The 72089-nt window shown below is 37.7% G+C and overlaps 5 protein-coding genes and 1 non-coding gene across 7 annotated transcripts; 3 read left to right on the top strand and 3 right to left on the bottom strand.

Moving 5' to 3' along the window:
• Positions 1 to 552: 552 nt before the first annotated feature.
• On the bottom strand, positions 553 to 957 carry LOC104211366 (uncharacterized). The gene has a single exon (XM_009760409.1). It carries the CDS (start codon positions 955 to 957, stop codon positions 553 to 555), a length of 405 nt encoding a protein of 134 aa, XP_009758711.1.
• Positions 958 to 7968: 7011 nt separating this feature from the next.
• On the bottom strand, positions 7969 to 10803 carry LOC104211364 (uncharacterized). The gene is made up of 2 exons (XM_009760406.2): positions 9301 to 10803; positions 7969 to 8454 (listed from the first exon to the last, which is right to left on the bottom strand). Exons 1-2 carry the CDS (start codon positions 10699 to 10701, stop codon positions 8092 to 8094), a joined length of 1764 nt encoding a protein of 587 aa, XP_009758708.1. The 5' UTR covers positions 10702 to 10803; the 3' UTR covers positions 7969 to 8091.
• Positions 10804 to 21562: 10759 nt separating this feature from the next.
• LOC138883331 (uncharacterized) lies at positions 21563 to 22249 on the top strand. The gene has a single exon (XM_070164014.1). The coding sequence runs from the start codon at positions 21563 to 21565 to the stop codon at positions 22247 to 22249; it is 687 nt and encodes a 228-aa protein (XP_070020115.1).
• A 13780-nt stretch (positions 22250 to 36029) lies between these two features.
• On the top strand, positions 36030 to 36101 carry TRNAG-UCC (transfer RNA glycine (anticodon UCC)). The gene has a single exon. It is a non-coding gene; the product is annotated as a tRNA-Gly (tRNA).
• Positions 36102 to 50952: 14851 nt separating this feature from the next.
• On the top strand, positions 50953 to 57862 carry LOC104211362 (arogenate dehydratase/prephenate dehydratase 1, chloroplastic). Its single transcript, XM_009760405.2, has 11 exons — positions 50953 to 51555; positions 52316 to 52383; positions 52471 to 52563; positions 52637 to 52837; positions 53050 to 53130; positions 53196 to 53291; positions 55259 to 55336; positions 55418 to 55507; positions 55586 to 55653; positions 57004 to 57085; positions 57693 to 57862. The coding sequence occupies exons 1-11, from the start codon at positions 51270 to 51272 to the stop codon at positions 57747 to 57749; spliced, it is 1200 nt and encodes a 399-aa protein (XP_009758707.1). The 5' UTR covers positions 50953 to 51269; the 3' UTR covers positions 57750 to 57862.
• Positions 57863 to 58692: 830 nt separating this feature from the next.
• LOC104211361 (lactoylglutathione lyase GLX1) lies at positions 58693 to 62478 on the bottom strand. Of its 2 annotated transcripts, none has more exons than XM_009760403.2 (9): positions 62178 to 62478; positions 61272 to 61393; positions 61051 to 61175; positions 60519 to 60583; positions 60224 to 60436; positions 59683 to 59730; positions 59491 to 59598; positions 59016 to 59168; positions 58693 to 58907 (listed from the first exon to the last, which is right to left on the bottom strand). In XM_009760403.2, exons 2-9 carry the CDS (start codon positions 61388 to 61390, stop codon positions 58857 to 58859), a joined length of 882 nt encoding a protein of 293 aa, XP_009758705.1. In that variant the 5' UTR covers positions 61391 to 61393; positions 62178 to 62478; the 3' UTR covers positions 58693 to 58856. The 2 variants fall into 2 exon arrangements, with proteins under 2 accessions (XP_009758705.1, XP_009758706.1); XM_009760404.2 differs by having other exon boundaries at positions 61272 to 61396; positions 62178 to 62475.
• Between the last annotated feature and the right edge of the window lie 9611 nt (positions 62479 to 72089).

The raw sequence follows: 72089 nt of genomic DNA, 5'->3' as shown, positions 1-72089 counted from the left end.
TAATTAATTTGAACGAGGTCGAATGTGAGTATATTGGTTGGTTTAGAGTTAAAACTTGGTGGAGACATAGGCGAAGATCGTGTGTTTGTATCCTTTTCTTGCATATTTACATTGAATTTTAATCATTTTTCGGGCTGGTATTCCAGTCCTAATCTATCTAGTCCATTTATTGTTTGACCTGAATAAGTATTTAGGGTCCGAGCAATCAACTTTCCCAACTGGTAATCTCACCTTCTCACGCTTAACTTCGAAATATCCTTCTCGTTGCCTCATTAAAAACCTTACTAGAAAACCTAATTGGGATAAAACTCAGGTGAGGGAAAAAGAGTACGGCTTGGAGAACATTTTTCCTTAGAAGTTAAAGTACTTGAGGTGGGTGATGTTCCAATTGTTCGGCAGTAGTTTAACTTCCATCATTTCTAGTTGGAACGACCCTTTGCTTGCCTCCGCCGTAATTTTGTATGGGCTGTCTCAATTAGTCCCTAGCTTTCCTTCCCGTGTGTCCTTGCTCGCCTGTGTTTTGGCTTTGAGTACGTAGTCCCCAACTTTGAGCTATCTGATCTTGGCTTTTTTGTTGTAGTATCGCTCTGCCTGTTGTTTCTGAGCGACCATCCTTATGTAAGACATGTCTCTTTGTTCTTTGACCACATCGAGGTCTTGCCTCATTCTCTCGTCGTTAGTCAGCCCGCTCTCGTGTGAGTACTTCAAACCTGGTTCTCCGACCTCAACCAGTATTATTGCATCAGTCCCATAGACTAGCGAGTATGGTGTTTCTCGTGTGCACGCTTTTGGCATTGTGCGGTATGCCCATAGCACTTTCGGCAGCAACTCCAACCATAGTCCCTTAGCGTCTCGAGCTTCTTCTTCATGATGTTCAATATTAACTTGTTGGAGGACTCCGATTGTCCATTGCCCACGGGATGATATGGCATGGAGAGTATTCTTTTGATGTGCCATTTCTCGAAGAACTCGACGATCCGTTTTCTAGTGAATTGGGGACCGTTGTCACAACATATTTCTTTGGGGAGGCCGAAGTGGCATACGATATTCCTCCATATGAAGGTGATCATTGCTTGCTCGTGTATTTTGGCGAATGCACCTGCTTTCACCCACTTTGAAAAATAGTCAGTTAAAACTAAAAGAAATCGTACATTACCTCATCCTGCTGGGAGGGGGCCGACGATGTCCATCACCTACTTGATGAAAGGCCAAGGCGAGGTGACTGAGTGAAGGTTCTCGCCTGCTTGATGGATCATGGGGCGTATCTTTGGCATTGTTCACATTTTTACACGAAGTCGGCGTCCTCTTTCTTCACTTTGGGCCAGTAGTAGCCTGCTCGTATGAGGCATCTGACTAGGGCTCAATTGCCGGTATGGGCTCCGCAGTGACCCTCGTGGACCTCCTTCAAAACACGTAGTGTCTAGTTTGAGCCTAAGCATTTCGCGAGGGGGCCGCCATAGGTTCTTTTATATAAGTCATTGTTGATGACGTTGTACCTGGCTTCTTGCATTCAAATCTTTTTGGATTCTCTTTTATCATCTGGGAGCACGTCGTCTTGCAAATATGTGATAATACGATTGTGCCAGTCCCAAGTTAGGTTTATAGTTCATTCCTCGATTTGATCGATCGACGAGTGGAGAAAAGTGACCACGTTCCTTTATTCGGTTATGCTTTTAGTGGCTGTCTACTTCGATATTCTGTGCTCAAGGGATTTGGTTGAGCTGGCATTCATTGAACTTGGGTAACAACTTGAAGATCTCGGCCTAGTATTTTTGCAGTCTTGTTCCTTGATTTGGAAAGTCCCCGTGACTTGATTGACGACGAGCTGAGAGTCGTACCGTAGGACGACTCGCTTCACTCCATACTTGAGTGCTAATTTTAGTCCTGCAATCACGACCTCATACTCGGCCTCATTGTTAGTCATATCTGGGCATCTTATGGACTAGAGAATTACTTCTCAAGTCAGGACTTTGAGCACGAGTCCCAGTCCTGATCCCAATGCGTTAGAGGTGTTGTCAGCATACAATACCCATAGATCGTGTATTTTAGGGGACGTACAAGCAGCTTCTTTTTCAACTTCAGGCATTATTTTTGTGCTGAAGTCGGCGAGCACTTGCGACTTTATTGTTGTTTGTGGTTGAAAGGTTATATTCTGCTCACTTAATTTTATGGCTCATTTGGCCAATCTGCCTGACAGCTCGGGTTTGTGCAGAATATTCCTCAAGGGAAAGGTCGTGACCACCGAGATGGGGTGACACTGGAAATAGGGTTTAAGCTTCCGTGAAGCTACGACCAAAGCCAGGGCTAGGTTCTCGAGGTATGGGTACCTTGTTTCGGCGTCAACCTGAGTTTTGCTAATATAATAAATAGGAGATTGCGTACCTTTATTTTCTTAGAACAGGACCGCACTCTCGGCCACATCAGACACGGCTAGGTAGATGAGGAGACGCTCACCCGGTTCTGCCTTGGCGAGTAGTAGGGGTGAAGATAGGTACGCCTTTAATTCCTTCAAGGCTTTGACACACTCAGAGTTCCATTGGAGTCCATTGTCTTTTTTGAGTACGCTAAAAAATCTATGGCATCTATCGGGATCGTGAGATGAACCTCGATAGGGAGGCTATGCGGCCGGTCAGCTTCTATACTTGTTTCTTACTAGTTAGGTTCTCCGGTATTCCTTTTGTAGCTTTGATTTGGTCAGGGTTGACCTCGATGCCTCATTGTGATACTAGGAAACCAAGGAACTTTCCCGAGGTTACTCCGAAGGCACCCTTTTCGAGGTTCAATTTCATACCATATCGTCTGAGTATGTCGAAAGCCTCTTTTAAGTAGTTGATGTGATCCTCCTTCCTTTTCTACTTGACCAATATGTCGTCGTTGTAGACTTCCATGGTTTTGCCGAGCTGGTCTTCGAACATTTTTGTCACCAACCTCTGATAAGTCGCCCCTACATTTTTCAGTCTAAAAGGCATCACTCTGTAGCAGTACGTTCCCTAATGAATGATGAAGGTGGTCTTCTCCTAGTCTTCCTCTTCTATGAGGATCTGATTATAGCCCGATTACGCGTCTAGGAAGCTAAGAAGCTCGTGCCCGGTCATCGCGTTAATGAGTTGGTCGATGTAAGGAAGTGGAAACGAATCTTTCGGGAAGGCTTTGTTTAGGTTTGTGAAGTCCACGCATATCCGCCACTTCCTGTTTTTCTTTTTCACCATGACCACGTTGGCGACCCATTGAGGATATTTCGACTCCCTGATGGAGCCGTTTTCCAACAACTTCTCTACCTCTTCGCGAACTGCGTTATTTATGATGCCATTGAATTTCCACCTGATTTGTCTCACCGGGGGGTGGAACGGGTCGACGTTCAAATTATGTGTTTCTATCTCCCTTGGGATACCTGGCATGTTTGCATGGGAAAAAGCAAACAGGTCTATGTTACTTTTTAAGAATTGACGAAATTTAGTTGGTTCGTGGAGTTTGTGGCCGATGAAAGCTTTCTTGTTGTTGTTGTTATAATCGAGTTGGACGGGGTCGAGGTCTTCTATGGTTGACCCTGTGGCTTCTATGATTTCGGGGTCCCTAATAACATCTTTCCTTTTTATTACCACCTGACCCCGACCTTGTTAATTGCTACGCCTCCTCGACTTTGCCCTTAAATTGTTAGGTGTATGTGCAGTCTTGGGCGATGCGGTAACATTCTCGGGCAGTCCGTTGCTCTCCTAGGATGATGAATACCCACAAGGGGTGGGAAATTTGATAACTTGATATAAGCTGGAGGGGACGACTTTGATGGCGTGTATCCAAGGTCAACCTATGATGGCGTTGTACGCCGTATTCTAGTCCATAATGTGGAACGTGGTCTCAAGCGTGATGCCGCCAGTCAAGACGGGCAACGTGATTTCACCAGATGTTTGCTCAACTGCATTGTTAAAACCTGCCAGTGTGATGCAGCGTGGCACTATCCAATCCTCAAGCTTCATTTATGTGAGAACTCGAGTGTGGATGATGTATGCGCCGCTTCCATCATCAACCATAATACGTTTTACATCAGTATCTAAGATGCACAAAGTAATGACAAGGGCATCATAGTGAGGAAAGACCAAATCGTGGGTATCCGACTTATCGAAGATGATACTTTCTTCGAGTTCGTCGTACCGTTCATAAGTGATCAACTGTTTGAGTTTGTGGGTGGTTTGGGTTGTCCCTGGTGCTGTTCACGTCCTTGAGCGACATTGGCTCTTCCTCGGTCGCTCATCAGCTCTTTCAAGTGCCCTTGGTGAAGCATGTTCCTGACTTCTTATCTTAGGGCAATACAGTCCTCAGTCTTGTGACCCCGCTCCTGGTGGAGTTCGAAGAGGGTATTTGACTTTCTGGTGCTCAGGTCGGACCTTATCTTCTGCGGCTACTTCACTTTTGGGCCGAGCTTCTCTAGTGCGTCGACTATTTCTGAGGGGGAAACACAGAAATTGTGAGCAGATAATAAAGGGGCATACCTTTCTCACTTCGATGAGTTCCTGTTTATGGCCTGGATGGGCCTTCGTCATGGCGGGGAGGCGGCATGAGGGTGCCTCTAACGTAAAGGTGATGTCTTTTCCGATTAGGTCGGGGTCCTGCTAGATCTCTCCTATTGTCGTTTCTCTGGTCCTTCCTGGACTCAGCTTGTACTGAAGTTAGCCATTGGGTCGGCCCAATTAGATCATCTTCGTCAGCTCGAACCTCAGTGCAATAATCATTGTGTATTTCGTCCCAAGTAGTCGGGGGATATTTCATGAGGCGGCTTAGTACTTTTTTGGTTCACCCTCGAACCACTTCTGTTTAGTCCATTTTGTAAGGCTTCCACGGCCATTCCTTCCGATACATTTGGTAAGGTCATCCTTACTCGGTTAAATCGAGCAAGGAAGTCCCTTAGTCCCTCTACAGGTGATTGTTTGATGAAAAAAATGTCATTTACTCTTGCTTTCGCCTTTTTTGCTCCGGCATGGGTCGTTACGAACTTGTCGGCCATCTCCTCGATTGTTTCAATCGAGTGCGCAGGCAGCTGTGAATACCAAGTCAACGCGGCCCTGGTGAGGGTTTCGCCGAACTTATTCAATAAGATGGAGGATAAAGGCGAGGTTGTTGCCTTTTACTACAGTGACGTAATGAGTCACATGATCTTCAGGGTCCGTTATGCCATCGTATATTTTTAGGTAAGACGTCATTTTGAAGGTTTTGGGTATTGCGTCTGGTGCAGCTTCGTCGTTGTATGGATGCTTAACAAACCGACCGGTGTCCCTTTTTGGTAGGAGTTTTGGGGCGCCTGGTATTTTGTCTACCATTTCTTGATGTTCTTTCATTTGGTCGCGGAGCATTTTGTTCTCGTTCTCCATCTCCTCTTTTTTCCTCAGAATGGTTGTGAGGGTGTCGTTACCTGCATCACTAACATTGTGAGTAATACCTGTTACAAGCGGGCGTGTTACTTGTATGTTGCTGATGCAACGCAAACTTTTGTGTCTTCTCTATTCGGCCTTTGAGCGGGCTTGTCAAGAATGTTGGTTAGCATGTTTGTCAACCACGTCTCGAGCAGCTTTTTCACTGCCGGTGGTGCCTTTTCCATTATAGATGTAGAGGCCCCTTTACCGTGTGAGGCCGTGATGCTGCTGTGAGGAGGGAGCGAGCTGTTTCGCCTGGGAGAGGTGTTTGGTGTTACATTTTCTCCCTCTATTTCATCGACTTCATTGAAGGTGTGAAGGAGATTGGTAGTGAGGTCGGCTATTGCTTTCCTCTTTTCCACTTCGTTGCCTGCCATGCTAGATTTGTGCACAGAAGGAAGTATATGGTTTTTGCATCCTTTTTTTTAGATCAAGAATAAACTAAAATTTTAACTAGAAAATCCTCACAGACGGTGCCAAATTGTTTGACCAAAATATATGCACCTCTGGTTAAACTAATTAAATAAATGGATATGGGGTTAATCCTAGTTAAAGATAATGACCATAGATCTAAAATCAAATTATATGGATAACGTGGGACAGTGCCGAAGTGGATTCAATGCAATATACAATAAATATTGTGGTTATTATTGGGATGAGAGTAATGATAAGTAATAAATAGCAATAGATGACACTAAATGTAAATAAGGGGGAAGATTTTACACAATATTGAATGAGGTGAATGATTCTTTCCTCTGACAATGATGAATGACAAGAATATAAAAGAATATGAGACACGTTCTTGGATCTGGTGGAAATGACAATAGCTAAGAGATCGAATCTCTCTCAGCAAGCAGTTCTTTGTATTTATCTAGAGAGCTCACTTTTCAAAAGTGTTCTTATCATATGGAATATTACATGCCTTTTGTCTTATCTTTCCTACTATTTATATGGGATATTCCCAAAGAACCCTAAAAGATACAACAGAAGTAATATGCAATAGAATATTCCCTTTGAAAGCTCCAAAGTTATACTAGTTGTTACTTCTATCCATGCTGCTCGACGTCGGCCTTGATGAGCCGCACAATGGCCTGTTATATTGACCACTGATCGACCTCGGCCAAACTACCCATGATAGTTACAAATCTCACGATAATCACCTCCTCGTGCTGAATTTCCTCAGTCGGATTTTGACCCATATAGTGTTGTCCGGCGTATCATAAGCAAGAAGTCGCACACATCTAGAGAAGTACTTGTTTCATTCGCTGATAGTGTGAACAATTTTCACACATTTAAAGGGATCGTTTGGTAGGGTGTATAAGAATAGTGCGAAATTAGGTGCATTAGTAATGCATGGATTAGTAATGCATGTGTTAGTAATGCAAGCATTAGTTATGCAGATATTATTTTTTATATACTGTTTGGTGTGGTGTATTAAAATTATAATGCATTGCATAATTTTTAAGAAAAATAGTTGTTTACAAAAATGTGCTCCGTATTCTCTAGTTTTAAGGGACTTTAAGGACAATTTTGTCTTTAACCAAACTAATGCATGCATTAATAGCCTTGGTATTACTAATGTCATTACTTATACATAAGATAATACCAAGTATGATGTATAACTAATACAAATATTAGTTATACATAGATTAGAAAAATGTACCAAACAAGATATTAGTAATGCGTAGAGTTAATGCTTGCATTATTTTTTCTAATATCTCCTATTAGTGTGATATGATCAAATCTAATAGGGAACTAATTCTCTCTTCCAGATAACCATCCCACGTTTAGTCGACTTTTGTTGTTCTAGATAACATTTTACAAGCATGAGTAGTTATTCGAACGAACTCTTTGTGAAACTTTTCCAAGTAAAAACGAAAAAAGATAAAAACATAATATGATAGAATCATGAGAACGTTATAAATTTAGAACGACAGCAAGAAAAAATTAAGAGACAACCCTCTTGGTTTAAAAGGCAGAGGAAAAAGGGGCCTGAGAATGATGTCAAAATGATTAAATGCACAAAGTCAGAGATATGGGAGAAAAAATTCAACCTCTAGGCTCTAGTATATCCAGTTTTCACCTAATTTTGACCTCTTAGTTATAATTTGCCCCCTTCATGTGGTAGTTGCTAATTATTGAAAATTATACACTAGTCAAAATATCGTTGCTTTGTCGGAAAAACAAATAATGCCTTTGCTTTGAGCAACAACTATAATATCTACAACCCCACAATACCCCTTCTAACATCCTTGTGTCACGTTGCAAAACTCCAAACCCCACAATAATATTGCACGCCTTCTACTCCCACGCCACTCTTATTTGATCAGAAATACAGCTTTTTGATTGATTTTCCTTTTCAGCTTTTTCCTTCAAAATATCTTCGTTGTATAAAAGGTCAAACTAGCACTATTTTGACATATTTCCACCCAACAAAATTGTTATGTATAGATGGGATCAATCTATATAAGATCCTTTTTTATTCTTCTACTACTCCTATTAGTTAGCTTGGATTGAGAAAACTCATCAACTGAATAGCAAAATGAGAATTGAGAAACTAAGATTACGTGTTAAGGAGATTCAAGATTAGATCCTCCCTAGTATCAACAAACTATATTAGAGACCAGAAGTAATAGAAACAGAGCAGTTGGTCATATTCATATGGTAAAAGAATTAGTAAAGACATTCACTTGGTTCTCCTAGTAGACTTAGATTTCTTCATTTTCCTATTCTTCTCATCAAAACTACTCCAACTATATCCACCAGGTATTGCAAATGGATCTGCCTGTTGTGCTCCATTACAACTCTGTAGCGGCTGCTTGCTCGAAGAGCACGACCGGCTATTGCTCCTCGACAGCCATGATGATGATGATGAAGACGACGATGCCGGAAATGAACGGTAATTGCTGCCTGAACTTTCATCCTCACCACCATTAAGGAGGTGGCTCGGACTTGAAAATGGAGTGTAGAACTGTTCAATTGGTTGTAGCGCGACAAATTTCGTGAATGTTATTACCACCCTCACTGTAGGGACCACCGGTATAGCCAACTGTACCCACAACAAAATAATTGCCGTTAGATCAAAAAGTTTAAACACAGACAGATACACATTCAAATCAAAGCGTAAGGAACAGGTTGGTCCACAATTCACAAAGAATTAAGCAGGGTCCCTTATGAAACTGCTTTTCCCAACAACTGGTGGCAGACGCAAGTGTAGAATGGTGGATACACTCACACTCTCTGTATGTGTAATTAAGAAAGATATAAAAAAGTATAGGTGTATTAAATTTGCATTTATAGTTTTTTTTTTTAAAAAAAACCTGTCTTAGATCATACTTTATCCATGTGCAACGGCTCGACCATTGATGGATGATGCAAGTATAGGTGAGATCGAAGAGCGTACAACAGTAATGTGAAACACTAAAATATTCAAAAGAAAATATCCGATTCATGTACTAAACTTATTAAGTAATACTACTATAAGTTATTAATAGTATATGGTAAACAGGTGATAAGTTAAATTTTTAAAACAAATCAAGTCGAAGAAATAAGACTATAGTTATAATGTTTACCTTAATTCAAAAAGTTACAAATTAGAGTAGGTCCAAAAACAATTTTTTGTTGCCAAATCCTAGGATTAAATCTGGACCCACAATAACCCATTAAAATACTCCTTTGTCAATAAAATGGGTCCCAGGAAGGTTCTTTGCGTTAAACACTAGGAAAAGTGTGACAGGAGCTGAAGCTAAAACAGACCAGCTAAGGTCTTTAGCTTGTGCATGAAAAGAAGAATTAAAGAGCAAAAACTTATGCACATAATCAAAGCTTCATCAGAAGAAATGAGAATCCCGTGGGACCTGAGAAGTTAGGACGAAATACCAAGTATACCCCTTACCTTTACTGGAAATGTCCCCGGAGGGAACTTGGTCGTTAACAGCTCTCTCATTCGTCTGACGGCTTTGACCTTGTTCGCTAATATGTCGAGTAACGGAAGTAACTCCTCCGTCTTCAAGGGGAACTGCTCCGTTAACCAAACCGACGGTTTCAGACTCTTCACATACTCTTTCTCCTTTGTATTCGGTGGTGGTGCAACCGGTATAGTCGCCGTTCTCCGCCGTGGTTCCGGAACAATGTCGACACTCTTTCTTGATACGGTAACAAACTCTCTCTCCTCTCGAATGAAACTGCTGTGACGTCTTTGTCTGTTACCATCTCCGGCAGCGGATGGACGAGTGGAGACGCTAAACCGCGGATTTTCTGCTACGAGAAAACCTTCTTCAGAATCCTCTTCGAGTTCCAAGTCTAATGGCAAAATTTGTTCGCTTTCAGCTCCGGTGATTTTCCGTGATCTGAAGCTAAAAACAACATTATGCACATCGTAAACCCTACCTTTCCATTCACCGACATTCTCCGTTTTGTCTTGCCCTCTCCAATTCGTACGACCGAGTAGTGCCGATTTTGTCACGTCCATTCCAGGACGATACACACTCGTTTGATTACAGAAACTCGCGACGTCGGAATCGCCCAACGGCGCACCAGCATTCTCAAAAGCATCATAAATTTTACGCTCGTCATGGTTCAACACTAGCAAAGCACCAGCCGGAATATCGAAATTCCGATCACCGTCACCGAGAAAGAGAAAACTCTGATTAGCTCGCTGAATTTTCAAGCCGTCGTAACCTGCTAAGGAAGTATCTGCTCGGAGATTGCCGTCGCGTTTCCAGATCTTATACGTATCAGAAGGCGCAATTTTTCCGACGAACGGAACAATAGAACTCTCGAAATGGAACGAAATCTCCATGTAAAAGTCACGCATTCTGCGAAGAACAGCGACAAGACGAGGAAGGCGTCGGCGCCACTTGGACCAAGCACCTAAATGATGATGCTGGACGAGAACCGAAACGACGTCGGAGCATCTCCGCATAATGGCTTCCTGTAGAGCATTCCAACCAGCAGCATTCTGAAGCGAAATGTCGGCGCCGGCAGCAGCAAGAGTCCGAGCAGCGTACACGTCATTCAAACGGACGGCGAGGTGTAATGGAGTTTCACGGTTAGGATTGTCACGGCGGTCAAGGACGGCGGAGATTTGATCAGCAATTCGTTCCTGGGAAAGCGAGTGGGACTCGGTGTTTATCTGAGTTGGATCGGCGAGTCGAGGAACAGAAGCGACAAGTCTGCTTAGAGTAGAGTGATCGCGTAAAACGACGGCGTAATGTACAGGGCTATGAGAGTAATCTTCCGGCTTTATCGTCGTTGAAGATGCCGGTGTCGGCGATGTTGTCGCCGGTTTTGACATTTGACGTGAAATTGAGAATTGGAAAGTAGATTCTCTATGGTCCTGACTGTAGGCCTATGGGTAACTGGGTAAGTAGAGCAAAGAATGGAGTGTGATTCTGGAATGGAATGTTATTGAAGAATGTGAAAGATAAGGGCAAACTGGTCTTTTCAGTTCTCTCCTCCATTACATTAATAGTTTCTACAAAGAAAGGGAGTGTAAAGACTAAAGAGGACTCTAATAGTGTGATCTATAAATTTTTTAAAATTCGAAAAGAAACCATGTATTTAAATAAAAATATGGATGTTTTTCATTTATTAAATCTGTCTGCATTTTCTAGGCAAACTGTTAGTAGATCCAAGTTTTCCTCCCTATTTTCTATTTTTAGAAAGAGGTGGAGCGTTTCCAAATAGATGAAAAAGAAGGAAACTAAAGAAAAATGTATTTAGGTAAATTTAAACATTTAAGTATTGGTTCGACTCTCTTTTACATAATTTTTTGACTTTATTTTATGCTACATAAAAAAATTCAAAACTTAACGTAAAAAAAGGGCAGCCGGATGCATCAAACTCCTGCTATGCGTTGGGTCCAAAAAAGGTTGGACTATAAGGGTCTATTGTACCAGGGGCGGAACCACCTTATCGGAAGCGATGTCACGTTACACCGCTTAGCAGGAAGTTTTACTATATGTGTATATACTGATATAAGCAAAAAGAAATTATTCATATAAACATGCATAAGTGACACCGAGAAAATTTTATTTTGTGTCTCATACAACTAACACTAGTTGTATGAGGCTCCTTGTTATCTCACAGTTTTGTGGACCCAGATTTCTGTGGACCCAAAAGTGTAAGATTGAGGTCTACAAATTTGTAAAACAAAAAGAAGCCTCATACAGCTAATGTCAGTTGTATGAGATACAAAATAAAACTTCTCGTGACACCGCAACAGTTCTATTCAAGGTTGGGAGTTCAAATCCGAATGGCAGGTTTAAATTTTTTTATGATTTTTGAAACTTTACTTACTAAACTATAATGTTGTATTAGTGAGGCTTGAACCACCGACCTATGACAAAATTAAGAAGCAACAAAAATCCATTTGAGTTGGCATCCTCTTCTTGGTTGAATTGACAGTAAATACTATCAAACCATTCTCGAAAAGACATTTATAAGACGATTATTAAAATATTTAAAAAATAAAAATTCATCGTAGAGGGCTGTAGTTGTATGAGTCGAAATTTGGACGACTACGACCGATACCAAGTGTAGCAGAGAGCGAGGTCCCTACGACACTGCATCTTAAGAATCTTATGATGGACGACAACTAAAAGTGTCTAGAGAATGCACGACGTCTATGGTCATGTTAGCATGATAGAAAACAATGGGAATATGCCTTTAGAATATTCCTTGTGTTGTACTTTTCTTCTTTTTGGGCAAAAAGGGAGATTGTCTCTTAGAAAAGGGGACCGAACGCTCTGTAAAAGGAGGAGACTTTACTTATCACAATTCTAAGAACTATATACGGTTCTTACTTCAAGCTAAGAACATCCATTGCAAAATCTTTCTACATTCAAAGTTATCATATTTACACTCTATCGTTCGGTTATGAGATATAAAGAAACATTGTTCATCTTGTTCATTCTTTGCATATTTCAAGCTAGATCATATTATACTTAGCTAAGATTTACCCCCTTCAACTTCTTTAATTAATTTAATCAAAAAGGTTTCAATATCTTTTGGTCAAATAATTTGGCGCCGTCTGTGGGTTTTTCTTTAGCTAAGAATTTAGTCTCATCTAGACTCTTGAAAGGGATAATCACTTCATCCTAGCTCTGTACAAACTAACAATGGCAGGGAAAGGAGATGCAAGACAAAAAGCAATAATAGGCGTCACAATCAACCTCCTAAACACCATCAACGAAGATAGCAGGGAAGATAACGAAAATGAAATGCCGGACATCACACCCAGGGGAGACGTTTCACCTCCCCCGCACGAAAGCGTAACTGCTCCACGCGAGAAGGAAGCTTCCACATCTGCAACAGGAGAGGCACCACCAATAGTGCGAAGACTGGAAGAATGGCTAACGAGTACTCTGAACGCCATACTTGACAAACCTGTTCAAAGGGATAACAGGAATGTTGCACAGGCAGATGTCACGATAAATGCTGATGAGCAAGATGCCCCTCATACAGGCAACACTCATGTCGCTAATGACGCAGGTAATGATACGCTTATAGCTCTTTTAAAGAAATGGAGCAGATGGAAATGAGAATAAAGCACTCCGTAATCAAATAAAGGAACACCAAGAGAGGATTTAAAAAATACCAAGCGCCCCAAAGCTGTTGCCAAAACACGACGTTGGTCGATTCATTGAGCAGCCATACAGTGAAGAAGCGGCCCCCTACGCCATTCCTAAAACATTCAAAATGCTGCCCTACATAAAGATATATGATGGTATTACCGATCCAAAAAATCATATCATCCACTAAGTTATAGCCATAAAAGGTAACGATCTTTCAAAGTAGCAGGTACCATCGGTGCTATTGAAAAAGTTCGGAGAAACCCTAACAGGGGGAGCCTTGACATGGTACTCTCAACTGCCGGCACGCTCGATAGCAACATTCGAGGAAATGGCAGACAAATTTATCACTGCCCATGCAGGAGCCAAAAATGAAGAAGCTAGAGTAAATGATATATATGTCGTAAGACGAATGCACGGTGAGGGACTTAGAGACTTCTTAGCTCGGTTCAACAGGTTGAGAATGAGCTTGTCGAATGTGTCATAAAGAATGGCGGTAGCAGCCTTCCAGAACGAACTAAATAGGAACGGGTCGAGAGCGACCAAAAAATTACTAAGCAGGCTCATGAAATACACTCCAACTACTTGGGAAGAAATCCATAACGCTTATTGCGCTGAGGTACGAGCTGACGAGGATGAACTTAACGGCGTGGCCCAACGGTTGATGCCCCTTCAAACTGAAGCAAGGAAAGATCATCGTAACGACGTCCGAAGAGATCACTTAGGGCCCTGCCTCGGCTGTAAAAGGCATCAACCTTATGTCAAAACGTCTGCTCCACCTCCACCACGACACGCGGATGCTCTTCCTTAACATACAACACCATATCGACAAGAGAAAGGTATGCCTTCCACTCCTATCTGCTCACAATTTTTGTGTTTCTCCTTCAGAAATAGTGTACGCACTCGAGAAACTCGGTCCAAAGGTGCAATGGCCGCAAAAGATAAGATCAGACCCCAGCACTCGAGAGTCGAGCGCTTTCTGCGAATTTCACCAAGAAAGGGGTCACAAAACCGAAGATTACATAGGACTGTGACAGGAGGTGGTGCGAATGCTGGGCCAGGGACACTTGAAAGAGTTGCTGAGCGATCGAGGACGGGCTAACTTCTCCCGCGGATGCGAACAGCCCCAGGGACCTCCAAAACCTCCTTCTCCCGCTCGCACTATATAGATGATCATTGGCGGAGGCGATGGCGTAGAAATCAATCATGTCAAGTTCACCACCACATATAAACTCAAACGATCATTCACCCATGAATGGTATGATGACCTCAAAGACAGTATCATCTTCGATAAGTCAGATGCCGATGGTTTGCCTTTCCCTTACTATGATGCCCTTGTTATCACTTTATGTATTGCAGATACTGATGTAAAAAGAATTATGGTAGATGACGGGAGCGGCGCATGTATTATCCACCCTCGAGTCCTCATGCAGATGAGACTCGAAGAAAAGATAATACCGTATTGCATAACGCTAACCGATTTCAATAATACAGTTGAACGAACTTCTGGGGAGATAGTGCTACCCGTCCTAGCCGGAGGAGACAATTTGGAAATAACGTCCCACGTCATGAACCAATAAACAACCTACAACGCCATCATAGGGTGCCCATGGATACATGCCATACGAGCGGTCCCCTCTAGTCTATATCAAGTGATCAAGTTTTCTGCCCCATAGGGAGTAGTCAGCATTCGAGGCGAGCAACACACCGCACAGGAATGCTACCGCATCGCCCAAGGTTGCACCCACACCCAATAACTCAAAGGGACAAATGTAGAAGCATAGCAATCAGCGATGTCGGGAGCCAGACTTGACGTGCGGACAGACGCTATCAAGGACCCCGACATCGTGGAAGCGTCTGAATAAACGATAGAAAATCTTGATCCCGTCCTACTGCATGGCAACGACAGCACAAAAAGGCCTATATCAAACACAACCTCTCGAAACCAGGTAAATTTCATAAGTACTTGAACGACCTTGCCGATCTATTTGCCTTCTCCCATGAAGATATGGCAGGCATCCCAAAGGATATCGTCACGCACAAGCTGAATGTCGACCCCCTATATCTGCCAGTATGGCAAATAAGAAGGAAGTTCAATGCCATGATCAACTAGGTCGTAAACAAAGACGTCGATAAGCTGCTTGCAAACGGCTCCGTCCGTGAATCAAGGTACCCTCAGTGGTCGCCAATGTGATCATGGTGAAAAAGAAAAATGAAAAGTGGCGGATGTGTGTAGACTTCACATACTTAAACAAAGCATATCCAAAAGATTCTTTTCCACTGCCACACATTGACCATCTCATCGATGCAACGACAGGACATGAGTTACTGAGCTTCTTGGATACCTACTCGAAGTACAAGTAGATCCTCATGGAAGAAGAAGATTAGGATAAAACCACTTTCATCACTCACCAAGGAACATACTGCTATAAGGTTATACCGTTCGGATTAAAGAATGTAGGGGCGACGTATCAGAGATTGGTCACCAAAATGTTCAAAAACCAACTTGGTAAAACATTAAAAGTCTACATCGACGACATGCTGGTTAAGTCGAAAAGGAAAGAAGATCATATCGATCATCTGAAGGAAGCCTTCGATATATTAAGATGGTACGACATGAAGCTGAACCCCGAAAAATGCTCTTTCGATGTATGCTCGGATAAGTTCCTCTATTTCCTAGTATCGCAAAGAGGCATCAAGGTCAACCTAGAACAGATTAAGGCCATCGAAGAAATACCCAAAATGTTGACCAGCAAAAAGCATGTACAAATACTAACAGGACGAATAGCCGCCTTATCGAGGTTCATCTCACGGTCATTAGATAGATGCGACAAATTCTTTAATGTCCTAAGGAAAGACAATGGACTTCAATGGAATTCAGAATGTGTCGACGCCCTAAGGAAACTGAAGGCATACTTGTCTTCACCACCCTTACTCGCCAAGGCAGATCCAGGAGAATGCCTCCTAGTCTACCTGGTTGTATCCGAAGTCGTGGTAAGTGTAGTTCTAGTTCGATAAGACAAAGGTATGCAATCTCCAATTTACTATATCAGCAAAACCTTAATTGACGCCGAAACGAGATAAACCCACCTCGAGAAACTGACTCTAGCATTAGTCATAGCTTCACGAAAGCTTAGACCGTATTTCCAATGCCACCCCATAAAGTTGGTGACAACCTTTACTCTCAAGAGTATCCTACACAAACCCGAATTATCGAGAAGGTTGGCCAAATGGGCCATAGAATTGAGCGAGCACGATATAACATATCAACTCGCGAACTGCGATAAAGTTGCAAATGCTCTCCGACTTCAGTGCAAAAATACTACCTGAAGTCGAACAAGAAGCGCTTCGCACTTCGACTGAACGATCCGACCTCTGGATCCTCTACACCGACGACGTGTCCAACGCATCAAGATCGGTACTGGGACTCATACTCGAAGTCCTAATTGGAGAAGTAATTCGCCAATCTGTACGATACCCTGAAATGTCTAACAATGAGGCCGAGTATGAGGCCGTAATTACAGGACTAAAATTGGCCATCAAGTATGGTGCTCGGTGAATCATCCTCCGCTGCGACTCTCAACTTGTTGTGAACCAAGTTACTGGGACTTTTCCAGATTAAGGGAAAAGGTTGCAGAAATATCAGACAGAAATCCACAAGTTGCTGCCAGAATTATATGAATGCCGAATCGACCAAATACCCCGAGCACAAAACATCGAAGCAGACGGTCTTGCCAAGCTGGCAGCAGCAATTAAAAACATCACCAAGGAGAATGTAGTCACCCTCCTCCACTCGTCAATAGACCAAGTCGAGGTACATTCTATAAATTTAACTTAGGACTAGCGTAATCAAATCACATCATACCTGCAGGAAGGAATACTCCCACAAGATAAAAAAGAAGCCAAAAAGCTTCGCATACAAGCGGCCAGATACAGCCTCATAAACCACGACCATTACAAAAGGACGTTTGGCGACCTCTTAGCCAAATGCCTTGGACCAAATCAGATAAGGCGTGTGCTCAAAGAGTTACACAAAGGCCACTGTGGCGCCCATACAGGCAATCGGGCCCTCGTCAGGTATCTTATTCGTGCAGGATACTACTGGCCCACTATGAAAAAAGAGGCCGCGGAGTACGTCAAGAAATGCGAGCAATGCTAGAAATACGCCCCTATGATACACCAAGCGGGGGAACTCCTACATTCCGTCACCTCTCCATGTCCATTTATAAAATGGGGGATGGACATCGTCGGGCCCCTCCCAGCAGAGCGAGGTAAGATACGTTTTCTTTTGGTTTTAACTGACTATTTTTTCAAAAGGGTGGAGGTAGGTGCGTTCGCTCAAATACGCGAACAAGAGGTCATCGTGTTCATCTGGAAAAACATCATATGTCGCTTCGGCATCCCCAAAAAAATTAGTTGCAACAACGAACTCCAGTTTACCGGGAAAAAGATGACTGAATTCTTTGTAAAATGGCACATTAAGTGGATACTCTCCGCGCCATATCATCCTACCGTCAATGGTCAAGCGGAATCCTCCAATAAAACAATATTGAACTTATTAAAGAAAAAGCTTGAGGACGCCAAAGGGCTATGGCCAGAATTGCTACTAGAGGTGCTATGGGCTTACTGCACAATGCCGAAAACTAGCACAAGTGATATGCCGTATTCACTGGTCTACGGTGTATTGGTAAAAAAATGCTTCACACGTGTAGTAATTGTGATGACTAGGAAATCTATGTGGAACAATGAAAACGTGACAACTGGACGAGACTTCATGAAGAGGTACAAGGCAAAGAGACACAGAATAGCATACCCATGGGGTAATCAGATACGGGAATCTCAACCTAATTGAGAAGATGAAGAGACATGGTCAAAATGAACCCAGGCATAATAAAGGGCAAATTCGGAGATCTTCAATTAATGAGCCAAACGTTACATAACCTTCACACAACAGTTACAGTTAATCATTGTAACGTTACATTAATGCCATTATTAGTCATTAATGCTCAATCACTGAAAAGGGTAGATGTTATATTAAGAAATTCCCTATATAAGGGAGTAAAATATCACTTGTAAGGACACATTCGAACTAATATTGCAATATATTTACTTTTTACGCATCCTACTGCCTTCTATTTACAAATTTACTTTCAATCATTGGTATATCCTTTGGTTATTAGAAACCCGTGTTCTTCTTAAAACAGCTTTGGCAAAGAAACTAATTCTTTGGTTAAATAAATTGGTTCTGTTACCGGGAATCTGATAATCTCTATTTCTTCTCAAATAATATTCTGAGAATTATGTCGAGCGCTAACGACAACAACTAATAAAGGATCAGAACTCCAGTTCCATCACCTTCAGGAACCCCACGGGGCTCAAGGGAACCTTCCCCAGACAGATCCACGACTCAAAACAATAATCACAATGCAAATGAACAAACAGGAGAACAAGATCAGGTGAAGCAAATGGTTGGTGAATATGTGACTCAAGCCTTACATGCTTTCATGAGAGGACTACCAGCTGCATCACCTACACCACCTCCTAACAACACCGTAACTGTGGAAAACCCACAATCCGAGTTAGCAAACTCAGGAAGTGGAGGCACTCCAAATGAGTCCTTCAAAGCGAGACCATGTATGTCCAATAATCTAGAATTACAATCTTTATTACTAACCTTGCAGAAACAAGTGAAGGAACAAAACGATTGGATCGAGCAAATTCCAGGAGTACCACCTGTCATCAAAGGCATTGACGTTGATAGATATTCTCAACAACCTTGGAAGCCAAGTGCAGCACCCTTGCCTATTCCCAAGAAATTTAAAATGCTTGATATTCCCAAGTATGATGGGACAACCAATCCACGTGATCATGTATCTGCTTTTACCACCGTAGTAAAAGGCAACGATTTAACTAAACAAGAAATTGAGTCAGTCCTAGTCAAGAAGTTCGGAGAAACACTCACCAAAGGAGCACTAACATGGTATTATCTTCTACCTGAAAATTATATTGACTCTTTTGCTGAGCTTGCAGATTCTTTTATAAAAACACATTCCGATGCGCAAAAAGTTGAAAAAAGAATGGAGGACATATTTAAAATAAAACAAGGAGATGCTGAGTTGCTTCATGAATTTGTAGACAGGTTTCAACGATAAAGAATGTTGCTACTAAGGGTACCTGACAATTGGACAGCCATGGTATTTGTAAGCAATTTAAATGACAAAAGCTCGGAAGCCACAAGAAGACTCAAGGAAAGCTTGAGAGAATTCCCAGCCACGACATGGAACAATATCTATAACAGGTATAGCACCAAGCTGCGAATAGAAGAAGACACCATTGCTCCATCAAAAGTTGAAGACCAAACCAGTTCTAGACGCTCCGAACCAGAAAAGAGAACAGGTAAGAATAGGTACGACCCTTATATGGGACCTTCAGGATGAGAAACTTACCCCAGGTTTGAAAACGTCTGGTCATAAAATAGACCATCAAATAGAGATACGATCTCATCCTCATCAAGATCCAGAAAGGATCGGGATGAACGAAATAGAGGTAACACAAGAATTGGAGACTATAACTTCAATGTAAGTACTTCTGAATTAATTACAGTACAGAGAAATATGGGCGATAGGGTTCGATGGCCCAAAGAAATGGGGTCTAACCTAAATAAAAGAAATCTGTACTTCTGGTGCAAATTCCATAATGATCATGGACATAGAACATCAGATTGCAGATTATTGCAAGGTGAGGTATAACAATTACTAAAACAGGGCTATATAACAAAACTGTTTACTGAAAAAGGTAAACAGGCATATATGAAGAACAGGCATGAGCCCCCAAAACCACCATCTCCAAACCGAACAGTGAACGTGTTACATGGAGGCGAGGAAATAAACGGAGTAGTCTGCAAAAGAACAAAAAAAATTCACAATCACGCAGGGGAAGCGGATTCGTGAAGACGTGGAAGCAGACAATATATCATTTGACGATGTAGATATCAACGGATTAATGATTCCACACAACGACACGCTGGTAATATCCCTACTTATACATGACACTAACATAAAAAGAGTGTTGATTGATCCAGGTTGCTCCGTCAACATCATTTTGTCGAGAGTTGTGGAAGAAGAGCTACTGGAGGATCAAGTAATCGCAAAAACATGAGCCTTATCAGGGTTTGACAACTCAACGGTCATAACAAAAGGGGAAATTGAGCTTAGCACCTATGCAGAAGGAGTAATAAAAAATACTAGATTCCAAGTCATTGATACTGATATGGCCTATAATGTAATCATGGGGAGACCATGGATCCATGACATGAAAGAAATACCATCTACCTTACATCAGGTACAGAAGAAGATAACCACGAGAAGGTGAACCAAGTCACCACGAAAGAAGTATCAAAACATACGGACATGGATTCCAGACCTGATGTTATTCAGGAACTATAAGAGGACGAACATATCAAAACAACTACGGAAGAGCTCGATGTTGTTCCACTGTTCGAGCAGAAGCCTGAACAAAAAGTTCATATAGGCACGAGGCTAAGCCCCAACATGAGATGTAAGTTAATTGAATACTTAAAAGCTAACGCAAATTGCTTTGCATGGTCCCATTCAAACATGACAGGTATTCCTCCAGAAGTGATGACTCATAAACTAAATGAAGATCCATCATTCGTGCCTGTCAAGCAAAAGAAAAGAAAGCAAGGACCATTCAAGAATAAAGTGATCGACGAAGAGGTCATGAATTGTTAAGCTTTCTAGATACGTACTTTGGTTATAATCAGATAAAAATGGATCCCTCAGACGAGGAAAAAACTTCCTTTAGTATAAACAGGGGGACTTATTGTTACAAAATCATGCCTTTTGGCCTGAAAAATGTTGGAGCCACGTATCAAAGGCTAGTGACCAAGATGTTCCAGGAACATCTGGGGAAAACAATGGAAGTGTACATCGATGACATGCTGGTGAAATCAACACAAGCGGAAGATCATTTCCAGCATCTTTTTATTACCTTCGAAATCCTACGTAGGTATAATATGAAGCTGAATCCAGAAAAATGTGCCTTTGATGTAGAATCAGGTAAGTTTTTGGGTTTTCTTGTATTAAATAGAGGAATAGAGGTAAATCCTGCTCAAATTAAATCTATTGATGAAATACCCAATATACTTACGAGTAAAAAGGAAGTTCAAAGACTAACAGGAAGAATTGCAGCCTTGGGAAGATTTATCTCCAGGTCTTCGGAGAAGAGTTTTAAATTCTTTTCAGTTATTAAAAAGCAGAATGAGTTCGAATGGACTGAAAATTGTCAACAGGCTCTCAAAGATCTGAAGGCCTATCTATAAAAACCCCACATTGATGTCTAAGACAAAATAGGGGGAAAGGTTGTACGTCTATCTTGCCGTTGTAGAAATTGTCGTAAGTACTGGTAAGAGAAGAAAAAGATAAACAATCTCCAATTTATTATGTAAGCAAGTCTTTACTAGATGAAGAAACTAGATACCCACATCTAGAAAAATTATCCTTAGCTCTAATCATGGCAGCTAGAAAATTAAAACCATATTTTTAATGTCATCCAATCACTGTTATGACCTCATACCCATTGAGAAATATTCTGCATAAACAAGAATTATCAGGAAGGTTAGCTAAATGGGCAATAGAATTAAGTGAGCATGACATAATATATCAGCCTAGGACTACAATAAAGTCTCAAATTTTAGCTGATTTCGTTGCTAATTTTAATATTAGCATAATCCCTGAAGTGGAAAAAGAGTTACAACTCTTTAACGGGGCTAATCCAGGTGTATGGATCTTATTTACTGACAGCTCTTCTAATGTAAAAGGAGCTGGCTTGGGAATTGTTTTAATATCACCTACGGGTGAAAAGATACGACAAGCTATTAAATGTTATCCCATAACTAACAATGAAGCAGAGTACGAAGCTGTACTTGAACTGGCACAACAACTCTCAATCAAGCAGATCATGATCAAAATCGACTCTAAACTGGTAGTAAACCAGATGCAGGGGACTTATATTGCCAGAGAGACTCGGATGCAACAATATCTGGAAAAGACATGTGATCTAGTAAGACAAATCCAATCATGGAAGGTTGTGCAAATACCCAGGGAGGAAAATGCAGAAGCGGATGCATTAGCTAACCTCGTAGCAGTTGTAGAAGTGACAAATAAAGACAATGCAATTGTCATTCACTTATTTCATTCAGCAATCGACCAGGACAAAAATGAGAATGGTACCGTACACGAAGATAAATAAGTAGCTCAAGCACTTCGTCGAAAAGCTGCACGGTACTGCCTCGTTAGAGATACTTTATATCGCAAAATGTTTGGAGGTCCCTTAGAAAAGTGCCTCGGACCCAATCAAACGGAATTCGTAATAAAGGAAGAACACGAAGGACACTACATGAATCATGCATGAGCAAGATCCTTAGTCAAAACCCCAATCAGAGTAGGGTACTATTGGCCCAAAATGGAAGAAGAGGCTGAGAGTTTCATAGCTAAATGCAACAAATGCCAACGATATGCTAGCAACATGCATCGACCAGCAGAGTTACTTCATCCAGTGGTATCACCATGTTCATTCATGAAATGGGGTATGGACATAGTGGGAGCCCTTCCCCCAGCTAAAGGAAAGGTACGGTTCTTACTTGTATTAACTGATTATTTCACAACGTGGGTGGAGGCGGACGCTTTTAAACAGGCACGAGAAAAATAAGTGAAAAGCTTCATATGGAGACACATAATATGCCGTTTTGGAATACCAAAGGAGATGGTATGTGATAATGGCCCGCAATTCATAGGCTCACAAATCACAGAATTTTTCGAAAGCTGGCAAATCAAACTAATCACTTCATCACCATATCACCCCGTGTCTAATGGGCAAGCTAAGTCAACGAATAAAGTCATCGTTAACAACCTAAAGAAACGGTTGGAAAAAGCCAAGGAAAACTGGCCCGATGAGCTACGACAGTATTATAGGCTTATAGAACTACTGCAAAAACAGCCACGGGAGAGACTCCATTCGCTCTTGTTTACGGTTCAGAAGCTTTAATACCAATGGAAACTGGTGAACCAAGCACAAGGTTCACAACACCCACAGAATAAACAAACAACGATGATAGGCAAAAGGGTTCAATTTTACTTTTGTACAGTTAAAATTATACTAACCATTTTAGATGATAGGCAAAAAGCTAACCTATCACCAGATGATGATATTAGACCTGTAAAGACACGAGGAAGTAACTGAATTCCCAGTTTAGGGTTACAACTTTTTGATGGACGTTTTAAAGGGTTAAGCAGTCATCATCTAAAAACTATATACCTTCAAGTCCCGTATGTTTTTCTTTTTCACGAAAAGGACCACAAAGAAGGAATAGTCAAGTGCTCGAGATTTCATTCTTTAAAGCTCAAACACTTTGGGGACTATACAGTATGGAAGGCAAAGAAGACTATCAAAAAGTCAAATCTCGGGCCTGAAGATCTATCTTCCCAACAAGTCAAGTACTATGAGCAAAATCAAAAGAGCCAAAGACTCAACACAAAAAGCCTGACTCAAAAACCTTCGAATACATATTCGTAAATGTAAACGAATGTTCAGGTTAAAGGCAAAATATTAGTTACGGGTAAAAATGCACATCTTTGTACTTACTCAAAAACTGTTGTAAACTGAAAACAGTTATGGATGAAAGATCATTATCCTTGTACTTATTCAAAAAAAACTGTTGTGAATAAGAACAGTTACGGATGAAAAAATATTACCCTTGTATTCATTTGAAAACTATTATCAATAAAAACAGTAATGGGTAAAAATTCATACCCTTATATTTAAAACTGTTGTAAACAAAAACAATTATCCCCTTGTACCAATTCAAAAAAAATGATTGCAAAATGAAAACAGTTACTAGTGCAAGTTTATATCGAATCTGTTAAAAGAAAAAACAGTTGCAAAATGAGTTATAGACTATACACAAACACATGTGAAATGTTATGAAAGCTCAATGCAAAAACTTTCTTCAAAACATTGTTAAAAAAAAACATGTGAAAATTCCTATCTCTCTTTTGTATATATACACCATTATGAAGTTGAGACGTCTTCTTCATTAAGCGTCGATCAAAAAAGGGCCCTCTTTTATAAATCGTGCCTGTTACAAAAATGTACAAACAATCTAGGCATTTTTAATGCAAAGTCAAAAACTCAGAGGTAAACCAAAAACCTCAAAAAGAAAGCATGCAAAGACTTAAGAGTGAAACAAAAACTAGAAGAAAGCTAAAGTTATGCTAATATTGATATTACGGCAAAATAGACTAAGTGTTAACTTAGTCTGTGCCGGATTAATTGATTTCCCCTAAATTGTCAATTGGGGACTTACAAAGGATCCAACTTTAGCCCCGATGGGAATGGGGGTAACCACCAATTGATACAAATAAAAAAAAGAACCAAGTTCTTTAAACTTTTCCAGATGGGGGGTTGTCTTCACTGGCAGGAGGAGCAGCTTGAGATGGAGAGACACGAGCAGCAGGGACCTCAACCTCTAGTGAGGAGAGATTTTGACTTTGCTGAGACTTCTCAATCGTCTCTTTGGCTTTAGCAATTTCGGCTTCCAAGTCAAAACCCTTTTGGCTTATTTTCGTCAATGTGTCAAGACGGGCGTTCAGATATGCCCAGCTAACATTGACGATTGCTTTGTCTTCAAGAGCTTTATAATCCTTCTCCTACTATTCAGCTTCATCTCTTAACTCATCTCTTTAAGCCATGGCAGCATCGTAAGAGGCCTTTATAGGAGTAAGAGACCTTTCCAGAAATTGGACCTTCTTCAAAGAGTTACGGAGGTCTTCCTGGGTTTGAGTGAGCGATTGAACAAGTTCACCATAGTACTCCTCCTTCTGGTCCAACAAGGCCTTCAGGCTCCTAATCTTCTTAGAGGCACGGGAAAGCTGCTCTGCAAATGGCCAGTTCTGCTGCCATAACCCTAACTTGTTGCTCCAAGGTACATTTTTCTTCCTCTACATCCTCCATGTCAAGTTGTAGACTCTCGTACCGCTCCTTCCAATTATCTGCCTCGATACGGAAATCCCATGCTACTTGCTCCATTTGAGAGACCATCTTCATTAACTCTGTGCCTACAAGATTGATCTTCAAAAGAAGATAAATTAGATACGGTAAGAATGTATATGAATACATGTAAAGGAGAGAAAATTTACCTTTAAAGACGAGTGCACAATCTTATTCATCCAAGTGAGGGAGCCGTGGCTTTCCAGCTTAGATTTCTCAATCGAGCCAATCAATGGTTTTAACCACACGTCAGCTTAGCCTAACTTTTTCAAGAGGTTGCCCGCTGTTGGAACCTCTATTATAACTTGCCTCATCTCCCCCCTGCTAGAAGACCCTACTTCTAGAGCAGAAGGCACAGAAGCGGGGATAGATAAAGGAGCCACGGGCAGAGAAGGCTTAGAAGCAGAAATAGCCACAGGAGCAGAAGCAACAACGGGAGCAGGAATAGCCATGGGAGCAGAAACATTAATGGGAGCAATTGAAGGAAGTTCTTCAGGAGCAAGAGGAGAGAAAACAGCAAGGGGGGCTTTATCAGAATTGGTACCAAAACCTTCACAGAATAGAAGATCAACGGATTCACTAACAGGAGAGGGAGTCGCATCCTCAGGGGCAGAAAGTTCGGATTCAAGCACGGGAGGAATAACAACAGGCGCAGACACATCATCAGAGACCACCTTCCTCCTACGTGACGTGTGGACTAGCAAACCCATCTCTTCCTCCTCATCCTCCTCCTCTAAGGTCCTGAACCCGCTTGCTTTTCTTTTCGATGAGGAGGAACCAACAATGATCTCCTAGGCCTTTGCCAAGGACAACCTTAAAGCAGACACAACCGCAACAGAAATACCACGAGCAGCAAACCCTACAAAATGAATGGGGTCAGTAAAAACCTAAAAGAAGGAAGAAGTAAAAACAAAAAATTTCACTCATCGTAGGTCTTAACTTTCCATCCAAACCTCCCAGAGAGGTATTTCCACGAACGTTCTTCGAAAAGAGCGATTAACAAGAGTTTTTCTACCCGATCGCGAAAACCGGAGACATTCTCAACGGTTCCTCTGATTGCTGCCAAGAAAAGAAACAATCACGGTACTGATAAAATATCAAAAGCAAAGGAAAGGAATGTGAACAAAACTGTACTCACATGCAAGATTCCACTTCTCAGGGAAGGGGGGATTTTCTTCACCTACTAAACCTGCAATAGGGTCAGCAACATACCGGAGAAACCACCCTCGGTCTTTATCATCATCAGGAATAACTAACACCGTTTTACTCCTCGTCGTGAGAGTAAACAATCATTGGTGGAACAACATCGGAGAATAGAGGTGAATGAGATGATAAAAAGTAAAGGGGACAAAAGCTAAATTGGCCAAATATCTAAGGCACGCAACAACTCGCCACACGAAAGGACCGACTTGTCCCAGACAAACTTTGAAAAATCGACAAAACTCGATGATAACGGGGTCGATTGGAGGCTTGAATCCTAATGTGAAAGTATAAGTATAAACATAAGAATACCCAGCCTTGTAAGAGGTTATTCTTTGATTATCATTGGGAACGACAACAGGAAAATCAGGCTTCTAGTAATAGTCCCTGCGTAAAAGAGATACTAAACCCTCGGTAATTTGAGTGGGATAAAGGTCAGCACTGTCATAAGAAGACATTGAATAAAGCTTCTTCTTCACGGCCTGACTATCCCTAGCAAAAGAAAACTTTGCATGTAATATCTCATCAACCCTAGGTTCACGCAGAGGTCTTTGTGTTCTCTACCTTTTAATGAAGATCTAAAAGCCTTAGCCCTTGGAGAAGATAAAGAAACAGTAGACCTAGAAGAACATGGTAGAGTAACGTGAGAAGAAGAGGAACCCCTACAAGGAGTAGAACCTAAGCTCATGAGCCTACCGCCTCTCCTACTCCGTGTTGGAGCAGAAGAAGGAGTTAGATCATCTACATTAATGACTCTTTTAGACTGCTGGTTTGAAGAAGACATATTTACAAAGACAAAGAATTTGCAAACGAAGAATGATGGTTAGAAGTTTTCGTGAAAGTAAAGAAAGGAAAAGGGTATTTATAATCGAAGGCAACCATCAAAAAATGGAAAAAACAATGATGTGAAAGTCATAATTGAAGCTTTAACTTCGTGACTGATGCAGCCGCAAAAAGCCCTAAGAGGCGCTGAACAATTGTAGAACCAATCCGGGAATGCCATATGGCACGGACATTAAATGGAAGTGACAAGCAATGCCTACGTTCAGAAATTGATGCAATGTTACAAGTGAAGCGGAGGAAAAGTATTCCCGCCATAAATGAGTATCCACTTACCAAATATTAATCGATAAATAAATGGTAAGTGGGGGCACTATCTGTATTGGTAAAAAAAAGCTTCACATGTGTAGTAATTGTGATGACTAGGCAATCTATGTGGAACAATGAAAACGTGACAACTGGACGAGACTTCATGAAGAGGTACGAGGCAAAGAGGCACATAATAGCATACCCACGGGGTAATCAGATACGAGAATCTCAACCTAATTGAAAAGATGAAGAGACATGGTCAGAATGAATCTAGGCATAATAAAGGTCAGATTCGGAGATCTTCAATTAATGAGCCAAACGTTACATAACCTTCACGCAACATTTACGATTAATCATTGTAACGTTACATTAATGCCATTATTAGTCATTAATGCTCAATCACTGAAAAGGGTAGACGTTATATTAAGAAATTCCCTATATAAGGGAGTAAAATATCACTTGTAAGGACACATTCGAACTAATATTGCAATATACTTACTTTTTACGCATTCTACTGCCTTCTATTTACAAATTTACTTTTAATCATTAGTATATCCTTTGATTATCAGAAACTCGTGTTCTTCTTAAAACAGCTTCGGCAAGAAGCTAATTCTTTGGTTAAACATCTGGCACTGGCGCAGTCATACCCATTGAGGTCGAGGAACCTAGCCTGAGGTACTCTAATGAGAGTTGACCAAGCAACGACGAAAGCAGATTACAAGACCTAGATGAGGTTGAAGAACGAAAGGATATGGCACACATAAGAATGGTAGCCCAAAAGCAACAAGCAGAAAGGTATTATAATAAGAAGGCCAAAGTACGACCACTCAGAGTCGGGGACTACGTATTAAACGCCAAAACTCAAGCAGTGAAAGACCCGAATGAAGGAAAATTGGGAACAAACTAGGACGGGCCATATAAAATCACAGCAGTAGCAAGCAAGAGAGCATTCCAACTAGAAAAAATGGAAGGAAAACTACTATAAAATAACTGAAATATCTCCCACCTCAAGCACTACCACTTCTGAAAAGAGACGTCGCCCAAGTCGTACTATTTTTCCCTCGCCCAAGTTTTGTCCCAATCAGGTTCTCGGGAAGGTATTTAATAAGGCGACGAGGGGGATGTCTCGAGGTTTGAGGCATTGTTTATTGCCCGGCCGACTGATTACATCTCCAGGCCAAGCAATGAAGGGACTAGATATAAAGAATCCCCATTATATGTACAAAATCGACATATACCGCCATTGTACGAGCAAAGTTGACATGTATCTCCGACATATGAATAAAATCACTCCATTATGCACAAGAAATCAACATGTGACTCTAATGCATGAATAGAACCAGCATGTACAACATTCCAAATAAAATAGAACGCCACCCCCACGACGGGATACTACTTCGGCACCAGCTCGAAAGTAACATCCCAATGGCTAGGGCCATCGACAAAAGAGTGAGTTCGACATCATTCGAACCATGACGGGATACTACTTCGACGCCAGCTCATAAGTAACATCCCAATGGCTAAGGCCATCGATAAAGAGTGAGTTCGACATCATTCAAACCACGACGGGATACTACTTTGGCGCCAGCTCAAAAGTAACATCCCAATGGCTAAGGCCATCGATAAAGAATGAGTTCGACACCACTCAAACCACGATGAGATATTACTTCGGCACCAGCTTGAAAGTAACATCCCATTGGCTAAGGCCATCGACAAATAGTGAGTTTGACACCATTCGAACCACGACGGGATACTACTTCGGCACCAGCTCAAAAGTAACATCCCAATGGCTAAGGCTATCGACAAAGAGTGAGTTCGACATCATTAGAACCACGATGAGATACTACTTCGGCGCTGGCTCAAAAGTAACATCCCAATAGCTAAGGCCATCGACAAAGAATGAGTTCGACACCATTCAAACCACGACGGGATATTACTTCAGCACCAGCTCAAAAGTAACATCCCAATGGCTAAGTCCATAGACAAAAAATGAGTTCGATGTCACTCGAACCACAACGAGATATTACTTCGACACCAGCTCGAAAGTAACATCCCAATGGTCAAGGCCATCGTCAGAGAAAATAGTTTCATACAAACCACGACGGGACATTATTTCCGCACCAACTCGAATGTAATATCCCTATGGCTAAGGCTGTTGCTAACAAACATAGTTCAACAAAATACATAAGTTTCACATTTCAACAAAGCTTTAGAGCGACGTGACAACTGCAGAAGTCGTCGTCAAAATAACCAAATAAAGGAAATGACTCAGAGATGCACAACCAAAATGACCTTCATTTACAACAAGTATATTACAAATATTTGTCTTTACAAAGGGTTCAAAGATGCCCTTACAAAAATTGCAAAGAAAAAGTAAGCACAAGACAAATACTACACATCATTTCCGGTGGCATACATGTCTTCGTACCAAGAGCCAGAGGCAAGTCTGTTCGCATCATCAGAATTAATATCATCTCCATTAGGTGTGAGAGGATTGTACTCGCATGCCCCACAAGCTGCACGAGCCTTGGCGCGTACATCCTAAAGCTCCGCTTCAAACACCCTACCATCAACATGAAGAGCCTTGTACACATCGAGCTGAGCCTCGGCGTGAACCCACAACTCATATAAATGTCGAGGCACGATAGGATCAGTTAGAGCATAAGATGTATAAGGCTGCGACTATCGTCGTACGTCCTCCGCTTTCAAAGAATCCACTTGTTTGTTCAGTACAGACAGTTACGCCTCTAACCCTTGAATACACCCCTCAAGTTCCGCTGTCTTAAGCGCAGACGTCTCCATCTCCTTAGTCCGCTCTAACCAACAAACACGGAGAGCGTCTTCTGAAACCGCCACCTCAAAAATGGTAGTCGCCCTCTCCCTCTCAACATGGGCCAATATATCAGCATTCACACTCAATTCACCCTTAAGCTCGTCGACCTCAGCCGTCTTCATATCCAGTGCGGTAGTCAAATTGGCTAGCTTTACTTGAAGGTCGGCATTTTCGGCCATTACTCCCCTACTTAGCTCAGGCTCATTTTTCTTGGCTTTAAGGGCTGCCTCAAGTTCACTACTACGGGAAACAGCCTTCTTAAGTTCCTCATCTCGTTCCTTCAACTCCTCGACCTTACACGCCAGTTGATCCCCCCTCTGCTTGAGCCCTTCGCAGAATAGTTGGAAGTCGCGATCCTGATTGTAGATGTTGACCATCGCACGATGCTTGGTGCGATATTCTTGGTACTTAGAAGACTTCTTTCCATAGATGGTCATCCTCCTCCTTTCCCAATGCTCACGCTCGATCTCCATAATGAGGGTCTAGCACGAGAAGTAAAAGTTAAAACAAATAGGCCAAAATAGTAACACAGATCCAATGGCGAAATAAAAAGAAAGACATTTACCCGCAGAGCCATGCCAGAAATGCTCTGAGACAACTCCGCATCACTAATCGCTCTAAGTGTCTCACTCTCAGGGGTAGCACACAAAGGAGCAAAAACAGATGCCACCTGATCACATTCCGACAGCAAGTCGTAGTCCTAGGAATGACTATGTGTCGATCAGAACCCTCCATTATGATCTCTACGTGAGTGTGACACTCTAAACACTTATGAACATCCCCTGAGTCGACGTTTGAGTCTGAGCCGTATCCCTCGGCATGCAAACTACCGCCGACAATATATGATGCACCGCCCTAGACGGAGCGCTCAGGCCCCCCTCTTTTATAAACCCCTTGTGTTTGGGAAGACCTCTCCACCAAGATGGCATCGGCCATGAATGTAGGTACCAGTGCCGTCTTTAATGCACTCGTCTTGCTCTTTCCGGTGTCAACGACCACGCTCTTCTCGAGCTTTGTCCTCCCTTTTTTTCTCAATGAAGATTCGTCCCCATTAGAGGACTCATCCACGAGGTGATGAACTGGTAAAGAAGGAAGTTCCCCCCTCACAAACATATCTCGAGAGGAGTCTCTCGCCTGTACCAACTGAGCACGACTCTTTCGGGCAGACTCATCCAAAGTGAATTGCATTCCTGCGGAGGTGACGGCCTAATAAAATGCAGGGACTGGGCCCCCCCAACTAGAAGCTCCACGGCCTATTATTATAAAGAGGAGAATCAATAGACAATGGTATATAGCTGAAGAATGATACAAAGGAAGACACTCACCAGATGAAACTTTCAGCCCAAGCATTTCACAAAAGTGGGCCAGTCTTGGGTCTCCGCTGTATGGGGAAGCAGACGGGCTACCCAATCCCTTATACCTGTAATGGGATGGAGTGGGCGCCCCATAGCTGCGAAAAAGAGCCACAAAGAAACACTAAGGTGAATGAAGAAAAAAGAAAGAGTAAATAAGTGGTGGCACTTACGATTCTTGTTCCACCGCTCAGGGAATCTAGTGGGGTCAGACACGATGTGTTCAATTCTGACGAAGAAGTACTTATGCCAAAATTTGCAACTCACTCGGTCATTGGTTCCGACCACCAGCCCTTTTGTCCCATGGTGCTTTACATGGACCATAGTACCCCTGTGAAAGCTGGGTGAAAACAACTGTAGGAGGTGGTGAATAGTAACTTCGCACCCCCCCAACTCCGCATATTTTGTCAAAAACAGGAGTATTTTGAACGTGTACGGGGAAAGTTGCGCCGGGAAAACCTGATAAAATCGACAGAATTCTTCCGCTAATGGGAGAAGGGGGAAGGAATGACCAATCACAAATGGGTACTCATTAAAAGCACAGTACCCCGGTCTATGGACTTCCACGAAGTCCCTTCCCGTTAGAACCATCTCAATATGAGCGGGAATGTTATATTTTGCATGGAGGGCATTGATATGGACTTGCTCAGTTTTAGAGAATACTGGGGCGGGAGTAGGAGGAGGATCTTTAAGAAAGTCACTTCAAGACATGGGGTGTCACGGTAGTAGCTCATCCACTATAGGAAAGCTATCCCCTTCCTCCATCGTCAGGTCCTCACCACCGGGAGGGGACGCCACGGATAGCGGAGTGGCGTCATAAACCCCCTCACGTGATCGATGTGTTCTAGGCATGTCTATAAAGGGAGATGTGCTAATGGAACGAGAAAGACAATGAACAAGAAGGAGGAGATGAAAAAAATCGTAGAAGCAAAGCTAGAAATGTGAAAGGAAATGATCAGAAGAGAAATGGCCAAACGTTTTTGAAAAAACAAATCCTTCCCCTATTTATAGGGTTTGGTGGCTCCATATTCGAAGCGAAAAAGCTTCTTGTGGCAGCAAAACCAAAGCGACAGGCCATCATGTTATTCCTCGGGAAGATGCGCCATGATGATGCACGTGGAAGTGACGTCACTCCAAAGATAGCACACACCACCCAAGATATAGCGAAATGTATCGCTCTTCTGTCATCAGCCGAAATCGTCATGGTTTGCAGATCAAATTTTTTCGTAAGCATGGACGACGTCCGCTTATCAAGGACACCCCAAGCTGCGACCTCGACAAGCGGAGGGACTAACTATATGGATCGAAATTTGGACGACTACGACCGATACCAAGTGTAGCAGAGAGCGAGGTCCTTACGACACCGCGTCTTAAGAATCGTTATGATGGACTACAACTAACAGTGGCTAGAGAATGCACAACGTCTGTGGTCGTGTTAGCATGATAGGAAACAATGGAAATATGTCTTTTGAATATTCCTTGTGTTGTACTTTTCTTCTTTTAGGGCAAAAAGGGAGATTGTCTCCTAGAAAAGGGGATCGAACGCTCTGTAAAAGGGGGAGACTTTACTTATCACAATTTTAAGAACTATATACGATTCTTACTTCAAGCTAAGAATATTCATTGCAAAATCTTTCTACATTCAGAATTGTCATATTTACACTTTATCGTTCGGTTCTGAGATATAAAGAAACATTGTTCATTCTTTGCATCTTTCAAGCTAGATCTTATTATACTTAGCTGAGATTTACCCCCTTCAACTTCTTTAATTGATTTAATCAAAAAGGTTTGAATATCTTTTGATCAAACAGTAGTAATATTTTGAATTGTGTTTTTGTATTATGATGTCATTATGGTAATTTATTTTTATTTTTTTTACCTATCAAAAAAATATGATACCAATTACAAAAAAATTTTGCGTACGTCATTGCATTGTACATAGCCTTATCATATCTGCATGTGTCAAAACTAACATATATCCACAAAAATTGACTTGTTTGTACAATATGATATACAGTGAAAAATTCGCTTCCTTGGTATCGCAATGTAACGGAAAAAATTACGAGAAAAATTATGCACCTCGATAGTGCAACATTAAGGGTAATTTCGTCTTTTAGAAAAAATGGAGTACGTCTAGTACTATTTGGCCAATGGGCGCGACTTTCGTGGATGCTTTATCTGCGGATATTAGATGTGAATATTTTATTCTGGTTTTGTGAAGCTTTTTCAGTTTCTCTGCCGGTTCTGTTTTGTCCTTTACTTGACTTTCCCTTTTTGAATTCCCCTTATTTTGGTAATGTTTTTGGTTTTTGGTGTTTGTTACTACTATAATTCTAAAATAGTCTTCAATTTATGAGCGGAATTGATCTTCTGTAGTTCTGAGTTTGATGTTTGTACTTAAGAGTTCAAGGTCCGGTTGCTTTAAGATGTTTGAATATAAAAATATGAATTAGACCAAACTAAATCTAGGAAAGAAAGCTGTTGGTTTAGTTTTCTTCTGAGATGTAGCTAAAATGATTTCACATAACTCTTTCTTGTTTTACGTTTCAATAACTCACGATTCCTCTCTTCCCTTGGCACGTCTACTTATTCAGTATCTCAAAATTCAATATTTAAAGCAAGATTTGAAGGTTATAGGTTGAGTTTCTCGTCAAGATTTAAATTCTAAGTCAGTCACTATACTGATTATTTTAGAAATCATGGAGACTTGCATAAATGGAGGATTACCTTTGTTTTCTTGGTATTCAACCAAATATCTTCAATCTATATAAGGTAGCAACTACTAGCAAATAAATCAAAAAGGATGGTACGTACATAGTCGAACTAAATAAAGAATATTGAAAAAGGGAAGAAAAGAGACATAATTGAGGAATGGTCGGTAGGGCAAGTGGGTTTTGTTGTGTCTATATAACAGTGTGTGTATAAAAAGAGAGAAGCAGACTAGTCGAGGGAGAAAATATGGCAATTGATTTGGCAAAAGGGGGAAGCAAAGACAAAGGGACGTGTCTGGGTCAACCAAGACCAAAATCTAAAACTGGATTTCCAAATCACAAGACAATTATACCACCTAACTTTCGTTTCCTATGGATGAACGCCTAAAGCAATTACCTTTGGTTTCTGTGCAAATACATGGGTTTGTGTGCATTTCCATTTTTACAACTAAGATTTCTTTTTTGACTACAATTCATTGTCTTCCTTTTTTAAAGAATTCGACCATGGTGTCCTTGTTACTTTAATTAGTTTTACCGTTAAATGGACTCACAAAAGCGAATTCAGAAAAAAACATGCATAAACCTAAATCAGTTTAAAGGTTTGCTACTTAAATAGCCGCTACAACTAGAGCAACTCGCTGCACTAAGTTGTCGTTAAGTGCGGGGTACGAAAAGGGTTGGATCACAAGAGTCTATTACACGCAATCTTACCTTGTATTTCTGCAAGCAATTGTTTCCACGGCTCGAACCCGTGACCTCCTGGTCATATGACAACAATTTTATAAGTTATGTCAAGGCTCCCCTTCAACCGCTACAATTACTATCAGGATAATTTAGCAACATGTTATATTTACTCTAATTTTCTAGTTATCATATTGTATTCGTTATAAATAATTACTCTGATTATCACAACAAAATGGATGAATTAGACTCGATCCATGATATCTTAAAATTTTAATGCACATATACTTAGAGGGGAGCAAGGAGGTTGTATTCATTTTGAAAGATATGAAGAAAGAATATAATGTTTATAAGTACTAGTTGGGGCACAAAATTGGAGCAAGAAGAAGCCCTCATTTCGAATGCATTTTAATTTAACAAACAAGTAATGAACTCTGCCAATATAATAGCTTCACATTTCTTACATCTAAATAGTGGCGTTTAAGGAAAGCATCATTAATCTTTTTCTTTATATTGTTTGGCAAAGGTGAAACAAAAGCTAAAAATCTGATTTTGTCCATTCCTTTCAACTTTTGAAAGGTTGAAATTTTCTTTGTATAGTATGAGTAATTGGTATATCTATGCTATTTTATGGATATAGCTTTGATCCATCACTTTTTGACTCTTATCAAAAGTAGTCTTATGTACGGATGGAGTAAGGCGTAAGCTCCCCCCTCTACATTTTTTTAACTCAAGCAATCCATTTTCCTAGCATTCTCCAAAAATCATAAAAAGAAAATAAATAAATATATTACTCCATAGGTTTACGTAATTTTCGACTACTAGAGAAATTGTGAAATTTTATATTGCTGGTGGGATTGTTGAGAGGGTTAAACAAATCTTAAAATAACAGCTTTATAATAGAGATCGAGTTTGTCATGCAAATCTACAAAAAAGTGTATAATCAGTTTTGAAACGCCGAAAAAAATTTACTGGGCGATAAGTTTATATTTCAGTAGTCCGATTCTAATAATGTGTATTGTTTACCATTCTAAAAGTTCTTTCTAATGTTTAATGTTTAATTCTGCAATTAGGGAATCATGGTTAAATTATAAAGAACCTACTATTTCAACATACAAGCGTTTGTAGTCCAACGGTTAGGATAATTGCCTTCCAAGCAATAGACCCGGGTTCGACTCCCGGCAGACGCATTTCTTTTGGTTTTATACGTCTTCTGTTTTACTGTTTGATGCTGCACTAGCAGTAGCTAACTTTCCAAAAATTGTGCTTTACCTATTTTATTTTATTTAAAAAAAAAAAAATTGTAGTTTTCCCACTCTATAAAGGATAAAAAAATCGTATTCCAATAACATTTTCATATACATATATGTGTGATGGTACAATATTGGCATAATATTACTGCGGTGCGCAATGTAACAAAAGCTATAAAAAAAAAGGTGGATAAAACAATAGTTTTTACACTATGTTATTTACTTATTTTCATATCAAATATCACCTATATTAACAATGTAGTGTGTTAGTTATGGGTTCAATTGAACCCATAATTTTTGACGCGGAGTAGAAATTTATGTGTAAAAATTCATTAAAATTGCAAATATAATAGATTTGAACCCATAACTTTAAAAATATAATGAGTTCAATGTTAAAAATTTTAAAAGTTGAACTCATAGAGTTTAAATCCTGAATCCGTCACTGATATTAACTTAACTGCATATGGTTTCGGACACCTCTTTTAGATTGGATAAATCGTGAATTGTGAAGACTTGACAACTATAGACGTTTCCTTTTTGCTCGTCCTAAATGGGTCGATATTAGGGGCTAATTCTTAACCCATATGCTCTATTAACTCAGCGCTTTCAGAATGATCGAACCATAGATTATCCCATCTCAATGGTAGAGAGTTAGAAGTGATTTAAAGCCGTGTTTGAAATTACAAGAAGAGACAAATAATCGCAAACTATTCTTCCAATACGTCATATAAAGGGAAGAATATAGTTTCAAGATAAATGCATGGGGAGATCGAGGAAGAGGCGGAGGGATGCGATTCAACCCATATCCTTGGCCTTCTTATATCATTTGTATAGCCTCTCCGTGAAAGACTCAATTTTATTTTATTTTATTTTTTTGTCTCCTCTGGTTGATTTAAGGCTGAAGCAGTGGCTGTTTGAGCTTATCTTCTCGTTCTTGATCTGGAATCTTGAGAAAGATTGAAGGGGGGGAATGATTGAACATCAAGGATATTTGGTCTTTTCATAGTTTAATCCAAGTATAGCTAATCCATGTATTGTTATTCTACGGTGAACTTGGTATAAAATCATAGAGTAGCTGCGGAGGTCAAATGTATACAGTATAAATGAGTCACAACTGCTATACCAAAAATTATGGTAGTCACTAAATAATAGATAAGACAATAAGACAATAATAAAAGGAACACCGGAATTTACGAGGTTCGGCCAATTTTGCCTACATCCTCGGACACAACCAATATGTTATTGAGAGAAATTTGAAGATGTGGAATTTTGCTAAGGTGGAAATTTGTTGAAATTGGCAAAAGTCCCACATCGGTGGGTGACAATTTTGAATGAGAATTTTTCCCTATAAAAGGAGACCTAATGTGGATTAAGACACACCTCTCATTTGTCTCTTCATCTTCTTAAGATATTTGTATCTTTTCTCTTTAGTATTGTTTCAATTGTATTTTTGGAGTGGAATAACATATTATTTGTGTCCGAGGAAGTAGGCAAAATTGGACGAACCTCGTAAATTCTGGTGTTCCTTTTATTGTTGTCTTATTGTCTTATTTATTATTTAGTGACTGCCATAATTTTTGGTATAGTAATTGTGACTCAATCACACTATATACATTTGGCTTCCGCAACAGTATTAACTATACATGTATTAGCTATATAAGAAATGAAAGGGCTATCAAACATGGGATAAATAATAGTGAGTATTTTTTCTAACACATCATACCAAACGATCATAAGTGATTAGGATATGAAGGAAAAATAATTTATTTAAGTTCTTTGAATAATCTTTAGAAATTTCCACAATCCCTCACGCGAAAAAAAAAATAGCATTACTTCTATTTATAATAGTATTAAATCTACTTTAACTAGAAATTAGAAAATATATTCCTATATAATTTTGACTACAAATTCTAACTAGACAAAAATTAAATAAATTAATAAATATCAAATTCTATACAATTTTGTATTAGTTTTCCAACCGAATATTTATCATGAGCTACTAATATATCAAAAGTTGTTGTCACCTTTTGCCTCCAATCACTAGGCTATAGCAAATCAGTCAAAACTCAAAACTAAAAGCAGCTGTCATATCTTGGAGTCGGTAAAATTATACTGTAGTATTTCGTAAATCCGGTTAGTATAATTGCATTTTAATCAATACACTAGGATTAAATGAAATTTTCTTCTTTTCGTAGCAGGCAATTAATTATGTGAACGAGATTTTAACTGTGTTTGGATAGCTTTAATTAGTAGGTAGCTAATATTTTTGTAAATTCCAAAGAATAAGTCGTAGGAGGTCAAATTACTATGTGAGGAAGTGCATATCCTCAATTCCCTATACATAGTTTAACTGAAAACTTGTGTTGCAAGCTCAAATTGAAAGAAAGAGTTGCAAAATTCAAAACTAACAATTTGACTTGGATAGCTGATCAACTATAAAGTTACACATTTAGTCACCTAGTTAATATACATATACATGGGCGTCAAATGGACGAGTTGGGCCGATTTTGGACGGGTCATGCGGGTTGGGTTCATTTTGGGCAGGTCAAAAGATCCGTCCAAAAGTTACTTGGGCTAAGATGGGTTGGGTCAAGATAGAACAAAATTTGGGTCATAGCCCAACCCGCCCAACTCTTATCAATCTTTAGTTAATATATGTTGTTTTCTTATGAATTGTATAATTACTAAATAAGACTTTTTTTCCTTTTGTTATGGTTATATATAGCATATCAAATAAAAAAATAAATTTATTTCTAAGATATTTTAGCAAAGTTACCCATGAATTAATTTGGGCTAAAAATCAACACACCTATAAATGGGTTGAGATAGAATCACTTAAATAAATGGGCGGGTCAATAACTATCCTAATCTTGGGCGGATTGGAAGAGTCATTTGGGCTTGGGCAAAATTTAACAGTGGGTGTTCAAATCGAACCGAAAAATCGCACCAAACCGAAAAACCAAACCAAACCGATTAAAAAACCCGACTAGGTTTGGTTTGACTTGGTTTGATATTGAGTAAAAAACCGAACCAAACCGACATATAAATATATAAATTTTATTTATATTTTTAAGACTTTATAGTGATTTTTCTTTAGAAAATGTAGAAATATTTGGGATCCTCTCATGTATTAACCTTGAAAGCGTAAATTAACGAAAAATTATTGTTAAACGACTAAGAAAATAACTATCATGTGTTACTAAAAAAATTCTCCCATTAGAATATTTTAATAGATCATATGTTTGGGATCCTCTCATGTATTAACCTTGAAAGCGTAAATTAACGAAAAATTATTGTTAGACGACTAAGAAAATAACTATCATGTGTTAATAAAAAAATTCTCCCATTAGAATATTTTAATAGATCATATGTTTGTCCATTTTTTCCATATTTACTAAACATATATTCACTTATCAAAGTTTTATCTATAATTTTAATAAAGTAAGATTGAAATAATATTCATGTAACAAAAAAAACCCGAAAACCCGAAAAACTCGACAAAACCAAACTAATCCAAACCGATATAATTGATTTGGTTTGGTTTTGATAAAAACCAAACCAACCCGATCCATATATAAAATAATTGTAGATAAATTATACATCTTTCGCTCATTTTTAGGATATTTAAATTAATTTTCCAACCCCCAAAAAAGGAACTAATTCGGATCCTTTACGGGATAAGCTAGGCAACGTTTAAAATGATAGGGCTGAGCCGAATGAGTGGAGATCACAGGTTATGACGGGGGATTTGCATCTATATCCGCTTTTTGTGTCACGTTTTAATTTGTGTTTGTTTTGCAAAAAAAATTACAAGCGTACCCGCTTTTTCGCATAACTTCAGCATACGAGGCTAAAGTAGCAAAAGCAATCACGCAAAACTTCAGCATTCTATAGCTGGACCTGGAGTTCAGCTCTAGAGCTGAAGTTTTTATTTTTTAACTAGCAAACTTCAGTTCTAGAGTTGAAGTTTTTGTTTTTGTAACTGGCGAACTTCAGCTCTAGAGCTGAAGTTTTTGTTTTGTAACTGACAAACTTCAGCTCTAAAGTTGAAGATTTTGTTTTTGTAACTGGCGAACTAGCTAAAGTTTTTATTTTGTAACTGACGAACTTCAGCTCTAGAGTTGAAGTTTTTGTTTTGTAACTGGCGAACTTCAGCTCTAGAGCTGAAATTTTGTTTTGTAACTGGCGAACTTCAGCTCTAGAGCTGAAGCACCACAAGTAGCAGTGATTTTTTAGGAAAAATAGCGTACATCTTCTCACCTCAAACACGAATAAACATACAAAAACTCCAAAATTTTACTGCTCATCCTACTGGTAACTTAAACTTTTTTCTAAGACTAATTTGTTGTAAATTTGGGTAGAAGTACAACTGCTGAACTGCTCAATTAAAAAAGATTAACCTTATAACTAAAGCAGCGTTGCTTCTAGAGATAAATACCAGTTTGTTTTGTAACTTGAAGAAGAAAACGAAGGAGGAGAAGGAGGAGGAGAAAGGGGGCTGAAGTTATTTAAAAAGTGGGTACAAGTTAAAAGTTTTTTAAAAAATGGGTATAGGTTAAATGGGGGCGCCCCGTACAATTTTTACGGTTATGACCTTATCTTGGGATTTGTTTACATTTTGGTTTTCATAACAAGTCGGGGCTAGAATATGTAAAAATAGCACGGGTTAGCCAGTTTTTAGACTGGTCATTCAAAAATAGCCAGCAATTGCAAAGTCATTGAAAAATAGCCACTATTTTGATGCAATACGAAAAGTTCCAATATAATATACTGGAGATCGGTGCACCTGTGTATGAAGTTCCAGCATAATATACTGGAGATTAGAGCACCTGTGCATGAACTTCCAGCATATTATGATGGACCGGTATATTATACTGGAACTCCGGTATATTATGCTGGAAGTTCAGTATATTATACTGGAGTTCCAATATATTATACTTGAATTTCAGTATATTGTGCTGGAGTATTTTTCGGATTTTGAACAATGTTTTCGTTTAAATTTATCTTTACATAAAAAGTAGCTAAATCTCGATTACTTTTGAAACTATGACTATTTTTAAATGACCATTTATAAATCTGACTATTTTTTAATTTCTCCCCTTAAATATTGATCAGGAGTAATCGTTTATTTGAAGGATCAATACAGGTATAGACCTTTAAAAATTCCCTAAGTTCCCCTATTATTATTTTTTTATTTCTTTAAAAAAATATTATCTCCTATCTTATATTTCATTGGTTTACTTTTTTTTTTTTTTTTGGGTGTGTGTATGTGTGTGTTAGTAAAGCTCATCATTCCCTCTAATCAAGGATAACAAACTTCATCACCAAGGAAGAGGATCTACTGTACAAATTCCATTGGTTTCATAGCATAAATCTTGAAGGGGCATACCATGATCACATTTTGAAGCCAAATTGCATATCATCCCTTTCCATTCGAAAGATGATTAATATCCCCATTTCAATTTGTTTGAACCTATTTAATTGAATACAAAGTTTAAAAAAAATGAATTTTGAAAGTTTGTAGTGTAAAATAATCAATAGATATTTGCGATGAAAATAGCACGAGCTAGCTAGTTTTCGGACTGGTCATTGAAAAATAGCCAGCGTTTGCAAAGTTATTAAAAAATAGCCACTATTTTGCTGCAACACGAAAAGTTCCAGCATAATATACTGGAGATTTGTGCACTTGTATATGAACTTCTAGCATATTATGTTGGAACTCCAACACACAAAAAATTCCAGCATAATATACCGAAGAATGGAGCACCTGTGTATGAACTTCCAGTATATTATGCTGGAAGTCCAGTATATTATAATAGAACTTCAGTATATTATGCTAGAATATTTTTCGGATTTTGAGCAGTGTTTTCATTCAGATTTATCTTTAAATGAAAAGTGACTATCAATTACTTTTGAAACTGTGACTATTTTTCAATTACCACTTATAAATCTGGCTATTTTTGAATTCCACCCATATTTGTGTGATTATAAGTCATTTTATTAGGGGTAAAAAAAAATTAAGTAAAATTATTTTCAAATTTAGCAAGAATTTATTCTTTAATAAACTACTAAAAAAATAAGTTTATTTTCTTTCAAAACGAAGGATGTACATATTTTAGCTCTTTATCGGGACTCGTTAGAATTAGTTTAATATTTAAACACATGACTACAGATCTGTCTAATTAGACACATGACAACGAGTTAGTGCTAAATTATTAGCTCATGTTTACTAATATCCTAATCACCTAGCACCGCTAACATAAACACATTTTTTGATGGAAATGAAAATGCTAGACTTAGGGTGGTAAAATCGAATCCAAAAACTTACAAAATCGATTAAAAAAACTCGATTAAGTTTGATTTAATTCGATTTGGTATTGAGTAAAAAAAAAAATTGAACCAAATCGACATATAAATATATAATTTATATATATATTTTAAAGATTTTATATAAAAAAAATTAAAAATATCTAGAAATATTTAGGATTCTCTAGTAAGATGTAATATTTAATAGAATATGAGGCGATTTTTGACTACGTTAAATAATGAATTGTATCATTACTTTCTTATCAAGTGTTATTGAAATGCGTCAATTTCTTTGTTCTTCCATATTCATATGTCAGGATCTATTAAATTCTTATATCTTTTTCGATTTTGAAATGTTATTCGATAATTTAAATTAAATAGAACATATCATTATATAGGTATCATATTGATTTTCATGTTTATTACATTCGATTAACCTTGAAAACGTACATAAATGAAAAATTATTGTTAGACAACTAAAAAAATAACTATCATGTATTACTACAACATTTTTTCTATAAGAATATTTTAATAGATCATATGTTTGTGAGTTTTTTCGATTTATACTAACATATATTTACTTATCAAAACTTTAACAAAGTAAGATTGAAATAATATTCATGTAATAAAAACCCAAAAATCCGACAAAACCGAACCAATCTAAATCGATATAGTTGGTTTGATTTAGTTTTTATAATAACCGAATCAACCCGATTTATGTATACCCTAACTAGAATCACGGTAAAACCAAACGTAGGATATCTTCTTCCTTTTTTCCCTCTCTTTTTCATTACCATCGACATATGTTGCCTACCCCATCTTCGTATTCTCATCTACTCTCCCATTTGCATGTTAGCTAGTAACTAGTAATTATTATCCTAATTCTTCACATGCTCTATTCATATGATGCTCTTTTTATAATTAGTTTATTTAAAAAAGAACAATATTTTTCTATTTATAATATTTATTTAACTTTAAGCTTCTCTCTTACCCTTGATAGTATGCTCATATATATAGCTATAATTATATTGACATTAATTATTTAAAATCACAAATTCTAAAAATACTTTTAATATATCTCAAAAACCTTTCATTATTTATTGAATTCACGCCCAGTACAATGTCATATAAATGAAATGAAGGAAATAACATAGTACTAAGTGAAACTGCCACACTCATATAGAATATAAACAAACAGTATGGAAAAAAGGCAATGCGACGTGAATGTTTATCTTAATTTGTTTGTTTGTTTGTTTGTTTTTCAGGAGAAAGATTGTCTTTTAATTGGGTCTGTTAATGAGAGGAATAAGAAAAAAATCCTCTCGAGACGAGCAAGAGAAAAGAGGAAAGAATGATCCTCGGATAGAGTTACGTAGAAGTTACTTCGAACTGGGTCTTTTTATTTTAAATGCACTAAGATTTACGGCAATCAACTTTGTACCATATACCTAAAAGTCACGTCTCGCGGGACAAGTCATGACAAATAAACAGCCAATAAATATGTTACTATATAACATGTCCTATTCAAAAAATGAAAGTAAAAGTCACGTCTTGTGGCACAAGTCATGACAAATATAGATAGCGTCTAGAAAGTGAAAGATAGTTTAATATAAATAGCGTCTAAAACCTTTATTTGTTTTTCATTTCAAGTATCGGAGTCCAGTCCGTCTAATTCGAAATCATATTGCGTAAGACCCATTACAAAGAAAAGTTTTACCTATTATTAGAATTCTCTCATAACTAAGGGTCAAATTTGAGACCTCTAATTAAATGTGAAGAAATTTTATGTACTATTTCACCAAAACCCTTGATGGCCTTCAGTCCATGATAATTAGTCTGAAGATTACAGGAACCAGCCTTTTCTTTTTGGAGTTAAACTGTAATTGAAAACTTAGCCACTATATTCGGAACTCGTATTAATACCAGTTTCCCAGTAACTAATTGATTCGTAGGTCACTGTTTGATGCAGAAAATAATAAGTTGAAATTCACTGTTCAAAGTTTTCTATCCTTTTTTTTTTTGGTCGAGTTCGAGCAGATGAGAAGAGAAAGAGAGAATTTATCGAAAATCGAACATTGTACATTTCAAATATAAAACAAAATTAGTAAAATACCACTCAATTCTCTATTCAAATCTGATTTGTTATTAAATATCATATTCCTTAAGCCACCAAAGATTAACCTCCAAGGGGTTGCTCGATAAAGTGTACAAGAATAATGCTGAATAAAGTGTATCAGTAATGCATGAGTTGGTAATATAAGTATTAGTTATGCAGAGATTATTTTTTATCTACTGTTTGGTATGGTGTATTAAAAATTAAAATGCATTGCATAATTTTTAAGAAAATTAGTTGTTTACAAAAATGTCCTCCATATTCATTAGCTTTAAGAGACTTTAAGGACAATTTTATTTTTAACTATGCTAATGCACGCATTAATAGTTTTTGTAGTGCTAATGCCATGGTTTGTTATGTATTCTATTAAATATATATGGGATAATACAAAATAGGTTGTATAACTAATACTTGCATTAGTAGTACATAGGTTGAAAAAATTATGCTACCAAACAAGAGATTAGTAATAACAAAAGCTAATGCATGTATTATTTTCTCTAATGCATCTTACCAAACGACCCCTAATACTTGTATTAGTTATACATTCTATTTGGTATTATCCTATATATAACTAATACATAGTAAACCATGGTATTAACAATGCAAGGGTTTTTAATACTTGCATAAATATGGTTAAATAAATAATTGTCCCTTAAATCTCTCAAAGTGTACAAAGCTAAAGAATGTGGAGAATATTTTTGTAAACAACTAATTTTTTATGAAATTATGCAATGCTTTAATATATATACTAAACCAAACAGTTGATAAGAAATAATCTCAGCATAACTAATTTCAGCATCATTGATATCAGTATTACTAATATACTTTATTCAGCACTATTCTTATACCTACTACCAAACAACTCCTAAAGGCAATACTGCATGCATTCAACAAACTTCTCTGAAGTTTTACCTAGCTATACTATAATAGAAACCTATTTACTATCTTTATTTAGGTTCCTTGTTAATAACTTTATATATACATATATTTACTAGTTTTATATAAAATCATAAAACAGAGGAAATGCAACATACCTTAAATATAGCATATCAGTTACACATAATCCCCTGCATTTAAGATTCCAAAGGATTACAAAACATTTTCTCTCTTTCTTTAACAATTACCCAAATTTGTACTTACCCACCGTAAGAATTCTCTCTTACCAACTAATGCCCAAAATCTTTCTAACCCAAAAATCTCGCTTACTCACTCCTCTTCCAAAGGTTTTGATATCCGATTTCTCCCTTTCAATCATCCATTGTTATCCCCCCAAAATTACAGATTCTTTCTTCTTCCAAAGCATTTGATATCCGATTTCTCTCTTTCAACATCCAAAATCTCAATACAAAAGAAATTCAAAATTTTCTCTACAATCAAGTTGTGGGTAAGTTGTAGATACAATACTAATACAATTATAATACTATTATATTAAATTTTTAGTGTAGAGTTATGATTAAAACTTGAGAAAAATGAAGATCATAGTTGTATCATAATTTTTCAGAAATGTATCGCGATTGTATTATAATTGTATATGTATCATAATTATTGTAGGAATTGTATTACAAATGTATGATAATTGTATATTCATTGTATATTGTTATGAGCAGTTGTGAATTCGTGACGAATTTTACAATTTGTATCACAAATATGATTATTGTATATTAATTTATTAGTATTGTATCAGGTATTATTTTGGGTATTAGTATACCAGATACAAGTTAGATACAATTGTGATGCAAGTATGATACATTTATGTTTTAGGCATTGATGTATCAGGTACAATTCAACTACAATTATAATACAGTTATCATATAATTCTTGAATATTTTTTAATAATATAAAGCTGTAGGCAATGGTGAAGAGAGAAGATGGAGATTCTGGACGTAGATTAAGGGATTTTGATTTTTTTTAAAAGGAGAGAGAAGAGGAGAAAGGAAAACAAGAGAGGAAATGATGTAATTGAATCCCTTAATTGAAAGTACTAATAATGGAGTGAGAGCCTTTTAAAAAGCAATGTGTACAAGTTATAAGAAAAACTTAAATACTTGTTAAAAACTGCAAAGCATAGAGAACATAGGTAACTAGGTTTTTAATGTAGTATAGCTAGGTAAAAATCTAATTTTTGAACTGGAACTAGGTACTGTACTAGCTAGTGTACTACCATTGAATAGAAGTGCCCAATTACCTATATTGTTATGGTCCCCCTTGGGCCATCAATTGAGTACAATCCTAAGGGGTTGTGAGTGTTTTTTTTTTTTTTTTGGCTGCTAGTACTATTTACTTTATTTATCTCAATTTATACAATAATTTTCCATTTTCGAAATTCGAATTTTTAATTTTGATCGTGTATTAGGATATAGAATCCTTAAATTTTAGAAATAAAATTAAAATATTTGAAAACTATGTCAAAAGTACTATATGTTGCAATAATCAATAATAATTTAAAATATTTAAAAGGCATATGAAAAAATTATGTTAAAAAAATAATTTATTTGACTCCCAAAATCCAGAAATTGTCACAAAAATTGAGACGAATAAAGTAATTTATAAGTGTTTTCTAAACAATATAGGGAAAATTTTACATTAGAACAATTGGGCTTCATACTTTTCAATTTTATAACCCACATTTCAATTTACAACCATCTAGCCCAAAAATAATAGGCTAACTAAGATTCAACATCCAACTCTAATAGGCTCTTAAAATTACTATTTAATTTTTAAAAAAAATTCCTCAAGCTTTTAAATTAATTTTCGAATCAGTAACTGTGACTCAAATATTAATTCAACAAACCAAATTCATTTGGGTGGTGAAAATTAGATTTTTAACAAGCTTAAATGTGTGGGTTTAAATTTCGAATTTGATTTTGTGAGAAATTTAGAGTGGGATATTATTTAGACTTGTTAGAAATAGTATAAGGAGATTGTATATAAAATTTGAAGTCATTTAATGGAGATTTGGACTGGTTTTGAACAAGAATTGCAACTGAAAATTATAGAAGAAGTTCGTCTACAAACGCTTATATAAAAGTATATAACAGTGTATAATAGTGTATAAGGTGTGTTTCTACACTCATATACACTATTATACAAAATTATACATAATTATATAAAAAACTGACTTCGTCTTCCTCCTTGCGTCTTTTATGAAATTTAACTCAAATCTTGCTCAAATCTACTCCAAATCACTTCAAATGAACTCTTTTTGATATTTTCAATCAATTGGAACAACACCCAATCCAAACAACTAGCAAATTCAAAAAAACTCATTTTCAAAAGCAAAGCTTTGAATGATCTTCAATGATGGACTTCTACTCTTTAATTTTCTTACATTGCAAGCAGGTGGCACAGGAGGAGAGCAGAAAATACACGGCCCCTTGAAGCATATGCAGAAGATGTGAGAAGAGAGAGTGAAAACAATGGTTGTGAGAACACATATTTAACTCCATAGCTTTTAGAAGCAATGGTTGTAAGAATACAAATTTTGAATTTGCTAGTGCTTTTAAAATATGTATAATGTGGGCTAGGTGGGGTAAAACTTAAAAATATTTGCCATTTTTTATTATAGTGTGAAATCATGTGTATTTTCTTGTAATTCTTTCAACAATATATGGGTCCAGTACAGGTCTTTTTTTTAAATAAGAATTTCACATTAAAATGATTAAAAGGAATAGCAGAGAGGGGCTACTAGAGCTCAAACAAAAGATCTTACACATATTTTTAAACTATATTATTATGGAGATATTATTTGTGGCAAGAAAATTCAATTCTACATACTTTTATTTTTTTAATAAAAAGCAACTTTTTAATGTAATAAAGCACTTCTCCGTTATAGGAATTCAACTGAATCTTCTTGGACTAATATAGGTCCGCACATATTGGTATGTGACATGTTTGTAAAAATAGTATGATATAGCCAGTTTTCGGACTGATCATTCAAAAATAGTCAGTGTTTACCAAGTCAATGAAAAATAGTTACTATTTTGTTGCAACAGAGACCGATCCAGCATAATATACCAGAGTTCGGTGCACCTGTGTATGAACTCCAGCATATTATGCTGGACCGGAATACTTTGTTGGCTCCAGTATAATATACTGGAGACTGGAGCACCGGTGCTCCAAACTCCAATGTATTATGCTGGATAGATATACTTGCTGGAACTCCAGATATTATGTTGGAGTTCTAGTGTACTTATGCTGGAACTCCATCATAATATGCTGGAGTTCAAGTATACTTATGCTGGAACTCCAGCATAATATACTGGCATATTTTTTGGGTTTTGAACAATGTTTTCGCTCAGATTCATCTTTACATGAAAAGTGACTAAATATCGATTACTTTTAAAACTGGACTATTTTTGAATGACCAATTGAAAATCTAGCTATTTTTGAATTTCTCCCGACATGTTTTGTACACCGTCACTCTTTTTCTCTTTTCTTTTTTCTGGAGAGGCTCAAGTAGAGAAATAAAAATGGAATGGTCTGATAAGAGGAAATGATATATATATAGTTGGGAGCTACCTCTCAAGTTTCACCCTGTCTTTGCCTTTTTTTTTTTATTTAAATTTTCTTTTCTTTGATATATTACATATATATGTATAACTAGTTGGGAGCTCCCTCTCAAGTTTCACCCTCTCTTTACCTTTTATTTTTTTTAATTTAAATTTTCTTTTCTTCGATACAAGAGAAAAAAAGGAAAATCTGAACAAATATTGTTTTTATTTCATTAAAAGTATCCCAAACTAAAAAATATGCAGTAGATAGTACTAAAGTAAGTCATTTTTTTGTTAGGATCCGAAGTTTTTTCCTTTAAATGATAATTATGCCTTCATAACAAACTTCTGAAAATTATTTTAAGATGAGTAAATGCAAAAGGGATAAATACATGAAGTGCATTTAAATTTCGTAACATAAAAAATAGCTAGTCAAATACCAGAAGTTAGTGGAATTGTCACAAGTTACAACCACATAGGTGAATTTGGCTAAGCGTCATCTTCCAACCTCCACCAAATTTCCAAAATAAAAGCACCAACCAAATAACTAATTTTTTTTTACACAATAAATAGTAGTAGCTAGGGCGGTCAAATTTGGCCCCACCCCAAATAACCCGCCCAGGAAGAAATTCAAAAATAGCCAGATTTACAAGTAGTCATTCAAAAATAACCAGCGTTTCAAAAGTAATTAAAATTTAGCCACTTTTCATGTAAAGATAAATACGAACGAAAATACTGTTCAAAATCCGGAAAAATACTCCAGTATAATATACTGGAGTTCCAGCATAATATATTGGAACTTATATACTGGAGTTCCAGTATATTATACTGGAATTCCAGTATAATATACCGGTCCAGCATAATATACTGAAACTTTCCGCGTGTTGGAGTTCCAGCATATTATGCTGGAAGTTCATACACAGGTGCACCGATCTCCACTATATTATGCTGGAACTTTCCGTGTTGCAACAAAATAGTGGTTATTTTTCAATGACTTTGCAAACGCTGACTATTTTTGGATGACCAGTAAAAAAACTAGCTAGCACGTGCTATTTTTACCCCAACCCGCCCAAGGTTGGGCTGATCATTGACCCGTCCATTTATTGACCTCATCCTATCTTGACCCAACCCATCTTAACACATTTAAAGTTGGGCTAATTTTTTGCCCAAATTGATCCATAAGTAATTTTACCAAAATATCTTAGAAATAATTTTTTTTGTTTGATATGTAATATATGACCATAACAAAAGAAAAAAAATCTTATTTAGTAATTATTATACAATTCATAAGAAAACAACACAAATTAAGTAAAGCGGGATAAGAATTGGCGAGTTGGGCTATGATCCAAATTTTAGCCCATCTTGACCCAATTTATCTTAGCCCAAGTAACTTTTAGGCGGGTCATTTGACATGTCCAATCATTGACTTAACCCGTTTTGATCGGCCCGAAATTAACCCACCCGCCCATTTAACACCCTAACGGCAGCAGTTTAAAATAAGAAAATTATGGATTGAATGTGTTCTAACGCAAGAGTAGCATTCAACTGATCTTGTTTGTTATTGGTATTTTCTGCATTTCTTTTATTTGTTCCCCACATGGCTTTAAATTAAGAAATGTTGGTAAATAAATACATACTAAAATTGAAAACCTCAGACGCTGGCAAAAGGTTGCTCTAGTGGTAGAATATTTTCATAATCAACCAATTGGTAAAGTGTGAACAAAAATATATCTTATCAGTATCCATATAGTATAAACTGTTTTAAATAATAAGTACCTTACTATAAAACAAATTATCTTAATTTGATTTATAAGAAATCTGATACTAGTATAGAAGTTTTTGACCAATGTATTAAATATGAGCTCCTTTTAATCTTAGGACTGCGTAAATGCAGAGGTTTTTTCATTCAACTGGTTTTCCAATGTAGGCCGTCTCCTTTTCAAGACTCTGTTACAACCATTGGAAACGTGTAGCCAACATTCTTCTTACCTACCTCTCCACCATTTCTACATTTTTTTCTCCTCAGTTTCCCAAGAATTAGTTTTCATTTTGACCATTCTTAACTGAGACAAATTTCATAAAGAAACTAAATAAGACAACATAGGACAGTGTCTTATCTTTGTGTCACATTAGTCTGATGTGTCTGAATTTGTATGCTCATTTTTCACCACATTGGGAGTGGTACTACACTGAAACATCATGGCTTTGAAAACTGTGCCAATTTGGGCCTGTTGTACCAATCAGCAGCATTGTTGTACTTATCCTAAATCTTTGAAATTGGGTTTTCCAGATTATGGGTCTAGGCTTTCTGGGTCAAATTTCTTGAATTTCAGGCCCTTTAGGAAATGGGAATGTTTGGTTTTGTTGAGTGAGAGAGCTATCACTCCTGTGGAAGATGAGGAGCCATTAACTTCTCCTGCTGCTGCTGAAGACACACAGATCACTCACTCCAAAAGATTTCACAAGGATTTACAATCTTTACCAAGTTAGTTTTTTCATTATTTTAATGTTGGGTAATTTAGTATTGTGTGATTCAGAATTTCTTGCCTTTAGTGATTTGAGACAAATTCAGAATAAAAATGAAGTCTTTTTAGAGGGGAGTATTACTTTTTTGGGTTCTGCAGTTGGTGGGATTGTCATAGAATGAGAATAGACTTGGGGGGTTCTTTTAGAATGGTAAAAAAATGAGGTGTTTAGAATTGGATGAAAAAGATTGATCTTTGCATAAAGTTGGAACCTTTTCTCAGTCCATGTCATTGTCTTATCAGATCCTATTATGTCAAAGAGCATGTTACCTTAGTGTCATTTTTGGGTCCTTATTGTGTTTTGTTCCTGTACCATGCATTTGACATTTCTTCTCAAATGTATGACTTCAATTTGTTGCCTCTGTTGACAGTGAACAAGAAAAAAAATGTTTGGTAGTACATATTCATTCACCATGATGTAGACGGTGTGTGCATTCCCATAGTTGGCTTTTCAGATTTCATTTATTCCATATTATCATGGTAGCTACAACTGAAATGCAGGCAATAACCTCTTTCAATAATGGGTTAATGCGTTTTATAAGGTTCTACTCTAATGAACATCCAACGTACACTTTATCATGGATGAAAATGTAAAAAATCATTTGGATACTAATTCCGACGCAATAATTTTTTATTAAATTCAGTTCTTGTGTTCACGGGATTATTCAGTTCCTTCCGTTTTTGTCTAAATAATGACACAATTTTTTTTTTTCATTTCAGAACCCTTATCTGCCACTGGTCCTTCTTGTGGTCAGGGTGATGGTTCAAAGGTGCGAGTTGCCTATCAGGTAGACAGCAAGCCTCCATTCTCTTAACTTTTTAATTTTATTCTTAAGTGATATTTCTCATAAATTAATCCTCTTTGTGTAATGTAGGGAATTCCAGGTGCATATAGTGAGGCAGCTGCACTTAAAGCATACCCGAAATGTGAAACTGTCCCATGTGACCAGTTTGAGGCTGCATTTAAGGTATTTGTGTTATTCAACCAAAGTGATTTTGATCCCGCAGTTTGTCTTTAAAGTAATAGTTCTCATTTCTCAGGCAGTTGAGTTGTGGTTAGTTGACAAAGCGGTACTCCCAATTGAAAATTCAGTTGGTGGGAGTATCCACCGTAACTACGATCTACTCCTTCGGCATAGGCTGCATATTGTGGGAGAAGTGCAGTTGGTTGTTAACCACTGCCTTTTGGGGTTGCCAGGAGTCAGGAAAGAGGAACTAAAGCGCGTCGTGAGCCACCCTCAGGTAATTGTTTCATTTATATTCAGAAGAATCTCTTTTTTCTCCTCGTTAATTGTGGGAAGATATAGAAATATTGGATTAGCTTTTGGGGTTAAGTTAGACCCAAGTTCTTTTTTTTTATATAAGAAAACAGCAACTTCCTTTAGTTTCGCACATTGAATGTCTGCTTCCATTTTTATTTAGTAAATGTTAATACAACCAGTAATTGCTTTCAGGCACTTGAACAATGCAACATTATGTTAAATAATTTAGGTGTTACAAGGGTCAATGGTGATGATACTGCCAGTGCTGCTCAGGTACACCTTCAATTCTCACTCATTCTCTGCGGTTTGTGTTTCCACATTATTTGACACCTGGACAGATTGTGGCATCTGAAGGGACGAGAGATACTGGAGCAGTTGCAAGTGCTCGAGCTGCAGAGATTTATGGGCTCAGCATTCTTGCAGAAAGAATTCAGGTAAGGATTTTGCATTTCTGAGGTTTTCCTTCTGTATTTACTCTTTACTGCATGTCATCTTTGTGTCTTTTGAAATTGCATTTGATATTCTTTTTAGTAATTTAGGTCTTGAGCCACATTCGCTGCCGGTGTGGGCACCTCATGACTTGAATATATGAATATCCAGTGTGTTTATATGTCCATAAAATAATAGCATCTGCTTAGACTGCATATCGACCAATAACTCTCTTGAGGATTTTGGCTGACCTTCAATGATGTGACACAACTCCAGAATGTTAAGACTTAAGGGTTTAGATTTACTGGAGCATGGGATGTTTTCCTGGTTCATGAATCACCAATTCCTGGAGGGTTTAGAGGTTTCCTACAGAAAAAGAAGACTGAAAATTTTACAAGTTTTTTTATTTATAGTTCTTGTTAATTGCACCCATCTTTTTGCTTGATTTATGTGTGGAATCCGCCATGGGGATTGATATTTCCCTTTCATCTTTTATCTCAAATTGCCAGAAGGGTCAGAGGAAGTTATTTCCTTTGTTAAATGATGTAAACCTACTTGCTAAGTGGTTCATTTTGGTAAAGTTATACGTTACTCTAAAAGTGTGAGACAGGATATTGCTCGTAATTGATCTTTCTTTTTTCCTCACTGTAGTTATCCCTATGAAGGGGAGCCTTGGAGCAACGGTAAAGTTGTCTCCGTCTGACCTATAGGTCATGGGTTCGAGCTGTGGAATCAGCCACTCATGCTTGCATCAGGGTAGGCTGCCTACATCACATCCCATTGGGTGCGGCCCTTCCCGGACCCTGCGTGAACGCGGGATGCTTCGTGCAACGAGCTACTCTCTAAGAAGTATTGTAAATAATGTTGTTTACAGAAGATATAGTTTGAACACTTCTTATTAGCCCTTCAATTCTTGTCTCTATCTTCACATGGAACCATAAGAAACTTAAGGAGTAAAAGCTAGCAATATGGACCGAATTGATTAGAGAAGAAACAGATCATGTAACGAGCAAGAAATACATTTCCTATAAGAAGTTTGCATGCACATCAAAATGAGGATGCATCTGTTTCATTTTGGTAATCTGGGAAAAGAAGGAATGAACGTTCAGAGGGAGTTCTGGTTGTGAACCTTGTCTGCTAAAACATTTCATCTCCATTGGTGTTTGGGCACAACTCCAGATAAATTAGGAGTATGGTAAATGGCCAGCATCAAAATAGTTAAACTACAAAGATGGTGTTTTGGGGTGTGGCGAGGTTATTCAAGGATAATTCTTCCTTGTCAACGCTCAGCATCAATATACGCATTTTTGTTGCAGATAGTAATGCTTCTAGGTTTGAGTTCAAACCTCGTGGCTGTATTTGAAACATTTGAGCTTCATCTCTTGCTCTATGAACCACCACACCCATGTCGATTTCTCCAAATATTCAAGTCATATCCCAGCACCAGTCGATGAAGTTGAATAGTAACTAGTAAACTCTGGATAATTAATTAAAAATAGAAAGTCAAGTCATAATTACACAATAATCATTGGTCATTTAACTTAATTAAATAGAAGTCGAGTCAAATTACATCAGTTGACTGACAATATTAAGTAGTAATTTTTCAACAAAAAAATGTGCCGACAAGCACCTCCGAATCCTAATATTCATGTGATGACGAATCAGGTCTCTAGATCCGCACCAGTGTCGGATACATACACCTGTATGGGTTCAACAACATTTATATGCCTGTATATAAGAACATAGTTATCAAGGCAGTCCGTGGCCTACTCGTTCTCGACAGTAGAAGATGTTTAATTGTTTAAATCTTTTGTCTGTTTTTAGCATCTTTATCACAATTACATGCAAATTATTCTACCCTCTTGACTAAGCAGATGCAGCTAAAAACTGCAAAGCTACATGTCAGATATATTTGCTGTAGTCTGCTGTAAAACTTCAGTAATATGTGTTATTTGAATGGCCCATTAACCAGGATGATCAAGATAATATCACTAGATTTCTGATACTAGCAAGGGAGCCCATAATTCCAGGAACTGATAGGCCATATAAGGTAATATCATATTTCTTATTCATCCAACTTATTTGTTTATGCAAATAATTGATATTCCCTTTTACATTCCCCAACATCTAGACTAGCATTGTCTTCACTCTGGAAGAAGGGCCTGGAGTACTATTCAAGGCCTTAGCGGTTTTTGCTCTGCGAGAGATCAATTTAACGAAGGTATTTCCTTGGAAATGCTTCTGTAGTTCCCTTCTCTGGTTAAAGGCTCTGAGATATGTTTTTGTTGCATTCATACAGATTGAGAGCCGGCCTCAAAAGAAGCGCCCATTAAGGGTAGTAGATGACTCCAATAAAGGAAGTGCCAAGTGAGTAATAAAACTGTTTATTGCGCTAAGCACTAGGAATAGTAACTGACTGAAGCCATGTCTGCTCTGTTTGATTTATCTTTCCCACTTTGGATATCTTCCAATTATAATTCTTGGCTTCCATTAATATAATTTGTTATCTCGATTCAGTTAGAATTTTGAGAAATGTAAGCTTGAACACCCAGTACATGAGTTTCGCAAACTATAGCTAATCGCAAACCCAAATAGAGGAGGGTAACGGTGGGCTAAAAGCCAGTGTAAAAATAGATTACTATGATGAATCCTTTTTTATTAAATTTGTGAATAGAGTTGAATTGTTATAAAGGGTTCATATAGCCGACGTTTGGGATTGAGTGTAGTTGATTGATTGATATAATAGTTCTCTTGAGATTTTGGATTTACACCCACGACTTTTGCTAATTTCTTCCTAAAGGGAATAATGGTTTCGTAAAAATCATCTTTTTTCAATTGCAATTTTGGAAAGAAGAAAAAAAGCCGAGATGTTTTAAGGTTGCATTTGACCAGTCGTCTCCCTCCCACAATAAATTCCTTATTGTGACCTTGTCCCACTCCATGCCCCATAACCCCTTTTCAAGTTGCGGAGTAGTGAAGCATGTACGTAAAGCAGCAAAATTTGGAGGAAAGATGAATCTTCAAGCAAGTAAACTTAGTCCTTGCCTCTGGTATATGTTTAATATGCCACTATAGCGCTCCTTGATACATGATGTACTTGCTTCTAATTTTCTGGTGGTCAAATTGTTAAAGGTACATTGTTAGATATACTGCTTCATAAACAGTTCAAGTGCCTGAAGCTTATCCAGAAACCAAAAAACGAAAGAAAAAGAAATAGTTCAAGTGCCTTGAAAAAAAAATGGAATCGCAGGAGTCATTCAGATGGCTGTATTTGTTTATCCTTTTCATTTTGCCGGGGAAGAGAAGGGTGGAATTGGAAGTTTAGAATTTGTGTTCTTCCTTATTTAATTTTCATGGAAGAAGCAAAAGTTAAGGAGGATTTCTGCAGCCAAGAATGTGACTTTTTCTAGTTCCTCATGACTTCCTTTTCAAACCATATATTTATTTGGTAATACTCCCTTCCGTTGATTATCCTCTTTTCCTTCCCCACATTTCCAAACCATAAATGTGTTTGTTAAGTCACAGCATGATTGAGTAACATCCAACAGCTCCGGTCCTTTTAACTTTTCTGACTGAAGGATCAAATGCCAGGATGATCCTTTACAATTACATACTTGCACATGTTGCTTCATTCTCTTCTCATGGCTAGGGTACGTTTTAACTAGGCATACGTGTCTTGTCGTGGAGTGTGAGAAAGTGACTAAAAATTGATGGCAGGTACTTTGACTACCTCTTTTACATTGACTTTGAAGCATCGATGGCAGAACCACGTGCTCAGTATGCTCTTGGTCATCTTCAGGTCAGTACATCTGTCTCTTATATGACCCCTCAGACAGTAGACAAGCTGCTAAGGTGGCTCTATTACCATCTACATGTGTTCTCTTGTTGCTGTTGAAATTGCTGTCTTGTGCCACCTGCTCATCACTTGATCCTCAAACTGCACTTAATATAGTAAAATCAATATCATTATGTTTATGTCTGAAAATCCAAGAAAAATGTTGCTTTCTTGCCTTGCTTGTGGGTAGAGTTTTGGGCAACAGAACTAAGAACATCATGTGCTTTTTCTTTGGTTATCTCCTTCTGTTCCTTCTTGTGTCAGAGAAACTTATATATGCGTGTGTAAACATAGATACACACATACATGCATACAGACATATACACACACACAGAGATATATACACGTACAAATAGATATATTTTTCAACTACGATGGGCTTATTATAATGGACAATGCAGAATACATCTAGCCAATCCCAAACTCGCTTCAGATTGAGGCATAATGTTGTTGTCTTTCCTTCTATTTTATACTCTTTTTTCCTCTCTTTGCAGCTGTATATTTGGGTATGCCATGCTTGCAGGATCTGAACACCACATTTCTAAATTTTGTTAACATTTCTTCTATACAGGAATTTGCGAGATTCATTCGAGTTCTTGGCTGCTATCCCATGGACACAGCTCTATAATTGCTTACCTTCCAAAAGTATGTTACATTGGAAGATTCAACTTGAAAAGGAGTTTAATCTGCCTAACTCCTCCATCGCGATGACGGACTTTTGATTTTAAAAAAAAAAAAAAACTTGCAAAGGAGTTTCCCGACTTCAAAATGTTGTATGTGTATTATCTGGTGGGAACTACCATTCCCATAGTTGTGCCCGCCCTGTGCTCTCAGATTCCTTTCATATGCATTTTGAAAGATTTGTTGGTTCAGTTCCCACCCACCCCCTATATTTCTAGGTTAGCTGTCTGCAAATCTCAGGTAGACCTATAGCTTTTGTCCAATGATCAAATTGTTGGTCCTAGTGATTCAAAGTTCCAAAAAATAAAAATGATTGTTTATTTGGAACTTCCCCCTCTGCTGAGGAAAAGGATGCACTTGCTAAATGTACCGAGATACGAGATTCCAGTGCAGTTGTGTTTTATACATCTTTTTAACTTCAATCCTTATGTTTATCAAACACCCATATTATGTCTTAACAATATTCAAAGTTTTCCGTTGATCTCAACTAATAATTATTCAGAAACTTAATTCTATCAAACTGCCCAGTAGGACTGTAAAATTATCCCACCACAGCCACCTTGCTTTGCTGATCAGTGTTCTAGGTCTGAAGCTAGTGTTATAACAGACCTAGTTGCTAACGGAAAGATGAACGGAAGCTGCTAAACGTAAAGGGGTTTTGCAATTGTGTTACCATGTGTTGGAAAGGTAAAAACCCATTGAATCAGAATACAGTAACATTTATTGTTATCACTGCTAAATGTTAAGGTGTTGCAGTTATCTGCTCTTGCAGTAGTCACGATACATCAGCCCCTGCCTGTGGGTATATCAGAAACTATACGTACTTGCTGATGGGATGATTTCATTCATTAGAGAAATTCGAGGGGAGGAAGTCTACAACATACTCATAATAAGGCAAAGATGTCATATTTGTATTGTAACACACGAGAATGTCTCAGAAAAGTCCTTAAACATAGTTGATTACGGTGCTAAACCATCTGCATGTGAAGATAACTACCACAGCTGACAATTTATTTATATCTAGTAAAATACAACCAAGCATCTTCTTGACCAGTTACTTTGACGATTCTAGCTCCTTCAGAAAATCCTGATTATCAACCAGCACCTACACATAAACACATCAAAGGCAAGGACACAGTAATGAGCCTCATATCACATTAAGATGCCTTGCAAAAGCGCAGTGATGATACACGTATGATAACCAGACACTTACTGTTTTCCAGCCATCTGGATCCAGAAAAGAAGTAATCTTAGTGTTGAGTCCAGGAATTGGTCCTGGCTGTCTAGTTATCTTTCCTCCGAGCTCTTGGGTAACAAGGTTGACAACCTCAGCACTTTTGTAAACATCATCAGTGCTTATTGCAACCTGGAACAAAATCACATGAGTTTTCAGCCTATAAGATGTTTGTAGTGAAGTTCATGGTTAACCATTGACCATGGTGATACCAAAAACTGTTCCAGGTGGAATTTCTACCAAGAGAATAAAATGCTTTCAGAAACTCATGTTTGGCCAGAAAACATGGTTTATCCCGCAAACAATTGGAGAGCCCAAAAAGAATTTGAAAGATCATTCCTTCAACAAGTATTGCTGCTCTTTAACAACATAATCAAAAAGGGGGAGAAGAGCTAGAATGAGGATTCAATTCTAGGTAAGTTTATGAAACAAACATGCACACTAGTAGATCAACCTGTGCATAAGCATTTCCTTTTGTGTACTCGGTCACACCATAGTTGTATGTCAGCTCAAGTACAACCGTCTCGTGCTCTGGAGCATATCCCATCATAGCAATGGAATACTGCACAAGCATAAAAGATAAGTGTCAGGAATACTGTATATGTAATCTGAGCTCCAAGGCTGGCAAGAGAAAAATCAAACATGCCTTCTGGTCTGGTCTGTCAACTTTCTTCACCAGTTGCATCCCAAGTGCCTACATTCAAAGAGAAACTCTGTCAAATTACCACAAATTGCACGCTACACTTGTAGATAAACATACATAATTATAACAAAATGTTGACATTGAGTACTTCTTAGCCCAACCTGAACTATATATCTTGAGCAACAAATACAAACACAATGCAATTATCTTCTTTCTGAATTTGTCATAGTGGGTATATCTTCAACCAATTTAGGCCCACATTGTTTAAGCTTAAAGAAAAGTAAAGATTTATCCGCCGAACATGTCTAACCCAATGCTATTCACATTTCACAGTTTGGCCATGGGATCAAATTTTTTTTATAGTATTGCCTTTAATGTATCATATAAACTAGAATTGAGATAAATGGATATGTCCACAAAAATGGCAAGCATTCTCTTTTTCTTCACAGTTCAGCTGGAAATTTCTGTATAAGTTTGCATTTGGAAAATCCAGGATATACACGAGAATATCCATAAAGAGCAAATATAAGTAAGAAAAGGTCACCTTTTCATAGAATTTGATAGAGCGCTCAAGATCACCCACACGAAGCATCACTTGGCAAAGTGGTTCAGGAGTAGACGCTCGCTGGAGGATTTCGAAGAGGTAGCCATCAGGATCTTTGACAAAAGCAATAACAGTAGATCCACCCTTGACAGGACCAGGCTCCCTTGTGACAGTACCACCCTTGGCCTTTATCTCCTCAACTAGTTTGTAAACCTTAAGAAAAGAAGTAAAGATAGCAAATTTAGAAGAAAAGATTGGTGCCACATAATTTTGCTAAAAAAAAAAAAGCACTTACATCTGGTGTCGCAATAGCAAAATGCCCAAAGCCAGTTCCAATGTCGTACTTATCAACTCCATAATCTGTGTAATGCTAGCTATGTCAGATTTGAAAATTATACTTCAAGGTACAGTATACAGTTCAATTATTGATGTGGGATAATCAGTAAACTATTTAAAATCTATGCTCCTTAACCAAATAATGCACCTTTGGTTCAGTAAATCAAGTCTTCTCCTGGCATCCCCTTCTCCAAGAGGCTCCCTATTGGAGGAACTGTAAGCTAAGTCTCATACTTTATCCTCTAACAGTCCCCAAGAAAGAGAAGAAAGAAAACTCAGATAACAAAGCAAGAACAATCCCTGTGATCTTCAGGGAAGGAGTTTTAAGACGAGAGACTAAATCTCAAAGCTCACGGCCTTTAGAAGCTTATCACATGGTGAAGACCATAGAGATGGCCAACCTCCCTATTTTTCTTTTATGAACTAGACAGGGGCTATATCTAGAATTAAGAATCCAAATGTAAGCAGACATACAAAAGCTTTTAACTTACTATATGTCAACTCCACCACAAACTGAGACTCTTCAGGGCCAAAACCAAGAAAAGCATTGGAGTATTTCTCCTCTGGGATATCTCTCTTCCTCAACAATTTCATTCCAAAACATTCTGTGTAAAACCTAGAACAAAAGAAGAAGAAAAAGATTCCACTATTATCTGATCACAAAAACAAGATCAACATTTTGTAAAGGATCTCATTATGTTGAACCACATACTTGATGGTACGGTCAAGGTCACCGACGCGATACACGGCATGCAAGATCCTGCGCTTATCTTTCTTTGGCCACTCCAGTAACTCATTACTTGGGACAGCTGGTGCACTAACTTCCGCCATGTTCTACTTCAATGACAATAACAGATACTTCAATGAACCTCAAGACACATAACAAAAACATAAATCATACAAGAACTCAATCACACAGTCCATACATTACACAAAAGCCTTAATTTTAGAAGTGGGAAATCCCACCCACCCTCGTTTGAACAATTTTTTGTCGATAAAGTCATATGTTCAAGTTAATCGATATTTGAGTTATGACGGTAGTGTCCCGCCAGCTTGCGCGCACCTGGACTATTCCACTGGCTGGCTACCTGCTACTCCCACTAATACAGAACTCTGCCCATCAAGGCTTAGGCCGACGTGAGAAATGACCTAGTGTTTTTTTGCCTCCACTGGGATTTGAGTTCATTTTGTAAAATATCAAAAAGTTGATAATATCACAAACAAGAAAGGACAAACTATAATAACTTCTGCTCAGCTCCATCAACACTATTATCTCTTTTTACCCAGTTTCACCCAAAAATTTAAAATTCCTCCTTTCATCTCTGTCTTTCCTCACTTGAAACAATATCATCTGACACCGCATAGCAAAACTACCATTTTCAAGCTTAATTTACAACATTCATATGCTAAATCAACACTTATTTATTTGCTACAATTTTGTATAGCATTAATGAAAAATTAGCAACAATAAAACAAAAAATCAACCTTTATATAGTAGTTTTCAAGTAATCTCTAAATATGAAAGGATTCACAGTGCGATAAAGAAATGAAGAGCATAAAAAACCCTAAAGTTGAAGAAAAAATGTATAGAGATCTGAGAGAGAAAGGGAAGTGTTACCAGATTGAGACAGAGAGTGATTACTGGTAGAGTGAAGATTCCAATTGAACAACCTAGACACAAGACGACGGTTCTAATTTATAATACTGAAAAACGGAGTGCTAGAGTGACATGTAGTTACGCATTTTCTTCGTGACCGATTAACATTTAGCGGCACGATAACGATTAGGACCAAATACGAAACGTGGATTGATAAAAGGCGTCTCTGTTTTCTGTCAAGTGATTTTAACATCTACTGCTTCTATGACGTGGCAGCATATTTGTCGTTTGGTGAGACAAAGGGGATATAATTTTTTTTTTTTGTTTGGTTGTGAAATTCAACTATAAGACGAATTCCATATGTTAGTTATTAGCGTAATGAATAATTTCTTACACCTCTACATATATTCCTCTCATTACATTAGTATGTACTTTATTTTTGAAAAGTGAATCTTTCACTCTCCAGTATTGGCTGCTCAGATCGAATCCAAATCTTAATTTTCAGGCCACGAATTACCATTAAGAAAGTTAACATCTTTTTGTTTTTACTACTACTGTCTTCTTTAAATTTTTTTGAACTTTCTGCATACATAATCTTTATAACCCCCCAAATCAATCGTTAAGTAAACCAACCATATCAGTGGAGCAAATGAAGTAGTCACATAATTTTGGAGAACCTAATGACTATAAACAAAGAAATTTGAAAAGAAAGGTGGCGAGAATATACTCTTATCTCATGATCTTTGCTGAGATTGTTGACCACCACAACGATTAGCTTTCTTACTTTTTAGTTAAACAAACGAATTATTCTCCTTACAGGATTATTCTCTTTCATTTAATAATAACAATGAGTAAATTGGTAATATTTCACGGAATATTCTGTGTATATTTTGTATTTAGTAATAGCATATTTGCTTCCATGTGAAGACTGAAGGGATATAATTGCTTACCGTATTATGCATAGTGAGGAGTTAATTTCTTGCATATTATCATTTACTAGAGATAATCTTTACTCTTTTCTGGTAACACAGCAAAATTTCAGAATGAAATTGACATGCCAATCACTTGTTAGAGTCCACATTTAAAATGTGTGTGTATATCATATGGACCGTACATTAGATCTAGCTCTAGACAAAATATCTTACCACATTGTAACTCAAATGTTTTTATCATGTAGGCTGTACATTATTTTAGTGTATTATCTGATATAGATAAGAAATGATACTCTGATTTATATATGGGATTTTTCGGTTTATAAAATCTTGTGGAATTACTAATATATGTAGGAAATAAAACATCACGGCTGTGTTTAATACGAAGGAAAATATTTTCCACTAAAAATGTTTTCTCGGATTTAAGTGAAGAACGAGTTGAAATAATTGGCATCAACTTTAGAATTAGGGGTGTACATGGGTCGGGTTGGTTCAGATTTTATAATTACCAAATCAAACCAATTGTGTCGGGTTACTAAATCTAAAGACCAAACCAAACAAATAAAATTCGGGTTTTTTAATCTCGGTTTTTCTCGGATTTTTAGTTTATTCGGGGGTTTTCCGGTTTTTTTCCGGTAAAATTTTCGTAGAACAAAACATATAACTTGTGCTCAAAATATTTCTTTAATCCTAGTAAGATGCAACTCTATAAAGTATTTTCCAAGAAAATAACATAAAATATGAGATGTGTCATGACATTATCCTAAAATATTCAACAATAAAAACAATAAAATTATATAATATAAATATTGCTAATTAAAAAGCCATAATAAAAATAAACATAATCTAAAAGTACTAAGTCATGTTAAAATAAGTAGACTAATAAGGGAGTATTAATTACATGACTAAACACTAAGGAAAGCTTATGCATTTTTATCCAAAATTATTGCAAAACAAAAAATAGATATTCAATATATTCTCGTTCCTATTATTGAATTGAATGTCTTTTGTTAGCATTAGTATTGATTTGATTTTGGTTTGGGCTTTTGTTAGTATTATTTAATTTACTAATATTAATGGCTATAAAACTTATTGGAACATTTAAAAGTTCTAAGTCCAACCTTGAAATAATACCTTAAAAGATAAAATTATGAAATCTTTTAAGAAATATTTATAAATTACATCACAATAAGAATATTTATATATTAAATATATCTAAAACTTCTATATATGTAATGTCGGGTTGGTTTGGTTTCGGTTTGACTTTCTTTGGTTAAAACCAAACCAAACCAATTATGGTCGTTTTTTTTTCCAACACCAAACCAAATCAAACCAAACCATAATCGGATTTTTTTCTCGGTTTGACTCGGATTATCGGATTGGTGCGGTTTGTCGGTTTCCTTTGTACACCCCTATTTAGAATGATGGGTCAAAGCTGTAGTCGCATAAATTATCACCTTTTCGACCACATTTTTCCAGGACTTATGCATAGCTTTAATTCCTTTTTATTTGAGGATAGGCAACAAATCAACCTGAAGGTTAAACCTATAATGGGCACTGCTTAATACACGCCCTTACCATTAAAAATTTCAAGCAATAATCAATATCAGAAACAGTGATTTGAACTTTTATTTAAAATCAACACATTTGTTAGGTGTATTCAAGCAGGTGCAAAGTGATTCAGAGCAGTGAACTAAAATACACAAGGCCAAATCTAGGAGGAAGTAGCTGTTATAGATCAAGAAGTGTTTAGTCAACAAAGAAAATTGAAATGAAGTACGGACTAGTTTGAAGTGATTGGGCCATAAGGCCCATGGCCCATAACCCCGATATTTTGGGCCAGATTCGCCTGATTTTGTTTGTATTACTAATGACTAAACTAGGGTCCTAGAACGCACAAAATAGAGAACAAGTCGGAGGAGGAACTTTTTTTTTGGGGGGTGTTTAAAAGGCTACTTTATATTAATGGAATTTTTACCTCCTATAGCAAATGTTAACACCTTCTTTATTTTAAATAAATACCATTTTAAAAAATTATATTCTATAGATACCTTTTAATTTATAGCAAAATATCTAATTTTGGTTACCTTCTACTCCTAATCCACTAAATACGCTATTCAGTTACACTATTTTCTTTCTCTCTCTACTTTGATACATGCCATTCTCTTCGCCATTCTCTGAAAACATGATGCTCAATCTCAAAATTTCTCTCACCCACATCACCTACCATTAGTCACAAACGGGTTTAGAAGAGAAAATACAGCGACAGAGATATGCGTACGAAGAAGAAAACGGCGTCGGAGATGGCCGCCGACGATCGATAAAAGTGGACTGAGCAAGTGAACAATGGGAGGCTTTGAGAAGTACCCTAAGGCAAGCCGTTATGGATTGTTAGATGGAATTTCGAATAACTGTTTGTGTGAAAAGATTGCGAGTATATGGATGTTTGAGATTCGGCCCAATTTTTTGGGCTTAATAATTGGCCGAATTTTAGGGTTTGTTCTTGAACAAAGACGACGGAGTTTAGGGCTGAGCAACTTGATTTTCTGTTCATATTTTTCATTGTAATTCAATGTATCTCGCTGTATTCCATGTATCTCATTGTATTCACTGTCTTTTTTTTCATTGTATTTCAATGTATTCCGTTGAATTGTATGTATTTTATTATATTCATTGTCTCTCCATATGCCATGAATGTATTCATATGTTTTTTCAATTAATATAATTTATGTATTCAGATGTATTATATAATTTTTCTGAAGATTGTTATGTTTTTGGGTATTTATTCGATTGAAAATCTTTTTATAACTGAAAATACAAAGTTTGTGTGTTGTAATTGAGTTTGTTGAGTTATATTAGGAGTCTATTATGTTAATTGATTCACTTTCCGTTTAAAAACAGTGTAATTCCCCTTTTCACACCGTGAATATAGTTGAATACAGTAATCTATCCAGCTGTAATCCCATATTTCGCGCTATGAATATACACTCGAATACAACAACTGATTAGCTGGACTTCCATGATTCACGCCTATATTTGCTACTGTATTCATAAATACAATAGCTTAAATACATCTAATACATCTTATAACAACAGAAAATGTCTACAATCCGTAATATAACAAATGGTATCTATAGATAGCAATTACCAATAAAAGATAGTGCTTTATGAAAATTTCTCTATATTAATTAAACATGCATTACATGGAGCATCTGCGCTTGGATAGTAGTACAAAAAGTCCTAGGAGAATTTCTATCGGCAGTATTGTGCCTTGTTACACTTTGACAAAAACTATGAGTAATATTGTGGACAGGCTAATGAGGTGAGTTAATGCTAGATGCATTGCTTGTGGAAGGCACGTCCAACATTGTACAAAAAGTTTGTGGTGAGCCATACATAGTGGGGTTTGTTGTGCTAACCATTCTAAGTTTCATGCTGCCCTGCTTGTCTTCCATAAGTTGTCTCCATATGAATTTTGGTGGATCTGCCAAAAAGGTGATGTTGCTGCCCGATAATTCCATTTCAAAATGCGCTAGTGGATCCGCTACCATATTTTACTCCCTGTATGTGTGATTCACTAGTGGGTTACTCAATTATTGGATCAAGAATATGCAATCATTTAACAATGGTGAGTACAATAAGGCAGGAGTTTGGAGTATTTTTATTACCTCTTATGCGTCCATTTGAATTTCCAGTAGACTTATGTTGTAAGTGAATGCAATCTGCAATCCACGTAGTAATGTCATGATTTCAATATCTATAATATTGGTCAGTTGGTGATGTCCAACATAGCCCATTATCCAGTTGCCTGTGGTACCTCTGAATACTCCACCAAAATCCGCGATTGATTTTGTTGTACTGACTGCCCGTTCGTATTTAATTGAATGATTCCAGATGGGGGTGGGTTCCATTTGATATACATAGGCAATTTATTGTGTTTATGGGTTAAGTGATGAGTTAGATAGTGATATTCATTAGTTAGTTAGGAGAATTATCGTGAAAGAAGGATTTTGTTGCACAGTTTCAAAACAATTTCTGTTTCGAATATTCCATAAATGTCATAACGTGAAAGGAATTAACTCTTTTAAAGGAATGACATTTTTTTGGAAAGCAGATTTAGTAGGGTGGATAATATTATCAAGAAAAGGCTTAATGCGATTAACAATAATTTTGGTGATGACTTTATAAATGGTGTTACAAAAACTAATGGGTCGAAAATGATTTGTAGTGGAAGTGATCTTAATTTTTGAAATTAAATAAATGTAAGTCTTATTTAAATCTATTGGAATATGGCCATGTTGGAAAATAGTTTTGCAGAAATGAATTACTGAATGTTTGATTTTAGGCCAGAATTTTGATAAAATAATGGGTGGAGTCCATCTAGTCCAGGTAATTTTAAGGGTTGGAAGGAATGCACAACATTTATTATTTCTTGATCCGTCACTGCCATGGATATTTTAGTAGCATCAGCTTGAAATAGTATATTGTAATTGTTAGGATTATGATTCCTGGAGGAGGTCGTATAAGAGGATGTATAGAGATTTTGATAGTAGTGGGTAATTAATTGTTGAAGTAGGTCGTTGTCTGAAATCCAATTGCCTGAAGGATCTTTGAGAGCAATTATTTTGTTCCGGTGCCTTCTTTTGAGAGTAGACAGATGAAAAAAATCTTGTATTGGCGTCCCCTTAGTTAAGCCAATTAATATGAGATTTTAATTTCCAAAAATCTTCTTCAAGGGTTAGAATTTGATTATATTGGTATATAAGATCTTTTTCTAGGTTCTGTAGGAAGTCATTAGTTGTGTAATTAGGCGATTTTTGAATTTCCGCTAATCGTGCCGTAAGGTGATCTTTTATAAAAGATATTACCAAAAGAGTCTTGTTCCATATTTTGACTAGGGTAGTAAAATTATCAATTGCCTCTAATAAAGGAGGGCTATTATTCCAAATTCGATCCACTAATTGGGGGAATTCCTTGTGAGTTAGCCACATAGTTTCCAATAAAAAATATTATTTCTAGGTGGTGCATTTTTATAGAAAGTTAACAATAAAGGACAATGATCCGAATGAGTTCTGGGTAAATGGTGAACATATGCTTCGGGGGAGATATTTAACCATTCATAGTTTGTCACAATACGATCTCATCTTTCCAATATCATGGCTACTTTCCTATGTTTATTCGTCCATGTATATATTTTCTTCCCTTAAAACCTAAATCTGTGAGTTTACAATAATTAAACCAGTTAAGCATCAAATCTGCTCGATTATTATTTAATGCACAACCTCCAAATATTTCATTCGAGTATAGAATCATTGAAATTACCCCCTACGATCTATGGGCCGTTATAAGTATTAGCTATTTGTATTAAGTTTTGCCATAAAACTTTCTGTCACGACCCAAAATCCACCAAGGGTCATGATGGCGCCAGACACCGCTGTCAGGCAAGCCAACCAAAATACTTATTTAAATTCCAATTTTTAGTACTTGTAGAAATCATTTTTTCTTTATACATTAAATATCAAATAATAAAATTTACAGAAATAACCATGATGCCTTTAACAAACCTAATATAAAACAATCCTATAACCATCCCAGAACCTGGTGTCACAAGTGCATGAGCTATCTTTAGGAAACAATATAATACAACAACCGACCGGAATATAAATTGGACAGAAAGTAAATACAGTAATCTGAAAGAGGCTTGCTGGCTGCGGGATCGTCTCGGGAAATGCAGCTCACCTAAGTCTCCGTATCAACCATGCTGCTACGCCCACTAGGCCACTAGTGATGCATGTGCCTGTGCAACAAAATGCACAAAAGTGTAGTATGAGTACGAAAACAACGTGTACTCAATGAGTATCCCGTCTAATCTCGAAGAAGTAAAGACGAGAGGTCGACTTTGACACTTACTAGTGGTCCAATAACAATATAATGAAAATGTGAGGAAATCATGGATTTTTATAAAACAATTATAAACTCGTAAAACCAGATAGCAGGTAAACAACATCTCAAATAAGTGCGGATTTCCAAAGTTTACTTTTCATTATGCTTATAAACTATATATGGCCAGGGAAGGCAAATATTATCGCATAACATTCTCAGGCAAACAATACAAGCATGCACATATCATGCCGAGGTCGTACGACCCGATCCAACAGAAATGTAAAATGTGCACTGCCGAGGGTCGAACGACACAAACCATAGATGCATCTATTACCCCGCTAGCGTATCATACATGTGACACGGTCAACATAAAAAAACAAATACCCCACTCGCGAATCATACATGCGATGCGGGCACACATAGATATACACAGTCAAACAATCAATTAAGAGTTTATCGGGAAGTGTTTATTCCAATCAAAGCCAATTCTCTTTTAATTATTTAAGAAAAATGAAGTTTAATCCTTTTAGAAATTCATGTATCAATTCGATGAGATTTAAGCAATTCAAGATGTCAATAAGTTTACAAATAATCCAAGTACAACATGTTTTTGAGTCCTAGACTACCCGGGCAATAGTATAATAGTAGCTACGCACGGGCTCTCGTCACCTCACGCGTACGTAGCCCCCACAAATAGAATCATATAACCAATTAACTCACCTATGGGGATAATTCCCTCTTACAAGGTTAGAAAGGAGACTCACCTAGCTCCGAAGATCCATAACCGGCATTCTGCGCCCTTCCGAAGACTTAAATGGATGCACAACGCTCCAAAACTAGTCAATAATTATGCAAAATCCATTAATATATGTTCAAGTACTCATAATAATCCAATTTATAGCAATTTCTAACGCCAATCGAAAAGTTGATAAAATTTCCCTCGGGCCCACGTGCCCGGATTCCGAAATTCTTTGAAGATAAGGTTTAACCATGAGCTCACGAACTCAAATATATGATTTTCTCTTAATTCCATACCCAAAATCGCGGTCAAATCCATGATTATCAATTTTCTAGGTTTTCCTCAAACCTCCAAATTTCTACCCATTTACATGCTAAAATCCACATAAAATCGATATATTTAACTCAATATAGGTGGGGTTAGCTTACCTTATCGTTGATGATGAAAATCCCCTCTTGAAGCTCTCCAAAATCGCCCATACCAAATGAAAAATGGAAGAAAAATGACCATCTCCCAATTTTTAAAAGAACTCACTGCCTCCAGCACTTCCGCATCTGCTGTCAGGGTCCCGCATTTGCGGTCCCGCATCTGCGGGAAGATGACCGCATCTGTGAAATGGGGAGAGAAGGCTGGGACCGCTTCTACGGTCTGGGGGCCGCATTTGCGTAGCCACATTTGCGGTTTGGGAGCCGCTTCTGCGGTTCCTGGCCTGGCTTACTTGGGCCGCTTCTGCGATGCAAGGACTGCTTCTGCAGTCTCACACCTACGGTCCACCAACCGCAGGTGCGGTTATGACAGAAGCAGCAACCTTCAGCCCTTCTCAAAAATCCCATTTTTGATCCGTTAAGCACCCGGAATTCACCTGAGGCTCCCGGGACCCCAACCAATCATACCAACTAGTCCCAAAACACATTAAGGACTTGCTCGAGGCCTCAAATCATATCAAACAATGCTAAAATCTCGAATCGACCTCCAATCCAAGCTTTATGAACTTTAGAACTTCCATCTTCTACTTTCGATGTTTAAACCTAGCAAATCACGTCCGATTGACTTCAAATTTTGCACACAAGTCATATTTGACGTTACGGACCTACTCCAACTTTTGAAATCGGATTCCGACCCCGATATCAAAAAGTCCACTCCTGGTCAAACTTCTCAAAAACCTTCAAATTTCTATCTTTAGCCAAATGACTCCAAAATGACGTACGGATCTCCGAATTCACTTCCGATCGCGCTCCCAACACCAGAATCACCATACGGAGCTACTCTCAGACTCAGAATCCCAAACGGACATCGATAACACTGAAATGCACTTCAAGCCAAACTTATGAAATTTCTTCCAAAATGCTAACTTCCACAATAGGCGCCAAAACGCTCCCGAGTCATCCAAAACTCGATCCGGGCATACGCCTAAGTCTAAAATCATCACACGATCCTACTGGAACCTTCAGATCCCGATTCCGAGGTCGTTTGCTCAAAAATCCAATCTTGGTCAATTCTTTCAACTCAAGGCTTCCGAAATGAGAATTCTCTCTCCAAATCAACTATGAACTTTCCGAAATTCAATTCCGACCACGCGTACAAGTCATAATACCTGAAATGAAGCTGCTCATGGCCTCAGACTGCTGAACGATGCGCTAGAGCTAAAAACGACCAGTTGGGTCGTTACACTTTCCTTGATGATAATAAGGTACTTGCATAAGTAGCCGAAAATACAAAAGGTGGACCTTGTGGATATACCTGGACCATGCAATGTATCTCTTGATCTTTGATGATGATTTCAGTAATATTAACTAGATTATCATTCCATAAAATTACTATACTCCCTCATGTCCCTCAGCTGGTGCTTGTGAGAGGTTGGTAAAATAAAAATCTTCCTTAAGTAGGTTATGCTCCATTAGTTGTGTTTCTAGGAGCACAACCAATATTGGTTAGTAGTAGTTGAGCACGGAATGGAAGTTCCTTCGAAAGTCTGGTGATTGGGCACCTCTATAGTTCTAGATGATAAAACTCATAGATTTACTGTATTGGAGTGGTTATGGTGGGGCTGATTCCTGCTCCACCAGTACTAGATTCTCCTCGTTGGTTGGCTGAGTCACCTCCCTGAGAGTTGGTATGATCACCACTACAAATTTCTCTGCTTCTGGATTCACTGTTGACCTCATTTTGATCAGGCACTTAGTCACTTCTGGTGGACAGTTGAGTAGTATTTTTTTCCGTATTGCTCCATGAGGACGGAGATATGGAATGTCTCTAGCCACACTGGTTCCGTTCTTATCTCCCTCATTTATTCCATAACTGTAACTATTTCATGTGGTGTTATTATTTCTTGATCTTCTGAGCTTGGAGGCTGTGGGCTCATTGAGGTTGATGTTGGAG

This window comes from Nicotiana sylvestris, chromosome 2 (assembly GCF_000393655.2).
Source record: "Nicotiana sylvestris chromosome 2, ASM39365v2, whole genome shotgun sequence".
In the NCBI taxonomy this organism is placed as follows: domain Eukaryota; kingdom Viridiplantae; phylum Streptophyta; class Magnoliopsida; order Solanales; family Solanaceae; genus Nicotiana; species Nicotiana sylvestris.
This window is presented reverse-complemented; position numbering and strand designations above follow the sequence as displayed.

Bases quoted from the DNA above. Each gene is read 5' to 3' on its own strand.
- LOC104211362 (XM_009760405.2), top strand. From the start codon at position 51,270: ATGGCTTTGAAAACTGTGCCAATTTGGGCCTGTTGTACCAATCAGCAG. The intron at 55,337-55,417 runs GTAATATCATAT...CCCAACATCTAG, and splicing joins GAACTGATAGGCCATATAAG to ACTAGCATTGTCTTCACTCT. The intron at 55,508-55,585 runs GTATTTCCTTGG...GCATTCATACAG, and splicing joins GAGAGATCAATTTAACGAAG to ATTGAGAGCCGGCCTCAAAA.
- LOC104211361 (XM_009760403.2), bottom strand. From the start codon at position 61,390: ATGGCGGAAGTTAGTGCACCAGCTGTCCCAAGTAATGAGTTACTGGAG. The intron at 61,176-61,271 runs GTATGTGGTTCA...CTTTTGTTCTAG, and splicing joins GACCTTGACCGTACCATCAA to GTTTTACACAGAATGTTTTG. The intron at 60,584-61,050 runs GTAAGTTAAAAG...AGCATTACACAG, and splicing joins TGTGGTGGAGTTGACATATA to ATTATGGAGTTGATAAGTAC.
- LOC104211366 (XM_009760409.1), bottom strand. From the start codon at position 957: ATGGCACATCAAAAGAATACTCTCCATGCCATATCATCCCGTGGGCAA.
- LOC104211364 (XM_009760406.2), bottom strand. From the start codon at position 10,701: ATGTCAAAACCGGCGACAACATCGCCGACACCGGCATCTTCAACGACG. The intron at 8,455-9,300 runs GTAAGGGGTATA...TTGTGGGTACAG, and splicing joins CGGGGACATTTCCAGTAAAG to TTGGCTATACCGGTGGTCCC.
- LOC138883331 (XM_070164014.1), top strand. From the start codon at position 21,563: ATGACCTCATACCCATTGAGAAATATTCTGCATAAACAAGAATTATCA.